Source organism: Cornus florida, unplaced genomic scaffold (assembly GCF_030987335.1).
Source record: "Cornus florida cultivar Cherokee Brave unplaced genomic scaffold, ASM3098733v1 CherokeeBrave_3.0.0_Hap2_Chr11, whole genome shotgun sequence".
Lineage (NCBI taxonomy): Eukaryota > Viridiplantae > Streptophyta > Magnoliopsida > Cornales > Cornaceae > Cornus > Cornus florida.
Genome location: NW_026775581.1, coordinates 64,499,696 through 64,571,784, shown reverse-complemented (window position 1 = coordinate 64,571,784; position 72,089 = coordinate 64,499,696). Strand labels below are relative to the sequence as shown.

General features: G+C 34.6%; 4 protein-coding genes, 1 long non-coding RNA gene and 1 pseudogene across 5 annotated transcripts in view; 3 read left to right on the top strand and 3 right to left on the bottom strand.

The window, feature by feature from the left end:
- LOC132286093 (probable aldo-keto reductase 3) overlaps positions 1 to 4,702 on the bottom strand; it is a 5,036-nt gene extending 334 nt beyond the window's left edge. The window contains exons 1-4 of the mRNA XM_059788358.1: positions 4,383 to 4,702; positions 4,096 to 4,296; positions 462 to 634; positions 1 to 374 (exon numbers count right to left, since the gene is read on the bottom strand). The exon at positions 1 to 374 is cut by the window's left edge and continues 334 nt beyond it. Of these exons, the coding sequence (XP_059644341.1) occupies positions 56 to 374; positions 462 to 634; positions 4,096 to 4,296; positions 4,383 to 4,589 (900 nt within the window). The 5' untranslated portion in view covers positions 4,590 to 4,702 and the 3' untranslated portion in view covers positions 1 to 55. The remainder of the gene's footprint in view (positions 375 to 461; positions 635 to 4,095; positions 4,297 to 4,382) is intronic.
- Positions 4,703 to 29,505: 24,803 nt separating this feature from the next.
- Positions 29,506 to 31,991, top strand: LOC132286364 (uncharacterized). The gene is made up of 2 exons (XR_009472757.1): positions 29,506 to 29,696; positions 30,410 to 31,991. It is a non-coding gene; the product is annotated as an uncharacterized LOC132286364 (long non-coding RNA).
- A 1,860-nt stretch (positions 31,992 to 33,851) lies between these two features.
- Positions 33,852 to 38,717, bottom strand: LOC132283997 (probable aldo-keto reductase 2). Its single transcript, XM_059786060.1, has 6 exons — positions 38,496 to 38,717; positions 38,086 to 38,125; positions 37,811 to 38,011; positions 35,997 to 36,169; positions 35,807 to 35,909; positions 33,852 to 34,429 (listed from the first exon to the last, which is right to left on the bottom strand). Exons 1-6 carry the CDS (start codon positions 38,660 to 38,662, stop codon positions 34,094 to 34,096), a joined length of 1,020 nt encoding a protein of 339 aa, XP_059642043.1. The 5' UTR covers positions 38,663 to 38,717; the 3' UTR covers positions 33,852 to 34,093.
- Positions 38,718 to 40,255: 1,538 nt separating this feature from the next.
- Positions 40,256 to 41,260, bottom strand: LOC132281200 (uncharacterized). Its single transcript, XM_059782925.1, has 3 exons — positions 41,155 to 41,260; positions 40,812 to 40,965; positions 40,256 to 40,688 (listed from the first exon to the last, which is right to left on the bottom strand). Exons 1-3 carry the CDS (start codon positions 41,258 to 41,260, stop codon positions 40,256 to 40,258), a joined length of 693 nt encoding a protein of 230 aa, XP_059638908.1.
- Positions 41,261 to 45,659: 4,399 nt separating this feature from the next.
- On the top strand, positions 45,660 to 49,168 carry LOC132281199 (receptor-like protein kinase FERONIA; annotated as a pseudogene).
- LOC132285783 (receptor-like protein kinase ANXUR2) lies at positions 48,837 to 49,250 on the top strand. The gene has a single exon (XM_059788003.1). It carries the CDS (start codon positions 48,837 to 48,839, stop codon positions 49,248 to 49,250), a length of 414 nt encoding a protein of 137 aa, XP_059643986.1.
- The last annotated feature ends 22,839 nt before the right edge of the window (positions 49,251 to 72,089 follow it).

The following is a 72,089-nucleotide window of genomic DNA, read 5'->3' as shown; positions in this document are numbered from 1 at the left end:
AAAGGTGTTACGTAGTAATATGATTCAACTATTATTGAATGATCTAGTTAATCATTTAAGGAATATTGACAACCATACGAAGGTCATAAAGTGGGGAGAGCAAAGCTTGACAGGCTTCTTCATAAGGTTGATTACTTAAAATTCCACACGTACAAAGATACAAAAGTAGGTGGACTACATATAAAGAAACAACAATGTTAAAAGAATCTATTACTCCAGTTCTATGTAATTTATTCTCGAAAACAGAACTACCACTTTTATATGCGCAAACCTTTCGGAAGTCATTTTCTGACAAGTTCTCAACCAACTTGGCACCAGATGCAAAGAATCCACGTCCTAAAGGACTATATGGAACAATCCCAATGCCAAGTTCTCTGCATGACAATAAAAATAATTAAATCAGAACTTTGGATTACTTATTAATCTCCTAACAAGATCAATTAGCATGAAATATGTCTCACCTGCAAGTAGGAACAATTTCTGTTTCCAAGTCTCTTGCCCACAAAGACCACTCATTCTGTACAGCTGTTATTGGATGAACAGCATGTGCCCTTCTAATTGTTGAAGCAGATGCCTCAGATAGTCCTATGTATTTTATCTTTCCCTCCTCAACCAGTTTCTTGAGTTCTCCCATCTTGAAAAAGTAGTTCATAAACTAGATCAAGAAATAGCTTACAAAAAGTTTCTTCTAAACAAGGGATACAAAAAAGGAAACAATTATGAAACATTCAAACACTCATATGTATAACATCGAAAAGAGAAGCAGGCACAACGTAGTCACACTACTCTAGAAAGGAAAATCTCTAGTGAAAGCACACAACTACCAAAGCAACCTTGTTGCTTCCTTGAGGGAACAGATTTGCAGCTCATAGCCTGAAGTGTGTTAATTTGTTCGTATGATTGAATGATCACTACTAAAATGTTTTTTTTGCTTTACATTGATCATAATAAAATATATTCTGCTTTACAATGATAACTACAAATTCTGATCTGAGACATCAACTGGATGAAACCATATAGGCCATTGATGCCATCATGCATCAGAATACCACATTTCTCAAAAACATTCAAATTCAAAGAGGTCTATTATCCTAATAGAAAAGAGCCAAAAAAAAAATATATGCTAACTGAACAGAGGAATTGAGAATAAATAAAAGCAACAACATGAGGGCCAAACATATTCTCTTCAATCAAACTCTCTTTTTTTTCAACTTCTTTTATTTTTTATTTTCTTATTTTATAGTTTGGTGTTAGGGAAGCATACACATTGCCCAAACTCACACTTGCTATATAAAGTAAAGCCACATTGAGTTGAGTGGGGCCAGCTGCTCAACTTTTTGTTATCCTAATTTAGCATGTGTATATTTTTGGTAATTGTAAAGATGCCCCAGAGAATAGTAAAAATACTCTTAGGATTTTAAGGGGAAAAAATTGGAGAGAGAAGAAAAGGAAAAGGATGCAACTTAGATAGTTAGGTGTTATTTGATAACCCAATTCATCACTTAATTATGAATAAATTAAATATATTTCATTAAATGAACTTGATACTGTAATTTAGTACTACTTAAAAATAAGTAAATAAATCCACTCCAAATTTTAAGTTTATGAGACTTCAATTATTTTTAAGTACTCAACACCTATGTTACTTGGACTCAACTAACCAGCCCACTGACACTGGATATGGGTGGGACACCCTTTTTGCACCATTGGACACGGCTGGCGAACGATTGCTGAAGACATGCTCACGAAAGATTGTATTGGTGGATGCTCGTGAAGGATCTGAACTTTTTTTTCACGTCTCTTTATTAGATCAAATGCCTTCTGGTATGTTTATGAAGGTTGCTGGTTCGACCTTAGGGTTTTTTAAGGTTGATGATGATGGGTTCTTCGCGCGCAGCGTCTTGTTCTTCTGACCGAGTGTGGTTTTTTACGCAACATTTCAGATCTAAAAGTGCATTTAATAGATTGTTGCTTCCCGCTGTCTTTAACTTTTTTTTTTTTTTTTTTTTTTTTGTGGCTGACAGTTGTCTTCTTGTAAAATATAAACTTATTACTTTGTGATTGTTTTACTCAGCAACTTTGACAACTTACATTAACATTTGACTCGGTTAAGTAACTTTTACCTTAACTTTTTAGCTTATACCTTTACTTTTTACTCCAACTACTTGCTTTTCAAATAAATAATAAATGATATCAGATTGTCTTGTTTTTATATCAAAATATCATCCAACCCTCAAATAATACATAAATGGCCTATGCTTTGTAACCCTATATAATAATTATAACCGTGGCCAACTTTTGGACCATTTTTAGTCGAGATCCTGTATCCAATAATTTCAAAGATGAAAGGATCCGATTTTTAAACACGCACTCGTGTCAGACACTCATACCCGAGTCCAAATAACATAGCTAAACACATAAACACACATAAAAAAAAAAAACCTCTAAATTTACATTTAGCATATAAAATTTCAATGTTTAAAATTCATCTCTCAAAGTTTTAAGTACTTCATATTCATTTTTATGACGCATCACCTTAGTGGGTAGGTTTGTCTAATGGCTTGTATTTCTTATTTGAGGCTTTTTCTTTTAGTTCTTTTTTACCATAATAAAAAGTACCATAACAATTTTATATTTGATTATACATATTAGAAAAGATTTATCGTATAAAATTGATAAAGAGGTTATCATATAGAGATTTCGAAACATAAGAGTTGGTTGAGGACAATTGACCTTTACATTTTTGTATTCATTATTTGGTTCAAAAAGAATTTAGCTTACTATTATTTAAGGTCGCCACCACCGGCCCATCACCACTGATGAAAATTTTTGCCTTTGCAATTGTGCATAATTGTAGTTGTTGTTTCCATCTTAAATTGTCTGAATACACAAAATTCAGATTAGAAGCATTGCATTTTTTTATTTTTTATTTTTTTGATAGGGTTTGTTTTGTTCGCACATTTACTAAGAAAAAAGGAAAAGGAAAGAAAATAAATAAATAAATAAATAAAGAATAAAACAATTTTGCTCATTGTTACTTTCTTGTTTAAATGAGATAAAAAATGAAAAATGTCCTCAAAAATAATCTCACCACCTATTTCATTTTACTTTCTTTTTATCTGTTTCCCATCATAATTTTCTTTGCATTATTTTTTCCCTCACTGAAACCGCGAAGAGGAAAAATAACAAAAGTATTCTAACACAAAATTTATTTGCTTTCATTTAAACAAATAAATACTAACAATAATCAAACAATCATTTTTATATCAACAACTAAATTGGAAACGTAAATAAATTTGTAATTAACACATAAAAATCATTATCACACAGATATATATATCATAAATTCAATATATTGATGTACATGTATCCCTACAACAATATTTAATCGGCTTTCACAAAAACAAATACTAACAACAATCCAACCATCGTATTCATATCAACTTGTCAAGATCTGCCCCACACTATGCAGATATTACACACTTTACGCACTTTCTGTGCTCACAATTTTTAAAATGTATCTACACATATAGGAAACATCCCCTTATGAGTGTCAACAACTTCGAACCTCATGCAATATGGGATGTCATAATCACCCCTCTTGGGACCCATCGTCTTCACCCTTTCTCAGAGGATGTGTGACATCACACAACCCCTAGAATTTCGAATGTATATGAATTCACAATAAAAAAGAACAAAACATGGAGATATATATACACACACTAATACATATATATTGTCTTGCATCCAAATAGATACCCACAATAATCAAAAAATTGTCTTATATGAACCCCTAAAAATCGGAAATGTACATAAATTCTCAATCTAAAGGACCAAAGAAACGTGATTGTTAGAGGGTTTAAATATTAATGTTACAATCTTAATAGATGGTGGTTAACATGGTATCAAAGTAGCCAAGATCTTAAGTTCAAACTTGACTGCTACCCGATGATTAAAATTGAAACACGTTTTAGACAAAAACGAAGCAAAAAAAAGCCATATGTTATGAGTGTTTTAGAAGATTTAAATATTAAAGTTACACCAATAACAACGATCACACACTCATGTCATATACATCTACTATAATTGACATACCGTGACTTCGATTGGCACCCGAGTATCGATGTGATGCATGTAGTAGAGATCTATATAATCCGTCTGGAGCCGCTTCAAGCTGGACTCACAGGAGGCACGGACATATGCGGGATCGCCGCATATTTCCCTCTTTCCATCCGCATGGAGAATCCCAAATTTTGAAACCAATTCTACTTTCTCTCTCATCCCTCCCTTCAGAGCCTGCAAATAAAAACAGTCAATTCACCAATCAAAGCTTCAATTAATTCATAAAAATGAAAACCTAGAAGTGAAATTCCACTAGGTACCTTGCCGATAAGGAGTTCGTTGTCATCATAGGCATCTGAGGTGTCGAGGAAGGTGACGCCATTGTTGATGGCGTAGTGAATTAGGGCAATCATGTCGGGTTCGGGTTTGGGTGTTCCGTAGTTGTCGGACATGCCCATGCAGCCCAGACCCTGTGCCGATACTTCCAGACCTTGCGAACCCAATTTCATCCTCCTCAGTAGTGCCATTTCTAAGCTCTCTCTCTGTTTCTCTGTCACTCTCTCTAGAGAGAGATATATAGTGGCACAATAGCAAATGTTGCTGTTGAGTACTGTATTTAGAGAGAGATATATATAGTGGCACAAAAGCAAGTGTTGCTGTTGAGTACTGTATTTAGAGAGAGTTTAGTGGATATCTTTCTACTAGGAGAAGATTCTGTCGTGGGCAAACACGTGGAATCCTGCTAACGTAAGGACCTACGTTGTACGTAGTATTATTGTACACGTGGAACGGCAATAGGATACAGTCTGTGTTGGCCTTAAACTTTTTATTTATTTATTTGCTTTTAGTTATGTAACTTAGTAAAATATTACAAATTGACCCCCCTAAAAATTCCTCTTTTATAAAAATATTTGTTTGCTCTTTGAGCCTCCTTTTCTTTTTCTCTTATTCTTCTTCATTTTTTTTTTTCTTTCAGAAAAATGTTGAATTCCTCTTTTTCCAACCAAATCCTTTGTTTTTTGTTTTTTTTTTTTTTTTTTCATTTTCAAAGTTCTATCATTTTTCATTCTTTTTCTTTTTCTTTTTCTTTTGTTTTATTTTTATTTTCTTAAAATTTCTTTTTCTTGCATTAATGTATGAAGAATGTTAATGTGTAGTAACCTTTTTAGCACTCAATTTTGCTCATAACTTGAACCTGGACCTTCAACTTACGAAAATAGAGGATATACCATAAAATACAAACAACTTTATTAACTTAATGTCCATATATTATATTTATAAATATTTTTTACTTGATTTTATTTTTTTTACAAACAAGTAACACACTATTTAAATCTTGAATATTGTATTATTAATGTACTTCTAATTTTCAATTTGTTTCACGATTACTTGTCATGTTAGTTAAAAAAGAAATTTAATTTATGGACTTCGGATTGTCAGGTTTCTACTCTCTACATTTACTAATTTAACATCGAAATGTCAAGTTTCGACTCTTTACATCTACTAATTTAATATCTAACACTTTTGATTTGAAAAGAAAAAAATAAAATAAAATAAAATAAAAATGTGTCCTTGAAATTAATTTCTGGCTCTAGCTCTATCACTGTCCACAAAGATAACGGAATATGTGTTTGACCCATTAGTGTCTACTAGTTGGTGCAAAATTGTATCATTCTGCATCTTAGGAGTAAGTTGACCGAAATGCAAGATGCATAAGAGTACTAATTGCACTACAATATAGCATTTCAAGATCAAGAACTGAAAATGATCATTCTTAACATCAAGTGATCGGACAACTATTGAAGAGTAAGCAGGTGGCAGGTGTGATGATTTGCATGAACAGAACGTTACCGGCAAATAGATCACTCGTTGCATCAACCCAGCCTTTCTCCAACCCAGCCTCTTCAAAGCCATTCTCTATGGAAACCTGACAGCTAATAGAAGCCTAGTTCTCTGTGTAAGCAAATTAGTAGTCTATTAATAATTAATTAAATATATTGTTTACATATGCATATAAGAAAGGTTGCACCCTTAGAATAAATAGTCACATATAAAGAGTTGTGTCGGTTGATAGAACCAACACATCTCTTCACGTATGAATGAAACGATCTTCAACCCTCTCTTATATATGCAAAAACTGGATGATGGACTACATGACTATTACGCATATATATAATGAGGGTTGGGACCATTTCAATTCATACGTGAAGAGATGTGTTGGTTCTATCAACCGACACAACTCTTTATATGTGACTATTTATTCTAAGGGTGCAACCTTTCTTATATGCATATATAAACAATATATTTAATTAATTATTAATAGACTACTAATTTGCTTACATTCTCCCACTTTGTCTAACAATAATTAATTACAATTACTTCTATATCAAAATGATCATTGAGTGTACTACAGAAGTTAATCCATATATTTATAAGAAACACCTCTACCATCAATTTGGAGTACCTTTGAGTTTACTAATATGGGATCAAGGGCGTCATTATATCATTAATGATATAAGACACCAAATGTCACTGATACTAACAAACTCAACTCCAACTGTCACGCCCCAAAAATTCCAATAAAATCCTCCATTTATTCAAATACAAATACATCAAAATACACCCAGGATCATAAAAATTGCCCCCTCTTTTATACAAAGTCAATAACCTCAATATACAAAAAAATTCTCCAAATAAATAAATAAAATCCTGCAACGCCGACTCTTCACCTTTAGCCCGAATCTAGCAATCCCAGTTCGTCCTCAGTACCTGAAACTGGAGGGCGGTGAGACAAAAGTCCCAGTAGGAAAAATCATAACAAGAATCTCATAGAGGTTTAATAAAACAGCTTCACAAAATAACATACACAGATAAGTAGATAAAAAAAATACATATGAATTTAATAAAAACAGTTAATAAATCATTTGAAGCAAAAACCACTCCAAGCCATTTAAGGTATAGAGAACCCTACACTATAAAAAGATCAACCTTCAAGCTTCCGCTGCGTCCTCTGCAACACTCGACTCACTCACTGTATGCTCAAACTCTCTGTTTTTCTCTCGGCTCACTCTATCTGCAACTCTCTAATTTTCTTATTTGTTTCTCTGTCTTTATATTCACTCAGTGCACAACTCTTTCAATTTATAATGGCCTCCACCGACACAATACAACTGCTCACCCCTCACGCCTCCATCAGACAAAACCAAACAGACCACCCACGTGAACAATTCAAAGGAAGAAGAAAATTTGACTAAAAATCCAAGTGGTCCCTACATCATCATCATTACTTCACACTAAACAATTACAATATCTCATTCCAATGAATCAAAGACCAAACCCACGTGAAAAGCCAAAACCAAAAAGATTTAGGCCAACCAAATCACCGATGGGACCCGCCCATCATTACTTTTCCTATCTCATTCTTTTCTTATCACCTCCAATTCAGCTCACTTTCTTCTTCAGACAAGATAGACATATATATATATATATATATATATATATATATATATATATATATATATATATATATATATATAAATGAAACAAAAAACAAAATCCAACTCCATTTCTTATCTCTTCGTGGGTCCCACAATTCACATTACCACTTCCTTCATCCCACGGCTAGTGCATCATCCTTCCATCAACACATACAAAACAAAAATCAAATCCAATTAAATCACTTTTCAGTGGACCCTGCCAATATAACATTACCTCGCTTCTTTTTCTTTCTCTTAAAATTTCACCAGCCACCTATCACCATCATATTCTATATATATATATATATATATATATGTGTGTGTGTGTGTGTGACACAAAAATAAATCAAATTCCTTAATTATGAACCTCCAATTTACTATTAAATTATCAACCTTAAAAACTAAAAATTATGATATAAAATTTAAAATCTTAAAAAAAAGAATTTGGGTCATCACAATCTCCACCACTTAAAAAGAATTTCGTCCCCGAAATTCAGATCCAACAGTCCGTGTACCCGAAAACACCAATAACCACAAAACCAAATCCATAAATCCTTACCCCATGCGATGTGAGATACAATGATATGTAAGACGTTGTGGTAGCTGACAGTGCTAGTCATCCGCCCACACACTCTGTAATCGTTGTGGTAGCTAGTCGATGCGTCACCCGCCTACTAAAAAAAAATAATAATAACAAATCTGGGCTACCTATCCAACCACACTAACCAACCATCCCAGTGGCTGCCAGTGACCGCCATCCGCCCACACACACCCGGCTACGAGTGGTAGCTCACCAGTGCTACACACTCGCCCACTCATACCCATCTACATCATCACTACACTCACACTTCCGGCTGGGTACAAGCTCTGATACCATTTTGTCACGCCCCGAAAGTTCCAATAAAATCCTCCATTTATTCAAATACATCAAAATACACCCAAGATCATAAAAATTGCCCCCTCTTTTATACAAAGTCAATAACCTCAATATACAAAAAAATTCTCTAAATAAATAAATAAAATCCTGCAACGCCGACTCTTTACCCTAAACCCGAATCTAGCAATCCCCGTTCGTCCTCGGTACCTCATATTGGAGGGTGGTGAGACAAAAGTCCCAGTAGGAAAAACCATAACAAGAATCTCATGGACGTTTAATAAAATAGCTTCACAAAATAACATACACAGGTGAGTAGATAAACAAAATACATATGAATTTAATAAAAACAGTTAATAAATCATTTGAAGCAAAAACCACTCCAAGCCATTCAAGGTTTAGAGAACCCTACACTATAAAAAGATCAACCTTCAAGCTTCCGCTGCGCCCTCTGCAACACTCGACTCACTCACTGTGTGCTCAAACTCTCTGTTTTTCTCTCGGTTCACTTTATCTGCAACTCTCTAATTTTCTTATTTGCTTCTCTGCCTTTATATTCACTCAGTGCACAACTCTTTCAATTTATAATGACCTCCACCGACATAATACAACTGCTCACCCCTCACGCTTCCATCAGACAAAACCAAACAGACCACCCACGTGAACAATTCAAAAGAAGAAGAAAATTTGACCAAAAATCCAAGTGGTCCCCACATCATCATCATTACTTCACACTTAACAATTACAATATCTCATTCCAATGAATCAAAGACCAAACCCACGCGAAAAGCCAAAACCAAAAAGATTTCGGCCAAACAAATCACCGATGGGTCTCGTCCATCATTACTTTTCTTCTCATTCTCTTCTTATCACTTCCAATTCAGCTCACTTTCTTCTTCAGACAAGATATATATATATATATATATATATATATATATATGAAACAAAAAATAAAATCCAACTCCATTTCTTATCTTTTCATGGGTCCCACAGTTCACATTACCACTTCCTTCATCTCCACGGTTGGTGCATCATCCTTCCATCAACACATACAAAACAAAAATCAAATCCAATTAAATCACTTTTCAGTGGACCCCGCCAATATAACATTACCTTGCTTCCTTTTCTTTCTCTCAAAATTTCGCCAGCCACCTATCACCATCAGATTACATATATATCTATATACATATATATATGTGTGACACAAAAATAAATCAAATACCTTAATTATGAACCTCCAATTTATAATTAAATTATCAATCTTAAAAACTAAAAATCATGATATAAAATTTAAAATCTTAAAAAAAAAAATCTGGGTCATCACACCAACGTCACATATATTTTGCATGTGCATCTATTCAATACAATATTCATGCGATGCATCGGTCCTACCGTGTCTCAATAAGGACACACCGTGTCTCAAAACTAGACACTTAAGTCATAAAATTTTCATACACAGTGCACTAATATGAAAAATCTAGTAAATGATGATAATAACTGTGATCACAAAATAAAACTGTCTTTACCTGAGCCAAATACAACCTCCCACTAACTAAGTAAATTAATGTTGTCAAAGAGAAATTTGCATGCTTACTATACAACATTAGTGGCAAACCTTTAGTTATGGGATTAACAATCTTTTGTTGGGTATCAATGTGCTCAATCAGACACTAGCTAATTCTGTATCCTTTATTTTACAACAAGGAATTAACGGTTCTATTTTAGACTAACTTGAACTCTTGTTGTTTCTTTAATACAAGACTGTAGCGGTATTGACCTAAAGTCCAAAATTGATATTTTATAAAGCATGAAATGTGGCCTTATAACATGCAAATAAACTCCATTTCTATCACTTATCATAATAGTAAAACAATACTTGAAGTGTATTTGTATACTGTCCTAACAATCAGCAAAGTCAATTTTTACCACTCCTATAAAGATATGGTTCTTAACTATTTGCAGATACCTTATAAATTTCTTTGGCGCTTACTATGGATCCAAACCAGGATCAATGTGATATCTGTCTATCATATGCTATTTTATAATTAACCATATACAAAACATGAGCATACATTAGATTTCCAAAGGCGTAGAAAATGCCTTTTACCTAATTCTGCTCTAGATATTTTCTTGGTCCTTGGGTTACCAAAATTTTCAACTTTTACAATAGGTACAATTCTACCTCTATAGTGTTATATGTCAAATACTTTCAGAACTCTATCAAAAGTAGGTTCTTTAATTGTGACAATTCAAAATTTCACTAGATTTATTTGGGTGAAACTTAATGCCAATAAAAAGGCTTCACCAACATCTTCATCTCAAATGTTTGAGAAGTTAAATTGTTTAATCTCATGTACAATAATGTCATTGTCATCCACATTTAACACTAAAGATGAATTTTACTCCCACTGACTTTGAGAATAACTAAGGCCACACATTTACACTTTAATTGATGGGAAGATCAACTAAACTTTCCAGAGTTAATTAAATAATGCCTCAAAACAATTCACTCTGAATGGGATCAACATAACATATAATTATCTTTCCTTTGGGCCAAAATTATCATATATTAGTCTCCCACTGATGAAATAACTTTCACATTTGAAGCTAATTAATCATAGAAAATACAATAATAACTTATACTCCTTTGGGTGTAGTGAGTCATCAGTTGTGTCTTCTACACTAACTACCTCAATCCGCTTAGTTGAACAAACTCAATGACCCACCTTTGGGCTTGATCATTGCTCGTCTTTACTAAACGCCAACACAATCATTTAACTTTAACAAAATAATAATTTTGTCACTAGCTACAAATATCATTAAAATTTTCATGAGTATGCCACTTTGGTGACTAAACATTCGATCAAACTTAACGACACTTGTGCTTAGGATTGCAAAATAATTCAATTTTCCCAATTGAATCAAAATACCATATACATATTATGCAACAATTTATAACATGAGACATATGCATAATTATATATATGATTTCAATAATAAGTATAATTTCAAAATTTATATACACAAATATAGGACCTTAAATTAATCATTAACTATACCATGTATATCATCAAGTATATAAAATATTTATCTGTGATGATAATTACGTAAAAATGGCATACTAAATATGAAAAATAATATTTAAAGAATAAAATAAGATCCAAAATTTTCAAAATTTATACATATTATACAATAAAAATTTCACCAATTAAAAGATTAAATTAACGACCCTCATTAATAGAGTAAGTAGGGGTGCATGCAACACATGACTCTGGGTAGAGAGACATGACTATTGGTTTAAATTTAAAAGACATGCATGTTGGTTTAATCCCATGACTATTGATTGCAACTCAAAAGACATGATATACATGTATATATATAACGAATCAACGTTAGTATCCTAAACTAAAACATGTAATGGTACGTTGAAACATATAACCCTTCATAATCAACATATTAACTGCATGTTTTTGTCATGCACACTCCAACTGGGTTTATGGCAAGACAATTGAGTTTATAGCAAAACAACTCTAGAATACCACCCACATAACTCTGGGTGTATAGACCATAAAGCCTACGACATATTTGCTGGTTCAAATCCAAAAGACATGTCTGTTGGTTCAAATCCTAAAAACCTAAACAGTAATTTGAACTCCAAAAGTTATGACTTTTGAAAAGATTTATAACCCAAACAGAAAGCATGTAACTTTTGAGTGAAATTCAAAACACATGAACATTTGTGACCCAAACTAAAACATGCCATGGTACATTGTATGAGTGGTACCTTTTCATTTACAACTATCATGAACAGTTGTGACCTCCGGATATTGTTGACACTAAAACTGTTACATGAATATAAGAGATTGTATGATATCTAAAGAACAAAGCAACCATTAGAACACTAAGTATAGGGTTGGTACTGTAGACAAATAAACCTTTACAACCATACCATGTTAACCGTGCATGGAACGTTGTTGCCCATCAACATGTTAACCGTGCATGGAAAATATTCACGTTAAAACAATTGTGATGACACTTTTATAGAGGCATAAATACCCAAAATGACATTCGCGTTACATGGTTGTTAACACATTCTTAAAACAACTGTTATACTCTTGTAGAGACATGAATACCCAAAATGACATTCACATTACATTGTTGTCAACACATTTTTAAAACAACTGTGGTATGCCCAAAATTCAGTTTGGGTTACAAATGTTCAGTATATATACATTACATTGTTGTCAACACATTTTTAAAACAACTGTGGTAGGCCCAAAATTCAGTTTGGGTTACAAATGTTCAGTATATATATATATATATATATATATATATATATATATATATATATATATCATGGCTATTGAGTTTCAATCAAAATTCTCAAAAGTCGTGACTTTTGGAGTACACTCAATATGTATTTCATTTTAATATAAACTTGAGTTCAAAACTGATACTTCTCAAATATATAATGCAGTGTATATTTAGTAACACAAATAATATAGATGTATTGAAACAAAATAGAACAAAGTCTTTGCCCATGGTGACACAATGTAAACTTAAACATTATAACGTTTAGATTATTTCTCTTTGTTCCATCTATTACAGATCATATATAAGTGTGTGCTATTTACATTTATCCAAAGTAGATCTAAAACCGTACGTGTATATGAAAATTTGTTTTTCCCAGTTCAACTAGTGTTCTTTTTTATTAGAAATTTCTAAACACAATTACATATGAATATATTATATGTAAAATATTCAGAATTTATGCACTAGAGTCCATGTTGGCTCTTATACCACATGTAAGCAAATTTCTACACAAATAGAATTCATGGTCTAATGCACTAGTGTTCTCTTCAAATATAGTTTCTATATCGGGTATGTCTCTTCTATCAATTTATGCATTAGAGAATGAAACACGTGTGTGTGTGTGTGTAGTCACTCAATGAATCTATAAATATTTTTGATACGGTGAATATGTGATACAAATCTTAACCGAAAAAGGTACAATGTAGGAACCAACCACAATTTCCACACACTCAATCCGAAGCACAAGTATATAGATTTGTTGAAGAACTATATAGTAAGTACTAGCACAAAGCAAAAGGCATGCTTTTATTCAGCTTTCCAGGAAGAGACAGGCGGAGTTTTTGAATTTATCCAATTACATGCCATGAATGCATGTCTGTCACCCTTCACGGTATCAAAAAAAACAAAAGATTCGAGTTCGATCAATTCTGCTGGTATTAGGTTTTCAATCATACTGGTACTAGGAATGGGACATACATCATTCCCTTGGTGGTGGACCCATGCCAATGCTAGCTGTGATGGAGCTAGTGCATCCCTTCTGCGTCGCCATTTCATTAACCCGCTCAAATACGTAATGTCCATTCATTACGTGATCAGCATGGATCCACGTGACAAATTACGTGATCAGCATTTCGTGGACTAGCTTATCTCCTCGTCAAGATAGGATCCATGTGTCGATTTATCATGGATCCACGTGACAAATTTTGGATATGTCAATATTTTGGCAAAGCTAATTAAGGCAATTTGAGAACAGGCATAAACAAGCCAATAAGGGTGTGGGGACTTTTCCCCCGTTTCCGAGCTTGCAAGTCATGGACATTAGGTATGTGTCTCTCTTATTTCACCCCAATCATTCAATCCATCTTTATAGCAACTTCTTTTATTCGCCGACAGAAGCGTGTAGCTAAGTCTTCTTTTCAACTGGGTCCTCCAATGGAGAGAAAAACAAAAATTATTGGCAAAATAAGAAGGTAGCTAAGTCTTCTTTTCACTGACGACTTATAGAACGTGAAATATCTTTTTCAGGTCAAATATATATGTGTGTGTGTATATATATATATATATATATATATATATATATATATATATATTATTATATTTTTTTTAACGTTTGGCAAAAGTTTAGATTGACGTTAATTAAGATGTTGAGATCGAGTATATCGGGTTAAGCGTGTAAAATTAGTTACAGAAAATTGATGAGAAAATTATTTTTATTAAATTTTAATTTATTTTTCCTACATAAATATTTTATGACAACAAAACAACAACAAATTAAATATATATATTTTTTGCTAACAAAAGACTTGTTTTTACAATTGGGATTCATAAAAAGGATTTAAAAAAAAAAAAAAAACCGATAACATAACCTAACAAAAAATTAAAATGATACTCTAGATTTCAAAACTTTAAAACCATAAATCATAAATTAGAAGATTAATGAGTCCTGCGGGAACCACGTTCGATTTAAACCATCCTCTCCCTCCTTGCCAGGATATATATATAATTAATTACTTAATTAATAACCATACATCAGAAGATTGATTCGGTAGCATTTTGAGCTCAAATTAACATTCAGTCATTCACTCCAACCCTAAACTTAATCAGACATGATGTTGCTGGGCTTCCTATGCCTTCTAGAATCAAGGGTCAACTGTGGGCTACCATCAAACTAAATGGGCTACTGAGCCCAATAGGTTGTCATAGAATATTAAGCTCAATCAATATTATATTTTCGAACAATCACTATTCCCCCTTTCACTTTCATATGCCATCCTAAATTGCATCACCCAGCTAGTACGGTTTTGGCTAGTATCACTATAGTTTTAGTGTAATGCTATCAGAGTGTGAGATATATTTTATAATTAGCTAATTTTGTTTTCAAAATAAGTCCGATCGAGTTGTAATTTTTCAGTTCAAAATTTCAAAGATTGAAGATCAGATGCAGATTTGAAGAAGTTCAAGTGTTCATGGTTTATTACACTCTGAGATGATGAGAACAATGTTTTAGGAAGGTATGTGAGTGAGTAAGAACACTTAGAGAGTTTAAAAGGCTGAAGAAAATTGAAATATTTAATTCTACCTAGTGAGAACCGGTAGGAAAACCTTGAACCGGAAGGAAACTTTGGTTCATAGAAAAATTGTTCACTGCCAACTTTGAACGGGTACCACAATTGGGAACCGGTAGCCAAACTACGTCGGAAAGGCTTCTGACCTTCTTGAACCGGTAACAAATATGGGAATCGGTAGCAGAAGTGCATCTTGAACCGGTAACAAATTTGGGAACCGGTAGCAAGAGTCCTGACAGCATTTTCAACTTCCTATTCTGATTGTTTCCTTTTTGATCCCAACTTCTTTCCAAGTCCTATGCACGAAATTTTTCATATTTTCATAGGGATTAGGACATTCTAAACTCTATATAAACCTTGTCATACACATTGGTTTATTCATGACCTTTAGGGAAAATCAATTCTATATTTTGAGAAAGCTTTTAGAGAGAGAAAAATTCAGAAAATCAAATCTGATTATTGTAAATTTATTTTTGAGAGCACACATATATATTCATGAGTGATTTAGTTATGTTGTTCTCTATCTTATCGGAATTGGAGCTATACTGAAGATTCAGACATTCCAAATGAGAAGTAGGATTTAATTATTTTACAATCAAGTTCAGATCTTGAAGAACAAAAGTAAACGCTATCATACTTTGAAAGGGTTGGAGCATTCGTGGAGTGTTGTTTGATCTACCTGCTACTCTTCTACAAATATCAAGTATAAGGCTGAGGTCAAGTTGTTGTTGGATAGGGAGTCGCAAAGCTAGAGGATCGTCAACGGTTGGTGTGGTATAGAACAACAAGGTGTGAGTCAGAGTCAAAGTTCAGTATACTTTGTTTCAAGCATAGTGGATTGGTTTACTTTGGAATACATAGTCCACGAAGTTTTTCCTATAACAGTTGACGTATTTTATCAACTGGGGTTTCCTCGCTAAAATCCTGGTGCAATCTCTCTAACTCTAACTTGTTTTACTTTTAATATATTTGTGATTATGGATGTTTAAATTGATCATATAATTTAATCAATCATAAATTGAGCAAGTTGACCTAATAATCAGATCTAGGTCATTAAAAAAGTTAATCACAATTAAAATCAACTAACTATTTATGTACCCCGCATAACTCTTGTTTCATAATTTGGTATCAGAGCGGATTACTCGATATACAGAGTAGATCATATTTGTTGATTTATTGTTGATTTTTGCATCATGTCTGAAAATTCATTTGTTGATGTGTTGTCTTTACCTCCTATTTTTTATTCTATCATAAGTATGTAAATTGAGTGGTCAAAGTTTAAAAAAGATTTTGAAAAATTGTTAGAAAAATTAGAACTTGCGAAACTTGATAGAGATATTTATAAGTTAGAAGTTTATGTCTCTAATAAGAATTTGGAAGAAATTAGCCATAAAAATTTGAATCTTCTTCATAAGATTGATTTTCTGGAAAAAGGAGCTTAAGAAGGTAAATTTGTTTCATAAATCACTAGAACTTAAAATTGATAATTTGAGTAGTGAATTTGTTAAATCAAAACAGCTTGTTCAAAAAGTTGATATTGACACTTGCAAAATTGATAAGTTGAAAGGAGTTGTTGAGAATATTAGGAGTAACAAAGATTTGGCATCAACTTAAAAGGATTTGTATTTTAAAAAATCTAAAGATATTTTTGTGAAAGTTGAAACCAAGCCTTGTGTTATTTCTAGTTCTACTAAACGTATTTCAACATGTCATTTTTGTGGTGAAAAAGTGCATATCAAGTATAAGTGTCAGAAAAGAAAAATTGAATTAGGAAAGAAATTGAAAAATCTAGAGAGTTCAAATTTGAGGAAGAAGAGGATTAGGACTATTGAGCCTTGTGACACTTTGTCTAGAACAATAGGGAAATCATTGCATAATGAATCTAAAATTATTTGGGTAAAGAAAGAGAATTTTAAATGTCTTGCCATGCACACCTCACTTAAAACACTTGGTCCATGTGGTTGGTATTTTGATAGTGGTTGCTCTAGGCATATGACAGGGGATAGAACATTGTTTACCACTTTTAAGGAATGCTCAGTACTATTACTTTTGGTGATGGTAATAATTTTACTGTAAGTGGTAAAGGTAAGATCAAATTTCTAGGAATTGGGGAGTTAAAGAATGTTCTATATGTTAAAGGTTTAGCTGCTAATCTGTTGAGTATTAGTCAAATCTGTGATGAGGAGTTTCAAGTCAATTTTACTCAACAAGTGTGTTTTGTAATTAATGAAAAAGTGAATGTATCTTGAAAGGAACTAGAATTTCTAATAATTGCTATGTTGTATTTTCAGATCCTTCACTGATATGTTTTTCTGCAGTTACTGATAAGGCAATTTTATGGCATAAAAGACTTGGATATATGAATTTTAATAATCTAATGAATTTGTCTAACAATGATCTTGTTCGAGGTTTGCCTAAATTGAAGATGCCTAAGAATGAAATATGTGGTCCATGTCAATTAGGAAAATAAACTAGAGTGTCACATAAAAGACTTATTCATAAAGTCACTTCTAGACCTTTAGAATTAATTCATATGGATTTGATGGGTCGCATAACACCTGATAGCATTGGAGGAAAAAGATACATGCTTGTTATAGTTGATGATTTTTCTAGATTTACATTTGTTGCATATTTGAGAGAAAAATCTGATACTTTTGTGAATTTCATGTCTATTTACCAACTTATTCAAAATAAGAAGGGATATCGAATTAATCGGATTAGGAGCGACAATGGAGGTGAATTCGAACCTAAGAAATTTATTGAATATTGTGATAAGAATGGCATTAAGTATGAATTTTCAACACCTAAAACACCACAACAGAATTGTGTAGTGAAAAGAAAAAATAGGACAATTGCAGGTATGGTCGTACTATGCTTTATGAGAATAAGATTGCTAGTCACTTTTGGGCTGAATCGGTACGTACTGCTTGTCACATCCTAAATAGAGTTTATCTTAGGCCTGAAACTACTTCATATGAATTGTGGTATGATAGAAAGCCCACTGTTAAATACTTTAGAGTCTTTAGAAATAAATGTTATATTCTTAGAGATAGGTAACACTTGGGAAAATTTGACTCTAGAAGTGATGAATGTGTATTTTTAGGTTATTCACAAACAAGTCGGGCTTACAGGGTTTTTAATCTTAGAACCAAAGTGGTTATAGAGTTTATAAATGTGGTTTTTGCTGATACAAAACCTAAGATAACCTCTTCTCAACTTGATGAAGAAGAAGCTAATTTTGAAATTGCAGGAGAAAGGAAAGATCCTACAATTCATGAGGAAGAAGTTAAGGATTTAGGTGGAGAATGTGAAGAGGTTGAAGAAGACGAGGATGAGGAATTCAAGGACACCATTGATGAACCTATAAAAATTCTTTCACCATCTCTAGATATTCCCACATCTAGCAGTTCTAGAGTTAGATTGAGCCATCCAATTGACAATGTGATATGTCTATGGGATAAGCATGGTACTAGGAGTATAGTCCGTGATGATGTAGGACACTTATGCATTGTAGATGATATAGTACACTCATGTGACATGGCTCAATTTAAACCTAAGAATATTGATGAAGCTCTTCAAAATTCTGATTAGCTTATGGCTATGCAAGAAGAATTGCTTCAATTTGTGAAGAATGATGTTTGAAAATTAGTGCCTTGACCTAGTGATGTTAATATCATCGAGACCAAATGGATCTTTAAAAATAAACTTGATGAACATGGTTTTGTAATGAAAAATAAAGCTAGATTAGTTGCACAAGGATACACTCAAGTTGAAGGAATTGATTTTGATGAGACTTTTGCACCTGTTGCTAGACTTGAGTCTATTCGACTTCTTTTTGCTCTTGCATACCATTTTAAATTCAAATTGTTTCAAATGGATGTTAAAAGTGTTTTTCTTAATGGTATTTTGCAGGAAGAAGTTTATGTAGCACAACCAAAAGGTTTTATTGAGCCACATAATCCTGATTTTGTTTTTCATCTTAAAAAGGCTCTTTATGGTTTAAAGCAAGCACCTAGAGCATGGTATGAGAAGTTGACTTTTTATCTATTGCACAAGTGTTTCAAAAGAGAAGGAGTGGATAAAACGTCGTTTATTTTTAGGAAAGAAAAAGATTTTCTTGTTGCTCAAATCTATGTGGATGATATTGTTTTTGGTGCTACATATGATAACCTTGTTCATAATTTTTCTAAAGATATGAGTAATACTTTTGATATGAGCATGGTTAGTGAACTAACTTTCTTTTTAGGTCTCCAAGTGAAACAATTTGATGATGGGATTTTCATGTTTCAATGAAAATATGCAAATGAGCTAGTTAAGAAGTTTGGTATGAAAGATTCAAAGCATGTTCAAACTCCTATGAGTACTTCTAGAGACTCTGATCCAACAAGGTTGATCATTTCTTGTGTAGGAGTATGATTGGTAGCTTATTGTATTTGGTAGCAACTAGGCCAGATATTTCATTTAGTGTAGGTGTTTATGCTAGGTATTAAGCTGCTCGTAGAGAACAACACATTCTTGCAGTCAAGCGCATTATTCGTTATGTAACGACCCGAACCCGTAGGTCCAAACCGTTAGCCGGGTTCTTAACCGAACCCGAGGTCAACTAGGGATAACACCATTCTTTCCTATGTCAATACATATTATACGTGTCGTTCCGGGTTTATAAAAAAAATAAGTAATAATAAATAAATAAATAAATAATAATAATAAAATGAGATTATAGCTACAAAGTATGTCAAAACGGTTTACTAACCCATCAAACCTTGTGGAGGAGCGTCGTCCGCCACCTGCCATCCGTGTCCTGAAAAATGTTAAAATGATGGGGTGAGCTAAACGCTCAGTAGGAAGTGTCTAAGACACACCTCTTATGATCCCATGAATCCACACATAGAGAATAGAAAGAAAGTAAAAGAACGGGATCATATCTCGGGGGTCAAGTAAAGCCACTGTATCATCAACAAACATACATATCTCAAACCATTACCAAATGCACCACGTATGCCAATTATGTGCCATGCTATGCAATGTCACTCCCCGTTTCCAAAACCATACCATTTCAACTTCCAAACCGTTAGTGTAATCCGACCTAAGGCACCTCCAAGGCGTCACGAAAGGGGGATTGGCTAACCATCCACAACCACAAGGCACTTCCAAGGCCTCACATCCGGCCTGGTTAGCTCAATCACACTAGGGTCTCTCCCTAGTCCCCTCTCTAGACCACACTAACACCACAGGCCACTAGGCGCTTCCTAGGCGTCCGGGTTTTCACAAACATTTTTCAAAAACTTTTCCCCAAAACAATTTCATTGGTTTTAAAAAAATATACTTTTCCCCTTTTTCTTTCCCAATGGATGCATAAATGCTTCATAATTCCAAATGCCAAATTCAACAACTATATTCCATACATTTTATCCATATCATAATCACAACTTGTAAAAGAATATTTTAAATATTTATTTCTACGATCATGACATCAAATTTCCATGGTAATTGAAATACATAAAGTAAACAACTTGTCATTTCTAAGCATGCTTCTTCACTACAAGGATGTAACTAAATTTACAAACTCAGTTATCACATAGTATACATCCACCACTTTACATATAATCTACCACAATCATATAGTCAAAATAATTGAAATTAAACATGCTTATACTCAATTTAAGGAAGAAAATTCACATAGAACCTAAGAAATTGTGAATTAGAGCACCCCTACCTCAAAAGTAGCCAAAATATATCCCCGGCCGAAAAAGTCAACGTCGGTCAACGCAGTCAATGCCGGTCAACAAAAGTCAACACCGGTCAACAAAAGTCAACGCCGGTCAACGGCGGCGGAACGGAAAACTGTTTGGTGGGAACATAGCCGTCGATGAGGTGATTCTACTATTCTAAAGGGTGAGCTCCGGAATCCGACTCTAAATGGCCCAAAACCCCATCCAAAGCCTTATATCCACAAATTTCAAAAATTCATAAAATAATCATCGCTCCTCTGAAAAATAAACACTTTGACTATGTGATAGAGAACGATGAGAGGAGCGTTTTCCATTAAGGAACCAAGACCAGAATCCCTACCGATTGGCCGAAAAGTGAAGACGAACAATTGAAGCTCAAAGAAAAGAAAAAGAAAAAGAAAAAGAAAAAGAAAAAGAAAAAAGAAAAGAAAACAAATGGAGAGAGTTGAGCCATGAGAGAGAGAATTTGGTTGCATATGGCCTAATGGCCTTTGAGATGATTTAATGAAATGGTTGGGCCCACTTGCTTTTATATATATATATATATATATATATATATATATATATATATATATATACCACTTATTTTCCACCACAAATATGTGTATATATATATCTTTTAAATTCTAAACACATAAATTAATACACCACCATGAAATTGTGCAAAAATAACAATGCATGAAATGCAATGGACCCGTAACGCAACTCCAGTACACAACATATCCAGTGGCGGGTCCCCGAAAAATGAAAAAATGCAAAAATGGCAACCTTGGCATTTCAAATAGTCTTGGACGCAATGAAATGTCTCAACCAACTCTCGGACACAACCAGCACATTCCGCGGTGTCCAGCACACAAAATGAGACAAAGACAGAAAATCTCAGAAATGAAAAATGGGAAAAATTGAAAATATTATACGTTATGTCAATAGTACATTGAATTATGGATTGCATTATTCTTCTGAGTCTAACTCTGAGATTGCAGGCTATACTGATACTGATTGGGCTGGAAATAAGGATGATAAAAAGAGTACTTCAGGTTGTTATTTCTATTTTGGTACTAATCTTGTTTCATGGTACAACAAGAAGCAAAATTGCATATCTTTATCATCTTGTGAAGCTAAATACATTGCTGCTGGAAATTGTTACACATAATTGCTTTAGATGAAACAGATGCTTCTGGATTATGGAGTTGATCAAGGTACTATTGCTATCTTTTGTGATAATACTAGTACAATTAATATTTCAAAGAATCCAGTTTTGCATTCTAGAACTAAGCACATTGACATTTAACATTACTTTCTTAGGGAACTTATTGAACAAAATGTCGTGTCTTTGGAAAAAGTGCATACTGATCAGAATTTGGCTGATATTCTCACTAAACGATTAGATGCTCCTAAGTTTTCTCATTTTAGGAAATCTATTGGTGTCTGTTGTCTTGATTAGATGCATTGCAAAGACATAGTCTAGAAATGATTTTTATGCATATCTTGGGTGTCTAGATTATGTTTTTGGGAAGATAAGCAAACCATATTGATTGAGTATATTGAACACAAGGAGTTTAATGACACATAGATTATCTGTGGAAAGTATACAATGGCTATGAATTGATGAAATTGGTTTTGCTTACTTATTTCGTACAGTAAATGAATCATTGGAAGTACATTTACTTGAGATTTCATTGTTTTGGTCAAAGATAATGTTGATATGATTGATCATTGTCTTGGGATTTACACTTAATATATGTGTTTTAGACCAAACAGAGTGAAAAGAAAATTGAAAAACAGCTTGGAATGAAAAAGTTTTTGAAAAAAATGAAAAATATTTGCTATTTTAAAAAAGGTGTAATGGAAAAGACTACCTTTGGGATTTGTCCGAAAGTTACCTTGACTCGAAATAAATGGGAATAAGGGAAAGAGGTGGCTGCCCATAAGCGTGAAAGCCGCCAATGTGCAAAAATAAAAATAGAGCACAAAGAGAGATAAAAAAATATATATATCTTTTGCACATGTTGATTGTTTGATTTTTAAGGATATGAGATATCATTGATTTATTATCTGAAATCTAAACAATTGACAAATCATATATTTTTGGAACTTATTGGTGATTTTACTACACTTACTAAGTTTGTGGAACTTAATTGAATTGATCTTAGTTATTTTTGTTGATACATATAATCTTGTGGAGTCTACATTCTCATTGGTATTAATTTACAAGATTTATATGGTTGGTTGCTTCCTACTTCTAGGATATATCTTCCTTGAGACCCTTGTTAATTTGTGACAAAAAAAGGGAGAGAGTTGAGTTACTTATCATTCAGGGGGGGAGATACTTTTTGTATTAAGGGGGAGAACTTTTTGAACTTTTTGCATTGAAAGGGGGAACCATTGTTCATTGCATTGACATTCAGACATTATTAGCTTTGTTATTTTATGCTTGTGTTTATTTTCTTGATTAAGCTTCACAAGTAGTTGTGTTTGAGCTAATGTGCAGATTACACGTTGCTACATATGTTGAAGCTTCATGAGGTTCAACAAAAATTCCACATTTTATTTCCTTTAACAATTGTTGTAATTTACTTTCCTGCTTGGGTAGATTGCTGAATTGTTTTCAGGGTTTTGTCACGAAATTGTCAAAGGGGGAGATTGTGAGATATATTTTATAATTGGCTAATTTTGTTGTCAAAATAAGCCCGATCGAGTTGTAATTTTTCAGTTCAAAATTTCAAAGATTGAAGATCAGATGCGGATTTGAAGAAGTTCAAGTCTTCATGGTTTACTACACTCCGAGATGATGAGAACAATACTTTAGGAAGGTATGTGAGTGAGTGAGAACAATTAGGGAGTTTAGAAGGCTGAAGAAACCGAAATATTTAATTCTGCCTAGTGGGAATCGGTAGGACAAACCTTGAATCGGTACGAAACTTTGGTTCATAGAAAAATTGTTCACTGCTAACTTTAAATCGGTACCACAATTGGGAACCAGTAGCCAAAGTACGTCGGAAAGGCTTCTGACCTTCTTAAACCAATAGCAAATATGGGAACCGGTAGCAGAAGTCCATCTTGAACCGGTAGCAAATTTGGGAACCGGTAACAAGAGTCCTGACAGCATTAGAACTTTCAGTTTCCTATTATGATTGTTTCCTTTTTGATCCCAACTTTTTTTCAAGTCTAATGGACGAAATTTTTCATATTTTCATAGGGACTAGGACATTCTAAACTCTATATAAACCTTGTCATACGCATTGGTTTATTCATGGCTTTAGAGAAAATCAATTCTATATTTTGAGAAAGCCTTTAGAGAGAAAAAAATTCAGAAAATCAAATCTGATTATTCTGAATTTATTTTTAAGAGCACACATATATATTAATGAGTGATTTAGTTGTGTTGTTCTCTATCTCATCGGAATTTGAGCTATACTAAAGATTCAGACATTCCAGATGAGAAATAGGATTTAATTCTTTTACAATCGAGTTCAGATCTTGAAGAACAGAAGTAAACGCTATCACACTTTGAAAGGGTTGGAGCATTCATGGAGTGTTGTCTGATCTACCTACTACTCTTCTACAAATATCAAGTGTAAGGCTGAGGTCAAGTTGCTGTTGGACGGGGGGTCACAAAGCCAGAGGATCATCAGCGATTAGTCCGGTGTAGAACGATAGGGTGTGAGCCAAAGTCAAAATTCGGTATACTTTATTTCAAGCATAGTGGATTGGTTTACTTTGGACTGCATAGTCCACGAAGTTTTTCCCATAACAGTTGATGTATTTTATCAATTGGGATTTCCCCACTAAAATCCTAGTGCAATCTCTCGAACTCTAACTTGTTTTATTTTTCATATATTTGTGATTGTGGATGTTTAAATTGATCATATAATTTAATCAATTATAAATTGAACAAGTTGACCTAATAATCAGATCTAGGTTATTAAAGGAGTTAATCACAATTAAAATCAACTAACTATTTTAGCACCCCGCATAACTCTTGTTTTACACAGAGTACATTAAACATGAGACGACTAATAAGAACATACCAGTCTCTTCTATGAAAAGGTGTCTCTCAAACATAAAGGGACTATTTGCAAAAGCTCAACAACCAAAAAGCTAAGAATTTGTCTAATCAGGTTAGCATTCTATCCAATATGGTGATTCCACACTGAGACTTACATAATACAAAAAGAAAATAAGATGTTCACGGACTCTCCTATAAATTAAAAGTAAGTTGGTGTTATCTAGAACTAAATAATATATTTGGAGTGGCCTGGCAAAATCCTCCAATTAGACAACTTTTCTTCGTTTCAGAGAAATAACAGGTTGATACATAACAAGTAATGAATCTGCTTTGGCGCCAAAACTAGAAGCAGTGTGTGTGATTAAAACCTTGTTATGTTTTCCTTTAAAAAGAAAAACAAAAACAAAAAAAGGTGCAAACTAGTACCTTGTGATTTCAGATTACATTGAAAATTTGAGAAATTGAGATGAAACTGTGGGAGTTTAAGGTGTCAAATACCAAACAGTTGCAATTTGAACTGCATAAATAAATTGGGTATGCAATATATGGCTAATGGAAAATGGTGTTTTTCAGCAGTAATTTAATAGACACATACATCTGAAGACCGTCACCATGTGTCACTAAGTTGTAACAGAAAACACTTAGGTGTTTGCCATCAAAAAGAGAAACGATATGGAAGAAAAAGATATGATCTCTATAAAATTTCTTGACCTTATGCTGAACGTAACATCAGATTGGCTAAAAAAAATTCAACCATGAAAAAGGGAACATGTAATCAATAAGATTGGATGAAAATGATTTCTTATATCTTGAATTGGAAGTTTCCCAGAGAAGCTCTAGATTTCCAAGTAGTTATAACGTGGCTGACTCACAAATCTATAAACAAAAACAAATTTTACCTTGAAAGGTAGCACAAGTAGAGGAACTAATGATTGACTACATGATTCAACTATTGAATGATCTAGTTAATCATTTAAGGAATGTTAATCAGAAAGTGGGGAGAGGAAAGCTTGTCAAGCTTCATAAGATTGATTATTTAAATAGCCGCATGTAAAAAATACTTAAAAACTAGGCACACTGAATATAAAAAAACAACAATGTTAACAGAATCAATTACTCCAGTTCCGGGGGATCTACAGGGGCTCAGTTACAAGGAGATAAAGGCTGAAGGGTAAGGTGGGTGCTGCTATGAGCAAGATGGCGTCGTTGATCCCTCCTAGTAGCTTGGCTGGTGTTAATTCCACTTTCTCGGGGGGTTTGGGACTGCAATTGACAGACTCCTTCAATTCTCGTTTGCTACTAAGATTGCCATGTTGATGGGTGCGGGACGGTCTCCTACTTCAAAAACTACTTAAGCTTCGGTTCTCATGACGATGGTCATGCCGTAGCATTTTCTTAGATTTTTTTGGAATCTGTCTTGTTTGTTCTTTCTTTTGTGGTTCCTTTGATGTTGTTGTGTTTGTTTGCCCTGTTTATGGCTGTTCATGTAATGGCTTTTTGGCTTTTCTTGTCAGGACAATATATATATATATATATATATATATATATATATATATATATATATATATATATATATATATATATATATTCCAGTTCTATAAAATTTATTCTCAAAACAAGACTACCCATTTTATAGGGTAATTTATACAAACCTCCCATACCCTAATTACAGGGACCTCCCTTACTGTTTTGAAAATTACGCGGACCCCCCTTAAGAGTGAAAATAATCTACACGGACCTCCCTTATGTGTGACGGACCGTTAAATACACTAACGGAGCTATCAAAATTACTGGAATACCCTCACATTGGCATCTGAAATTACTAAACTACCCATAAGCTTTCCTACCAAATAAGGGTTTATGTACCTGCTTATGCTTTTGATATTTTATTTGGTAATATGATTAGTCTTTGACATGGGTTTGATGTCTTCAACTGTAATATTGTTGTGTCGTATTTAGATTTGGAAGAAATTTGGTTTACTAGCTTTTATGACATATAAGAAGAAATTTGAGTAAAAAAAAAATTTAATTTAAGATTGATTTATATATATATACACGCATATATATACCAAATGAAGATGATGGATAATTGTTACAAGTAGAACTTGTCCCACATCTGATTTGGGTGGGGGTTGAAGTGTGTATAAATGGGTGGATATGTAGCACTACCCAATAGTTCAAGCTTTTGGGAAAATGGGCAAGCGCCTACCCGTTACAGTTAGTATCAAAGTCAGACCCAGTCCTTAATCCAGTGTCACGCCAAGCGCCCTGCTCGGAGGGTGTCCAGGTCTGTCCTCGAGTAAGTAGGGTGGTCCGACCACAACGAGGGCATTGCGAGAGTTCGGGTGGGGGAGAATGTTACAAGTAGAACTTGTCTCACATCGGATTTGGATGGGGGTTGATGTGTGTATAACTGGGTGGGTATGTAGCACTAACCAATAGTTTGAGCTTTTGGGTAAATGGGCAAGCGCCCACCCGTTCCAATAATCCATTACTATGAAATGGATAGACTCACTAAGATTTTAAATGGATTCCATGTACAATGAATTTCCCTTGATCGATCTGGTAAGTATATATACATAGCAATTGATCGATCTGATCGATCTGGTAAATATATAATATATATATATATATATAGTAAATGAGTTTCCCTTGATCTGGTAAGTATATATTCAAAATCCAAAGGCACAATTGAATCTAAACTTCATTGAATTTGACAATTCTGTCAAAACTTCCAGGAAATCCTTAACATTCTTGATCCACAAGCTGAGAGGAATAATTAAGCTTTCAGAATTCTGCCGTCAATGCCGGTGCCGTCGAACCATATGGATTTCCTATTCGATTTGGGGATGCAGATCCAGGATTTGCAAAGGTTGCAAATTGAAGTTTAAGAGCAAGCGACGTATCAAAGAAAATTTGATGATTAAATGGCCGAAAAGCAAATCGTGAGTGGAGGTTTTCCGGCGACTACGATTGGAACAGATTAATAACATGGGTTGTGGATTGGAATGGTACGGCCACCGACACCAACAACAGGTATCTAAAAATCCCAGAAATATCAATTGATATATATATATATATATATATATATATATATATATATATATATCAATTGGTAGGGATAAGGGTATTATGGAAATTTTAGTAAAACTTGTACATGATGTCAGCAATTTTCGTCGTTGATTGGCGTTAACTCTAACAGAAGGGAGGTCCATGTAAGATATTTTCATTTTTAGGGGAGGTCCGCGTAATTTTCAAAACAGGAAGGGAGGTCCCTGTAATTATGGCAAACCATAAGGGAGGTTTGTGTAAATTACCCCATTTTATATGTACAAACTTTTCAGCTGTCGTTTTCTGACAAGTTCTTAACCAACTTGGCACCATATGCAAAGAATCCATGTCCTAAAGGATAATAAGGAATAATCCCAACGCCGAGTTCTCTGGATGATAATAAAAATAATGAAATCAGAATTATGGATTAATTATTAGTCTCCCAACAGATTAACTAGCATGGAATATGCCTCACCTGGAAGTAGGAACAATTTTTGTTTCCAAGTCTCATGCCCATAAAGACCACTCATTTTGCACAGCTGTTATTGGATGAACAGCATGTGCCCTTCTAATTATTGAAGCGTTGGCCACAGATAATCCTATGCATTTTATCTTGGGTAATTTACACAAGCCTCCCCTATGGTTTGCCATAATTACAGGGACCTCCCCTCTTGTTTGGGAAATTACTTGAACCTCTCCTACTTTTGAAAATATCCTACACGGACCTCCCTTCTGTTAGAGTCAACGATAGTCAACGACTGAAATAGATGACATCATCTACTATTTTTACTAAAATTCCCATAATACCCTTGTCCATATATAATTTCATATTTAATTAAGGTAATATATATATATATATAATACTTGATATTATATTCTGAGGTAACCAAGAGCCGGCGGTACTTCCTGGTTTACCGACGTAAAGATAATGCTAGCTAGGTTCGAAAAGTTTGAGGTGAGGCCAGGGCAGGGAGAATAACGGCTCAACAGTCAACATCATTCCCATAAGGAAGGACCATTGCCTCTTCTGATTCTTTTGTTCTAGTATCAAGCACCGTCTAAGAAGCATGGACACAGACATGGGGACACGGGTACGATACGACAAGGGTATGGCGATACATCAAATTTTCAAAAATTAGGACACGGATACGGCAAGGATATGACAATTAAATAAAATAAATAATAATTATATATATATATATAGATATATATATATATAATACTAATAATTGTGTTTTCTCAATTTCTCCTCTATTCTTAACCCTTTTAAATTAGGCCCACTAAATATTTTGAGTTTAAGGCCCAAATTCTATTAATATATAAACAAAGAAATAAATATCTGTATATTCAAAAGGCTAAGTTTTATCTGTAACCAAACAAGGGATAAAGGTAGGTAAGGTTTAACTTTTATTATTATCCACTCTTTCCTTTACTCTTTTTATCTCTCTTCAGCCGTTCTTTTCCCATAACACCATTCTTCTCATCTTCTCCTTTCTTTTCTTTTTTTTCTTTTTTTTTTTTTTTCGATCCTTTCACTGGTGGCCATCGCAATAACCTTATACGTATCTGCATCAAGCGATTTTAAAGAGTCATCTACCGAAAATTTCAGATCAGGTGGCATATAAGAGCATGATCTGTAAATTCATTTATTTTTTTCTGTGTATACTCTCTCTGTCTCTCTCTCTCTCTATATATATATATATGTCATCTTCTTCTTCTTCTCTGTTTTTCTTTTCATTTTTTTTCAAAAGAAAATTTCTACAGCGACAGACACGGTGTCCTTTGTGTGTCCTCCTCCGTGTCCGTTCTATATTAAATAATAAAAATTTAGGACACCGATTTCAAGGTGTCGGACACGTGTTTGGACACGTGTCTAGAGCTCCAATATGCGTATCTGTGTCCGACACTAGTACGTTGTACCTCGGCAATGTATCGATGCTTCATAGAGCACCGTGGTTACATAAGGGACGGAGATTTTCTTTGAAAATCTCTTCTCCTCGCACATCATCACAAAACCCAATTCATGAACCTGGTCATGAAAAACCCAATTCCAGTAAAAGGAATGGTGGCTGTGAACAATTGGGTTTGTGGGTATGACATTTGCGATTGGGTTTGATCTGTGTGATTTGGTTTTTATTTTGGAAATCAAAATTGCAACTGGGTTTGATCTATGTGACGGAACCTGGTCATGAAAAATGCAATTCTAGTGTGTTATTGTTTTGTTTTGTTTTATATTAATTTTCTTAAATTAATTTAAGAATTGATCTGATATATATTTTTTACCGAATTGATCTGATATCTATCTTTTACCGAATTGAATGAAAAAGATAAGGATGGAGGACTGTACAATTCCAAAGCCGGAGAAGCAAGAATCGCCGGAAAAGCTTAAATTTTCAGCAACAACACACCAGAGGGTCCCCTACCTAATTCATTGTCATCACTATCTGGGCTCCAAGTTTTGGATGCTTTGAGTAATTGATTCATGGGTCCTATTCCAGCAAACTTTGGATGCCTTGTTTCGTTGAACAAGCTTGTTCTAATCAAGAATTCGTTCTCTAGATCGATCCCTTCATGAATTGGCTTACCTTAAAGAAAACCCCATTCATGAACCGTTGTTGCCACGGCCAACCTCCACCCACCGGCGAATCGTTTCGGTGAATCACAGTTCTTTTTTCCTTGCTGATCCTTTTTTTAATAATCTTTTACATTTTTATTTTTATCCAAATATTTAATCTCTGATACTATTTTTTTCCTTCTCAGTTGCTCTGAAACTATAAACCTTACCAGAAAAATCAGACAATGAGATAAAGAGACGGGAGAGGGTGAAAAAATAGCGTTATTGGTTTTATGTTTCCTTTTTCCTTTTTTCTTTTTTAGAGTAAGGAAACTTTATTTTCTCCTTTTATCTCTAAAGTTTCTTAATCAAACAGGTGTAAAAGGAAAGGTCGTTAATATATCGCATTACAAATATATATACACGCACACACACAAAGATGGAGGAAAACAGAGATGTTGGTGGCGGTGGCCGTGGTGGCACCCATGGTGGTTGGTGGTGGTGGCCCCAAACAGTTTTAAGATTTAATTTCTCTCTCTCTCTCTCTCTCTCTCTCTCTATATATATATATATATATATATATAAGGTACTTCAGTAATTTACCATAGAAAATTAAGGACATTTCAGTAAATTAGCAAGATTCGTGAGTGTATTTAACGGTCCATCACACATAAGGTAGGTCCATGCAAGATATTTTTAAACTTAGGGAAGGTCAAAGTAATTTTCCAAATAAGAGAGGAGGTCCCTGTAATTAGGACAACTCATAGGAGAGGTTTATATAAATTAGTTTCTTGAGCTCTCCCATCTTACAAAGTACCTAGTTCATAAACCAGGTCAAAAAAAATACTTGCAAAAAGTTTCTTCTCAACTAGGGATACACATAAGGAAACAATTATGGAACATTCAAATACCCATATGTATAACAAGGGAAAGAGAGGCAGGAAAAACGTATTCACACTACTCTACGAAAGAAAATCTGTAGTGGAAGCACACAACTACCTATGCAACCCTTTTGCTTCCTTGCAGGAGCAAATTTGCAGCTCATAGCCTGAAGAGTATGAATTTATGTGTGCATGATTGACTGATCGCAAATAAATGGTTATTCTGCTTTACCATAGACCAAATGAATTCTGGATGAAGTGAAAGTGGATGATTGCACAACTTCCGATCCGGGACAACAAGTGGACAACATCATATATGGCTATTGATGTCATCATGCATCAGAGTAACACATTTCTCAACTGGATCCTTTTATTCATTTGGTGAGTAAACATCATGTTTTCTTATCATGTGGTATTTTGTGATGTTTGGAAGAATAGAAACAACAGGACAACTCAATTTATAATTTTATGGAATTCGAGCCTTTGCCTTCATATCATCAGTCAACTTGAATTATGAGATTGTTAGGTTCATGAGTAGCTTAGAACATCTCCAATTATTATGTATATTTTTTTTGTGTAAATTTGATATGTCATGATGGATTTACACAAAAATTTTGAATTATTTAATTTAAGCTCCAATGGTTATTCTATACCATTTGTGTAAAAATACATCTCCCAATAATAACTAACCATGTGTCATGCCGGGATCCCACATAACTTTTACAAACTTACTTAATATATGGTTAATTCTTTAATGGAATGAGAAAGAGGGATGATAAATGAAATATGTTGATCTGGTAGTGTAAAACGGTTGTGTAAAATACACAATTATTTTACATATTGATGATGTGACAATGTATCTTAAAAGACTGAAAAAATTTACACATAGGTTTTCTGTTGGATAGAGTGATTCAGATGGATTTGAAAAGAAAATAAAAGATTGTGGAAATCATGTTTGGGTAGCTTTTTAGTGAAAAGAAAAGAAAGGATTGGGAGTTTGGGATGGATAGTTGATTGATAACTATCCCTCCAAATCCCTATGTGTTATCTTTTCAAAAATGAAATTATTATTATTATTATTATTCTTATTATTATTTGAAGAAAATGATAATGAGTAAATAATATTTTCATAATTCCAAACCTATCATCTTATAACATTTTATAAAAAAGTTATAATAGTAATTTAATTCTTATCTTATCTTATCTTTTATCTTCACTATCTTTCTCAAACAAGAATACCATTATTTCATTTATTTTTTCACATAATTTATCCGGACATGAATAAAGGTTATTACTATTATTTTTTTCTTTTCTCATATACCTAATGTTATCTTTCTTTTCTTTTCTAATGTATATCCAAACAAAGCCCTAGTTAGAAGAAAGGTGTCCCCCTGCTACCCCTTATTCTCCTTACAAGTGCTATTACATTTTTTATTTGGAGATTTAAGTAGTCCAAAATGTATATTAAATTCACTTTCTTTTTCTTTTTACTTTATTTGACAGAGCAAGATGATACACCATTTTTTTTTTTTTTTTTTTCAACCCATTGTAGCAATTTAATACTTTTGTCACTCCTTGATGTGACTAGATGAGAACTGAAAGAAAATACAAGTGATTCCCAAAATTTTAAATTTTTTAGTATTGAAATATTGAGTTTGATTAAAATTTGTGTTTGGTTTGGGAGTGTCTTGCACATTGAAAATGTGGTTGGAAGGGTTTCACCGAAGAAGAAGAAGAAAAATAAAAAAAATATATCTTTGCCCAAAATGAAATTTATTTTGGTTTCTTAATTACTTTATGAGTAGAATAAAATCCGTTATAAAAATATATATACAATAAGTATATTCATGAAAATAGTTTTAATGCATCACTTGATTATTATATTCACTACACACTAGACAGAAGGTAGAATATGTGAAATGTGATTTAAAGTTGAAGTGAGGCTGTTCTGACAAGGAAAAATAATGAAAATCAGCATAAAAGCTAGTTTCCAAACGACAAATTTTAGACTTTTAGAATCAAAGATTATATGTACGCATGGTTTAGCAGCTAGGTTTTTAATTGTCCCAGTGACAAGAAAGACTTTTCCGTGGGAATTGAAGTTTCAGGATCACGAATTTATGCGCGCACATATAATGTATGTGCACAAGCCAACTTTGTGGTAGGCAACAAGTGACAAAACAAGAGGACATCGGAACAAAATCCTCTCCGATTCCAGTCTTTCGTGCAACCTAAAAAAACAAAAACAAAGTGAAATGGACAGAAAATCATTTCTTTTATGTAAAGTGCTTCCCGAACCGGACCACTAGAGAGAATATTGGTCCGAAGATATCATTGCTCCTGGAACACCTTGATACTCTGTTTTTGTATTTCAAATGTCACAGACTCACAGTATACATGTGCTTGTGTATTTTAAAACCATGGTTCATGGGACGCAAGGAATAACTCAAGTCGCTTATTATATCTGTAAATATTTTGATATGGTGAACATGTGAAACAGGTACACCGCTAAAAGGCATGATTTTATTCTTTCCAGGAAGACAAAGGCGGAGTGTCTGCCGCTAAAAGGCATGAATTTATTCTTTCCAGGAAGACAAAGGCGGAGTGTCTGAATATATCCAGGTAGACGCCATGGAAGCATGTCTATCACCCTTCACAGCATCAGCAGAAGCAAAAGATTCAAGTTCCGTAATTTCTTTTGGTGTTAGTTTTATAGACAAAGCTGCAATATTCTTGTTGAGGTTTTCAATCTTAGTGGTACCAGGAATGGGGCATACGTCATTCCCTTGGTGATGGACCCATGCCAATGCTAGCTGTGACGGAGAGCATCCCTTCTTCGTTGCCATTTCATTAACCCGCTCAAATACATAATTGTTATGCTCGAGATTTTTAGCTTGGAGCCTAGGGAAATTCTACAAAAGTTGAGAAAACATATTTCAGCATCAAAAATATCAACATTGAAAAACCAAGACAAGACCAGTAAGCTCAATATTTTCTTTTCGAACCACAAGTATTCTTCCTTTCCCTTTCATACACCATCCTAAATTGCATCACCGAGCTACTAAGGTTTTGGCTAGAATCACTATGGTATTAGTGTTAGCATGTATGCTATCAAATATGGCGTCTCTGCACTCAGAATTACATAATTCAAAAGGAAAACAAGATGTTAATTGGACTCTCCTGTAAATTAAAAGTAAGTTGGTGCTATCAAGAACTATATGATATATGGAGTGGCCTGGAAAAATCCTCAAAAAGAACCGCATTAGACAAATTTTCTTCGTTTAATAGAAGTAACGTAGTAATTTTTAAAAGAGACAATGCATTAATTACATGTGTTTGCTAGGAAATTGGCTTACACGGTCAATTGGGTTGCGGGCGTGCCAGAGTTTATAGAAAACTCAAAAGGGTAAACATACCATCCCTTTTATGAGGCTGATACATAACAAATAATGAATCTGCTTTGGTGCCAAAACCAGAAGCGGTGAGTGTGATCAAAACCTTGTGATGTTTTCCTTTTTTTTTTGAAAAAGAAAAGAAAAGAAAAGAAAGAAGAGGAGAGAGGAGTGTATACTAGTTCCTAGTGATTCATATTATACTGAAATTTTGAGAAGCTGCTTAAGGTGTCAAATATCGAACACTTGCAAATTGGACTACCTAAATAAATTGGATATGGCAAATGGAAAATGGCTTTCAGCCGTAATTTAGAATACACATACATGTGAAGACCTCCACCATGAGTCACCAAGTTGTGACATAAAACACTTGGGTGTTCACCATCTAAAAGAGAGAATATATGAAAGAAAAAGGTATGATCTCTCTTAACATTTCTAGGCCTACTCGTGAACATAGGCTAAATGAATTTCAATCATAAAAAAGGGAGCTTGTCATAACTAAGATTAGAGGAAGAGGATTTCTTATAATCTTGAATTGGAAGTTTCACAGAGAAGTTCTAGGTGTTAAGTAGGTATAACGTGGCTGACTAGGTATAATGTGGCTGACTTCACAAATCTATAAACAAGACCAAATTTCACCTCGAAACGTCGCGAAACTTTTATTGAATGATCTAGTTAATCATGTAAGGAATATTGACAACCATATGAAGGTCAACAAGTGGTGAGAGGAAAGCATGACAAGCTTCATAAGGTTGATTACTTAAATTGCCACAGGTACAGAAAGACAAAAAAATAGGTGCACTGACTGTAAAGAAACAACAAAGTTAAAAGAATCAATTACTCCAGTTCTATGCAATTTATTCTCAAAATCAAACCACCTGTGTTATATGCACAAACCTTTCGGTTGTCGTTGTCTGTCAAGTTCTCAATCAACTTGGCACCTGATGCAAAGAATCCACGTCCTAAAGGACTATATGGAACAATCCCAATGCCAAGTTCTCTGAATGATGATAAGAAAAAATGAAATCAGAACTTTGGGTTACTTATCAGTCTCAAACAGATTTAATTAGAATGAAATATGCCTCACCTGCAAGTAGGAACAATTTCTGTTTCCAAGTCTCTTGCCCACAAAGACCACTCATTCTGTACAGCTGTAATTGGATGAACAGCATGTGCCCTTCTAATTGTTGAAGCATTCGCCTCTGATAGTCCTATGTATTTAATCTTTCCCTCCTCAACCAGTTTCTTGAGTTCTCCCATCTTACAAAAGTAGTTCACAAACAAGATCAAGAAAATACTTTGAAAAAGTTTCTTCTCAACAAGGGATACAAATAAGGAAACAATTGTGAAACATTCAAATACGTGTATGTATAACATGGGAAAGAGGCAGGCACAAAGTAGTCACGCTACTCTAGAAAAGAAAATCCCTAGTGAAAGCAAAAAACTAACAAATCAACCTTGTTGCTTCCTTTAGGGAGCAGATTTGCAGTTCACAGCCTGAAGAGTATGAATTTATGTGTGCATGATTGAATGATCACCAATAAACGGTTATTCTGCTTTACATTGATGGAATCAATTCTGAGTGAAGTGAAAGTGGATGAATGCACAAATTCTGATATGAGACAGCAAGTGGATGAAATTATACATTGCCAATGATGTCATCATGATCAAAGAATACCACATTTCTCAGCTGGTGGAGGAACAGGTTAATCATCATGTGGTTTATTGTATTACCTACTTGATCTAAATTTTACTCATCACTCTGTCTAATAAAAAACTTGTTCCGTTTGGGATTTGAAGAGAAGCAACAGAACAACTCAATTTATAATTTTATGGAACGAGGTTTACAAACAGTCATTTTATTTATTTTTAGTGGATACTCACACATGTCTCGGCTCAAACCCCTGACCTCCTTTAGGAAGTATGGGCTTGGTATTCAAATTCAATGGAAAGAGGTCTATTGTCATAATAGAAGCAACAACTTGAGTGCCAAACCCATTCTCTGCAACAGCCATTGCCCCAACCGGAACTTGAACCTCAACCTCCCATATGGAAGATAAGCTATTTTCTTTTGCGAACTCACATTTGCTATATAGGTAAAAACCTTACGTAATTGTAGCGTTAATGTTTCAATTTTAAATTGTTTGAATATTCAATTCAGATTAGAAGCATTGTTTGTTAATTTTTGTAGGCTTTGTCTTTTTCTTACATTTAGTAAGAAAAAGGAAAAGCCAAAAGAACAAAAAACAAAAAAGGAAAAAAAAACAAAACAATGTTACTCGTAGTTTCTCTATTGTTTCAATGAGAGATGAAACTAAAAATGCCCTCAAAAATACTTTCACCACTTCTCTGCTTTTATTTTCTTTTTCCCTGTTTCCCATCATAATTTTCTTTGCATTATTTTTTCCCACACCCAACCCGCAAGGAGGAAAAATAAATAGAGTATTAGAGAATACATCAATTACTCGTTTTCATCCAAACAAATACTAACAATAATCAAATAATTGGAAAAGTAATTCAATTTAAAATTAAAACATAAAAAACATGATCACACAGATATATATCATAAATGAAATGTATTGATATATATTTATCCCCACAACATTATTTTAATCAGCTTTCAAAAAAACAAATACCAAAAATAATCGAACCATTGTTCTCATATCAACCTCTAGAATTTTAAATATATATGAATTCACAATCAAAAGGAACAAAACATGTGTGTGTATATATATACCACCCAAACAAATACTTAAAATGACAATAATCAAACAATTGTTCATTTGTTCCTATATCAACCCCTAAAATCGGAAATGTACATAAATTATCAATCTAAACAAACAAAGAAACATGATCACACACACCTACATCATATATATATATATATAATACTAGACATACCGTGACTTCGATTGGCACCCGAGTATCGATGCGATGCACGTAGTAGAGATCGATACAATCAGTATCGAGCCGCTTCAAGCTCGTCTCGCAGGCGGCACGGACATGCGCCGGATCGCCGCGTATTTCCATCTTCCCATCGACATGGACGACCGCAAATTTCGAAGCCAATTGCACTTTCTCCCTCATCCCTCCCTTCAGAGCCTGTAATGAAATCCGATCAACCATCAAATTAACCAATCAGAATGAAACCCTAGAAGTGAAATTCCACTACCTACCTTGCCGAGAAGAATTTCGTTGTCGCCATAGGCATCGGAGGCAGTGACGGACCCAGAAAATTTGGTGAGGGGGGGCGAATTTTTAATTTGTGGGTACAAAATTATATGATGGGTTTATTTTTGTAATTTTAGTAGGGTTTTTTTCATAAATTTTAAAAAAATTTAAGTATAAAATGAAAAAAAAAAAATCAGTGGGGCAAATTATAATTATAGTGGGGCATTTTCATAAATTATCAAAATTTGAAGTATAAAATGCTAAAAAAAAAAAGAATTCAGTGGGGGCGAATTGTAATTTTAGGGGGGGCATTTTCATAAATTTTAAAAACATTAGGGTATAAAATAAAAATATTAAAAATTCAGGGGGGCATCTGCCCCCCCTAGTCCCCTGCTGGGTCCGTCCCTGATCGGAGGTGTCGAGGAAGGTGACGCCATTGTTGATGGCGTGGTGAATTAGGGCAATCATGTCGGGTTCGGGTTTGGGCGGCCCGTAGAAGGCGGACATACCCATACAACCCAGACCCTGTGCCGATACTTCCAGACCTTGCGAACCCAATTTCATCCTCCTCAGTAGTGCCATTTCTGTGCTCTCTCTCTAAAGGTAGATTACAGATAGAGTGGCAGAAGACAAGTGTTTACTGTTGAGTTCCACTGTATTTATAGAGAGATAGAGTTTAGGAAAAGATTCTGATATAGGCAAACACGTGGAAATCTGCCAACGTAAGCACCTACGTTGCACTATACACGTGGAAAGGTCACAGAAGGGAAGAAATCTAGTGTTGCCAACGTAAGCACCTACGTACGTCAAAAGCAGGCCCGCGCACCCTCCTTAGCGAGTTCAGTGCATCTGTTAGGCCATCCCGCAGCGGGCTAGCCAAAGCCTTGTTTAGCGATTTGGGAGCCCAAACTCCGTGCAGCAGGTTAGTTTAATTGAATGGGGCTCACTTTGGCTTACGAGCGGGTTCGCAAAATATCGCGAGATCGAACCCATTGTTATATATTTTTTTTGTTTTATTTTATTTTTTTATAAAGTGGCGCCGTTTTACCTTAGCATTTTTTATTTTTTAACAAACAGGACCAATGCCTTAAGGCACTGTTTGGCAGGATGTTTTCTTGTTTTGGAAAAACTCAAAAATAGGTTACTTTGAACTCAATTTTTTTAAAAATAAAATAAAATAAAATTCATTAAATAAAAAATAATTGTCTAGGCACTGTTTGTCCAAAAAAAAATTTATTTGAGCCAAAAATAAATTAAAAAACCTTTTTTTTTTTTTTTTTCCCTAATTTTTTTTTTTTAATTTTTTTGTTTAAATTTTAAATTTCTGCCATAAAAAATGCATTTGGCCGTTAAGCCACTGTTTGGCTGACACAAATAGTGTTTTAACGATTATAATTTTTTATAAAAAAATGTAAAATTTTTAATTTTTTAAAACTTTTTTTAAAAAAAATAATTAAAATTAAAAATTCATTTACTTATTCCCATAAGATTTTGTAATCCTTATATTGTTATTTCAATTCATTATTTTTAATCTTAAAAAACCATTACATAATAAAAATTCTAATACACGAAATGTCATAATATCTTAAAAGCAAACAAAATGCAACATAAATTAAAGATCTTCATCACCATAGCGGTTCCATGAATTTTCTATCAAATCATTCCTCAACCGCGTATTTGTCTCTCTAATGCGAATCTGAATTTGGCGAGAGAATATGTGTGCCGCTAAAATGGATGGACATCGACTTAAAGTGGGAATCGGGATTACATCCTTCGGTGGTGGAGTCCATCTTCCAACATTTGCATGATGCTCATCTTCAATGATCATATTGTGAAGGATGATGCACGTTTTCATTATGAGGCGCAAGTCATCTTTCTCTCAGTAACGCACTAGTCCTTGCGTTATTGCTCACTTGGTCTCCAATACCCCAAAAGCTTATTCCACATCTGTCTTGCATGCCTTTCATCGCTGAGCAAATAATTTTTCTTTTGTAGTGGTTGGATGCGAGATGGTCTGCATATACCATTAGACAGGTAATACCCATTCTATAGTGATGTCCATTCACTACATAATTAACCTTAGGTAATTGGCCATTGACGATACTGTTGAATACTGGGGGAATGATTCAACACATTTATATCATTGTGTGAACCCAACATTCCAAAGAATGCATGTCAGATCCACAAATCTTGTGAGGCAATTGCTTCCAATATGAGAGTATTATTACCATAGCATCCCCTATGTGTGCCGTGCCACTCCACTGGGCAATTCTTCCACTCCCAGTGCATACAGTCAATAGAACCAAGCATACCTAGAAACCTTCTCTGCTCCCCTTCTTCAAGCAGCCGTGTTATGTCGGCTTCGTTGGGTGGGCACATATACTCCTCTACATACACAGCAACAATAGCATTACAAAATGCCTTTAAGCATTTAATGGCAGTGCTCTCGCCGATTTTAATATACTCATCATAGTGATCAGTTGCACAACCATATGCGAGTATACGAACAACAGTTATCATCTTTTGTATAAAAAACAACCCCAAACAACCATAAGCTTTGACATCATTAAGGATATAAAGAAAAAGTTCTCGTCGCATCTTGAATCGCCTGTGAAAATATTCCGGTGGATAATGCAATTCTCGTCGAAGTAGTCTTTCATTAGCTGATAATGGCTTCCCTCTCAGGTCACGATGAATGTACCGCTTCTTATTACAGACTTGAAATACTTACTTAACTATCTCTGGCCTCACTGAATTAATAATCTCATAGCATTCGTCTTGATCCTGTTGAATCAGTGTGGCAATAGAGTCATCTTTCGAAGAGGATGACGAGGAAGATGAAGAATTAGAGTCTGCCAAAGGAAAATCTTGTAATGACGAAGCCACTGGAATTGCAAAATTGAAAAAGATGGATAATGATAGTTTGCTATAATGGAGAGAGATGAATGTATTGATGATTTTCAAATGAGTAAATGAGTATTCATTATATAAGATGAAAAATACAGCCATTAGAAATATAGCAGTTAGAAATATAGCCATATAGGAAAAGTTAAAAAAAAAAGACATGTACACACCTGTCATGTAAGCAAAGGAAAGAAGTTGCATGTTTCTGGAGAGCATAAGCTGCTGACATAGCTCTTGGAATTGCTGATGTAGCTCTTGGAAAAGTTGAAATGGCATTTTTAGAGAGCTAAAATTTGGAAAGGCTGGTGCAAATGGCCTTATTGCTGACTGCTGAGGCTTTAGATGTAAGGTTTTTTACAAAAAAAAAAAATAAATAAATTAAAAAAAATAAATAAATAAATTTGTGGACATTGAAAAAAAATAAAGTATTTAGCGTTACATTCTCTCACTCTAAAAATAGTGCAGCTGATATGTTAATACTTTACCTAGCCTTCGTCTTTTTCCCTTTGTGGCTCCCTGCTTCCTTCCATAGAAGTGGGGAGATGATACTCCCTCCCACGGTTGCAATAAACTCAACGTGTTTCAATAAGTGCGCTTTGTGGGTGTTTTTTAAGCCATTTTTTTTTATTATTTTTGTTTGGCTAGATCTGCTTCAGTTGGGTTCATTTTCAGCTCACATAAGTGGATCTGTTGTTTTCTCTAGCTGGATCTTTGATTTAGGTCGGTTTTGGTTTTCTCCCGCCTAAATTTGTTCTTTTTCCTTAATTTGATCTTCTGTGGGATTTTGGGTGTCGGAGCGCCTTGTGGCTGTAGCCTTGGAGCTATTGCCTTGATGGTCTGACCTTTGTGTCACTCCTTTTGCTGCGTTTCTCCGATGGTAGTTCCGTTGCAGAGTTTTAGGTTCTATTTTCATCACAGATCTGGAGCCTTTTCTTCATTTTATTATTTTGCTTTATAATTTGTATGCCTTTTCTAGCTTACTTTTGTGCTTCTATACTGCCGTTGGCTTAGCCTTTGTGCCTTTGAAATGACCAAAAAAAACAAAATGTTAATACTTTTATTAATGGAATTGAAATCATTTCCATGCCTGCCTTTCTTTATTAAACTGTAACGAGTCGAAATTAGGGGCACAAACAAAACATGATTCGGAAACCGTCCGAATAAATAATCCAAAAATCACTCAATATAAAATCCATAGTCCAGTAATAGTCTCAAATTTACTTAAATAACCTCAAACACACTTCCGTTGCATTATTCCGATAATTATCCACTTAAACACATCACAAACAATTTCAAAACAAAATCTGCGCTGTGATTAGTTAAAAATTCTTAGAAAATTCATTTTAAAACGAAACGGAGCAAACAAAAATGATTTGAAAAACTAAATTCAAAGTGAAACACAGCTGAGCAACTCACGGAGGCTAAAGATTTTTCAATTAAATCAGATTTGAGAAGAAAATCAGCAGCACTTAGTTCAAAGAAAATCTGGGTAGCGGATACTTCAGAAATTTTAGAAAATTCGTTTGACCTTCAAATTGGGAAAAGTAAATTTATTTTGGCAGTAGACTTACAAAAGAATAAATCTGGAAGTTTTGAGAAAGATCCGGTGTCACGAAGTTGGTGAAATATATTATTGAAAAATCTGATTTCCAGCAGATGTAAAATCTGGACAGCAGGTACTCTCGAATTTTTAGAAAAATATCTACTAATCTAAATATTATGAAATTTTATGGAGAAGTACTAGATGCATAAAGGAAGCTGTGGTAAAATTTTTAAAGCATTTAGATCAATACAGCTCATTGGAGAAATTATTTAGTTCAATCAAAATTAAAAGAAGAAAATTCCTACCCAAAACAGTCCCTTGTCCTTCATATTTATCAAACCAACCAATCAAACTCGCTGGGAAAATTAACAACATGTCTCTAAATTTCCATAGTTTCCATTAAATACTATCATAATCACGTGTGAACATCATTTCTCAAATTACAATTGAATCAAGCATTTTACCAAAGATATTATCTACATGAACAAGATGGTCACCAATAATCATTTTCAGCAACTCCAATTCCTCCAATTGATCATGGTACCTAAAAAAATAATAGGGTGAGACAAATGTCCCAGTAGGAAAAACCTAACACAAGCCTCCATGAGATTTTTGGCACATGCTATGTTTTTACTTAGTAAATAATTTACAAATTTCATAACAAAGCCATTCACGAAAACGTTTGAACTAAAAATTACCAAAACCCTTGAATTTGTGGATTCCAAAAAATTAAGAGATGCATTGAATTGACAAAAGAGCAGAACTTTTCCATTGGACATTTATCAAACACCTTCACTACAACTAGAGTGATCCCAAATTATCACTCCCACTTTGACTAGTTGGGATTCAACTCTGAATACCTGTCTAGGGTCTACTGCTACGGGTTTAAAGTCTTTCACCTATGGGTAGCTCATACCCAATTGCTCACCCCTTTCGCCCGGGACATCACCCTCCTAGTCCCATAGTTTAGCAATAATAAAGTTCAATCCAAATATGATTAAGCCAACTCAAAATGCAAAGCATGAGAAACTGATACATAATCAATTTAACAAAATCTAACATGTGCCATGACTCATATCTTAATTCATGGAAACAGAGGTAGTAAGACCAAATAAAGATCATAATTTTAACACATGCGAAACAGATTTTCAGAGATAAAAATAAATAACGCAATAGATTCAAATATAGAATATAAAGATTCAGGAATTTATAAAAATTTAGGAGAATAAGAAAAATCAAGATGAAAACCGCTCATGGCTTCAAGTATTAAAGAAATCCCTACCTTTAGGCAACAATATAAAATAGTTGAAATGATGGTAGTGGTGATGGTGAAGCTCCCATGGTTCCCCCCCCCCCCTTAATTTTATTTTATTTATTTTATTTTTTTATTTTTTCAAGGCCGAAACTTTCTCTCAATCTCTTTAACCATGTGGAACAACTGCAATGTTACAGTGCTAGGTTGTGTTTGGCTTAAGATGTATATAAAAGTAAATAGGCGAGTCATCAGATAAGTGGTGCATGTGTGGAAGGTGTCTTTAAGACCTTGCAACCACCTAGAATCATTATTCATAAATTCCCAAAGTTCCCATCACACTTGAATAATTTCACAAAGAGCTCTAATATCCCTTTAATAAAATTAAACTCCACAAATAAAATAAAAAAGTCTCTAAAATTTACTAATTATACATTTAATCAAGATTAAAGCTTATTTTAAAACATGGGGTATTACATAAACGCTCCAACGTGATTTAGGCCCTCAAGTCGTTGGCAAAAAGTTTTTTCAATATAATATTAGAGGGAGATCTATTTTGTAGTTAGAAGATTTGTACATGTTTCGTATGTTTGAGTCTTTTACGAATTTGTACCAATAATATAATCACATACACAAACATACCCAGGTACGCTGGCCCATATAAAGTTTATTGAATAACTTTTTTTTTTGTTAAAAAGTTTATTGAATAACTTGATCAATAGGTTCGAACCAAAAAACGAATCACACGAAAATTTTCAATGGATTTGGAATATGGATATTTGTTTAGGCTCCATTTTAATCATACTATTGAGTCATTAGAGGCCCACCAAGGACCGAGGCGTTGCAATGAGTGTGTGTGTGCGATTACTTACCTAATATAATAATATATACTATATATATATTAAAAGTATAAACAGTTTTCATCCAATTTTATATATCTATCATATTTTGAATTTTTATCTTATATTGACTTATGTTTTTAAAAGAGTTTTTAGAGGATAGTTCCTTTTAAATTCTATCAAATATTTATATATTTAATTTTTAAAAAGAGTTTTTATTTACAAATGTATTTAAAAATAATAATAAAAGAGTTTTAATCAAAATATTTGATTGTTGCCTAATGTAATTGGAGTTATTGTTATTATTTTCTAATTATACCAAGCTAGAGTTGCCCAATGACAATCAACAAACACAGTGATATACATTTAGCAACTAGCACTTCTAGGAAGTTAGGGTCCTTTGGCAAGTATAGTTGATTTATGTTTTTACTTTGATACGAAGCAGGAGTAATGTTTTCATTTTAGGTTATATTTAATACTATTTTAAAACTTATTTGGTAAAGTAAATTTATTATAAAATTTTTAAAAGTAAAAACGTGAAATCATATTTAGCAAAAAGTAGAGGGGACTATTATTTTGGAGCATGAATAGCAACTGTCAACATTAAAATATGAACTAGAAGCCCAATTAACCACACAAATAAAACAATATTAAAAAAAAAAAAAAAAATCAAATGTTAATTATTTTCTACACCAATCAGATAAGCCACCTGCAAACTGCTTTCACAGTTGTCAAAAAGTTGAAAGTGAAGTCCAATAATGACTACTAATAATTTCTCCTCCGTGTGGAGCCTAGGTGCTCATACGGTAACGCGTTTGGAGTTCAGGCTCTACTTCCATTGAAAAACTGCAGATTTTCCACTCAACTTTGAGTCACTTCCCTACTTCAGCTGCTCTTCTCTCCCTATAATCTCACTGATTCAGTGAAATAATGTATCTTTATCAGTTTAAAAAAATCATCACCACAATGTACATCGTCCATCAACTCTTACTTATAAACATAAATGGTGAATCGCCTGTCCAATATTACCCGGTTGACGACATGGTCATTAATTGTGGCTCCTCTGGTTACTCGTCTGCTTTTGATGGCCGGGAATGGATTGGAGATATGGGTTTAAAATTTACTTCAACAGAAGAAACGAAAGGTAAATCAGTAAGCTCATCAGCAACTGTCCACCAATCACTCTTTGCGGATCCTGTTCCCTACATGACTGCTCGGATCTCTCGCGCTCAATTGACATACATATTTCAGCTCGGGCCTGGTCAAAAATTCATTCGCCTGCACTTTTTCCCAGCTTCATACTCCGGTTTCGAAAAATCAAAGGCCCTTGTCACTGTTAAAGCAGGTCAGTACACCCTCCTTAGCAATTTCAGTGCATCTCTTACTGCTCAGGCTTTGGGTGTAAGATATTTTGCAAAAGAATTTTGTGTGAACATTGAAAAAAAACGAGTATTCAGCATAATATTCTCTCCGTCTAAAAGGAGTGCAACTGATGATGTTTATGCTTTTATTAATGGAATTGAAATCATCTCCATGCCCGCCTTTCTTTATTACACGCCCGATGGTGATTTGGGCCCTCATGTTGTTGGCAACAAGTTTTTTCGATACAATATTGATAATAGCACTGCATTAGAGATGGTTCACCGCTTAAATGTTGGAGGGAGATCCGTTTTGTCAGTAGAAGATTTGGGCATGTTCCGTACGTGGTATGAGGACAAGAATTACTTGGTACAATCAAGTCTTTTACGAGTCAGTACCAGCAATATGATCACATACACAGACATGGAAATTACCAGTCGATTTGGGGTACAGATATCTGGTTAGGCTCCATTTTTGTGAGCTTGAACCCATGATCACTAGCAACCAAAAACAGTTTGATCTCTTGATAAATGATAAGATTGTTGAGACTGATGCAAATGTGATCAAATGGAGTGGTGGAAATGGAGCTGCGGTATACAAGGACTATGTGGCCATGATGGAAGGAGACCGGATGGAGGGCAAGCGTGATCTAATCATAGCTTTGCTGATCCAGTATGAGTCGAATACTGAAAACATTGATGCAATCTTAAAAGGTGTAGAGGTATTTAAGTTGAGCAATCCTGACAATAATCTCGCTGGTGTCAGTCCTGTGTCAGTCCTGTTTTCAAAGCACATGCTCCAATATCAAGGACTCTAAGACTCCGAAAAATAGTTTTAGCTTTTGGCAGTATAAATATACTTGCAACAAGTATAATTCTTGTACTCACGCTATTGAATTTCACTGTTTACTATTTAAATCGTTTGGAATCAAACTTTGGCAAAATAAACATCTTATCATTGAATGAGGAGGAGTTGCACAGACATTTCTCACTCGTTGAGATCCAGTTGGCCACCAACAACTTTGATAATGCACTAATCATCGGTAAAGGTGGATTTGGTAACGTGTACAAAGGGGTCGTCGACAGGATCAGGTCTGTTGCTATAAAACGGTTGAATTCGCAATCCAAACAAGGGGCTCACGAGTTTTGGGCTGAGATCAACACCCTTTCCAACCTTCGGCACAATCATCTTGTCTCTTTGATTGGCTACTGTGATGATTGTCGAGAGATGATCCTGGTCTATGAGTATATGGCTCATGGGACCCTTGCTGACCATCTCCACAAAGCTAGTAGAAATGGTAGTGGTAACTCACCTCTTTCTTGGGAACAACGACTCAATATCTGTATTGGTGCTGCACGTGGGTTGGACTTCTTGCATAAGAGTAGAGGTGCCCACCATGGAATCATACATCGTGATGTGAAGAGTTCAAACATTTTGTTAGATGAAAATTGGGTTGCTAAAGTTTCTGATTTTGGATTGTCGAAAATGGATATTGGAAACGTATCACGCACGCACATAGCACCAATGTTAAAGGTACATTCGGGTATTTGGATCCAGAGTATTTCATGACTCAAAGATTATCTAAAAAATCAGGCGTTTATGCGTTTGGTGTGGTATTGTTTGAAGTATTGTGTGGGAGGCAGGCTGTGGATTTAACACTTGAGGAGCAGCAGCATAGTCTTGCCCTATGGGCCCAAAAATGCATCAGAAAAGGAACAATTGATCAACTCGTTGATCCCATTGTGAAGGAGCAAATCTCACCTCATAGTTTAACAAGGTTTGTGAAAATTGCCAACAAATGCCTGCATGATCAACCAAATGAACGGCCTACAATGGCTGAAATAGTGGCAAGACTCGATTTACTTACATTGGAGTTGCAGGGGAGGGTTGACTCTTATACAGAGCAAGAGGTTATCAATGATGGAGGGGCTTCCAACCAGCATGTTGAATCGAGCTCTATTACATCAGAGGAGGGTGTTGAATCGAGCTCTATTACATCAGAGGATTCTTCTTCTTATGTGTCTCGCCATTCCAGTATACCTCCTATGGAGGTAATAGATGAAAGCAGGGTGTTGGAGAGTATTACACTTGGAACAACAAAAAGTATGGAATTTGGTAAAAAGAAAGATTACTCTTGGTTGGGGTCGCGTTTTCTATTCCATGGATCTTCAAAGATAGAAGCTTATCCACTTCCGCACGTACATTGTCGTCGCTTTTCACTCGCAGAGATTCGAGCTTCCACAAACAATTTTAATAGTAGCCTCCTAATCGGAGAAAGTTATCATAGTAAGGTTTACGTGGGTTATATGGAAAAAGAGACCAAGGTTGCTATCAAACGGTTGGAGAGAAGTTATTCTTATAACTGGTTTTGCACGGAGCTGGAGGTGCAGTCCCAACTTCGATGCACCAACGTCGTATCCTTGGTTGGGTACTGCTATGATGGACATGAGATGATCCTGGTACATGAATACATGACCAATGGGACCCTATTCTATCGTCTCCACAGTACGACCACTAATAATCAACGTCTCTCATGGAAGCAGAGGCTCCAAATCTGCATTGGTGTCCCTCAAGCACTGAACTACCTTCATACAGGTGTGGAGCAGAGGAAAATTATCCGTGGTGACGTAAATCAGCACAACATTCTCTTGGATCATAGCTACGTTGCTAAGATGTCAGATTTCGATTATTCATTGTTGGTTCACAAGGACCAACAGTTCATCTACACAGTATTTGTGGGTACAAATGGCTATCTCGATCCAGAGTATTTTCATACTTCTCGGTTTACAGAAAAATCGGATGTTATACTCTTTGGGGGTGGTGTTGCTTGAAGTGTTGTGCGCGAGGAAAGCTGTGTCTATGGAGGAAGACTACGGGGACGAGCGGAGACTTCTAAGCACGTGGGCCGTTGAGTGCATAGAAGCAGAGTCAGTTGAAGATATCATTGATCCATATCTGATGGGGAAGATTTCGCCTCTTTGTTTGAACGTGTTTGTGGAAATTGCTAAGAAATGCGTCCTCAAGAGCGGAACTGAACGACCTCCAATGAATGATGTTGTGCGAAACCTCGAGCTTGCTCTGCAACTGCAGGAAACGGCTGATGCTGTTGTTGGAAATAGTGGCCTAGTTACACATACAACACTATACTATTTGGAAGAGAATAGAAATGGAGGAAAATATTTCTTATTTCACTTTATATATTATTTGACTAGAGTACATGAATATATAGGCCTCACATATGTATGTGTAACCATTACATTTAAATGTCCATAACTCTCCTATCTCTCACTAACATAATCTTCAATATGTATAACTCCCACTAACATAGTATTTGTTAGGCTTAACTCTCATGACTCTTTATTTTACATAACCTTAACTCCTACTAAGACAATTTACTGCCCACTAACATGCTAAATTAACACATGCATCATGGATACAAAAATACTTGAAAATACTAAATACTAAAATCAAGTTTATTTTCAACACCCCCCTTTAAACTTGATTTTGTAACTTGAAAAACCTTCTTATTAATCTTGGGGGCTTGATCAAAAGTTCGATAGTTGATCTTCAATTCCACCCCCTTCAATAGCTTCAATCTTCTTGGCCATTTCCATTGATGTGTAGGGCTTGTGAAACTTCTTCAAATGCTTGTTTGATGTCTTCACATAATCATATATCATCCTCTTTATACAAGCACACCATCGATCTTTTTTCTTCTTAAATTTTTTATGGATCTTCAACTTCACATATACTTCTTCTTTAGAGTCAAAAAATAATTCCATATTCACCCAACCTGTATCAATTACAAAATTCTCCAAACTATTTTTTAAAAAATAATATGAGAATTTCTTATCATCCTGGGCTTCAATCTCATACTTCTTTGAAACAACTTTCTTTAAGAGAAGTTCATCATTCTCCACAAAATAAGCATTATTTGATGAATATGAAGAAATAATAATTTCATCAAATAAGTCAAATATAACTTCTTTCAAGGTGGAATTTGTAACCATACCTGAAGATGTTAATTCACCAACTTGAACTTTTGCCTCTTCTTTAGCACTTCCTTCTTCTAAATCTTCTATTTTCACTTCATCCTCCTTCACTTTTTCAATCTCTTCTTTAACACCTTTTCTTACCTCTTCCTTATTCACCATTTCAAATTCTCCTTCAACTTTTGAATCTCCAAAATCTTCAACTTCTTTTGCACGATACACCTCTTCATTCTCCACAACTTTGTCTTCAAGACTTTCATAATCATCTTTCGTAAACTCATCATTCTCAAAGCATTGTACCCAATACTCCATGGGTAGTGATTCACCTCTATGATTGGAAACGATGGTCTCGAGCATCTTCCAAATACAACTTGGAGTTTTGGACTCTCCAAAATACTCCCAAATTTCTTGATGTATTGCCTTTTGCAACACTACCAATGCCTTATCTTCTTTCTTTTCATGAAGCTTGTTGGACATGCCATTCTTTGGCTCTTCTCCAACAACATCCCACAAATCGCATGCTTTGAGGTATGAAGTCATGATGATTCTCATTCTCTTGTAATTAGAGAACATCATCTTTTCACTAAGAAAATACATTTTCTCCCCTTCATCATCATTAAGGAGAAACATGTTTTTCTTAAATGTTGAACCTTCTAGGATCAACTTCGTCTGGCCTTCAGGATCGTCTAGGTTCTGAACATGAAATCTGCCTTTGAACATAAAATCTTGCTCTGATACCACTTTGTTGGAAATAGTGGCCTAGTTACACATACAACACTATACTATTTGGAAGAGAATAGAAATGGAGGAAAATATTTCTTATTTCACTTGATATATTATTTGACTAGAGTACATGAATATATAGGCCTTACATATGTATGTGTAACCATTACATTTAAATGTCCATAACTCTCCTATCTCCCACTAACATAATTTTCAATATGTATAACTCCCACTAACATAGTATTTGTTAGGCTTAACTCTCATGACTCTTTATTTTACATAACCGTAACTCCCACTAAGACAATTTACTACCCACTAACATGCTAAATTAACACATGCATCATGGATACAAAAATACTTGAAAATACTAAATACTAAAATCAAGTTTATTTTCAACAGCTGCTGCATTGGAGAATGAGATGATCAAAATGGTTGAGCCTCCCAATTTCAAGAAAGGAGGAAAAAGTTTTTGAGGCTGGTAATAGCTATACTCTCTTTCTTTATATCATGTTTCGTATATGCAAAACTTGGATTATCGAAACTTGTTCATCATCCACTCTTTCCTAGTTCTTATTAGCAATTTGTAAATATTTTACTTTTATTTGACTTGTCATCACACTAATACTAAAGTTCAAAGACCGTTAATTCTACAATATTGGTTTAAACTGTAATTATTATACAGTTTTCTGTTTTCGATAAACTATTTTATTGTGACAAACCAATAAGGCCCTTAAATTTTCTTTAATCTATTTATTAATTTTCACTCGTCTTCTATGCAGGGACTAATAGAAGCAACCAATTATAGTTCACATGAGTTACTCTAATCTAAGTGACAATATCCGACTCCAATATTTATCATTCATCATCATCTTTGCAAGACATAGAGCTCTATGGTCCAGGTGAATAACTTATGCTCTTGTAAAACATGATATAGATTGCACCTGTTCACTACTAGTACATGAAGAACCTTGATGTTAATTTCTTCCAGAGAAGCACATGTGCCAGTGTTCTGTGTCTTACCTGGTAATCCTGTATATGTCATTTGCACGCTACAATATTTCTGATTTTGAAGCATAGAAAATGTTTAGACATTTTTGGCTCATGTCAAAATCAACAATGCAGATTGGAAACGATTAGTGAAAAGTAAGACTTATTAAATTTCGAAACAAAACCACTACTGAAAAAATGTAACACTGTTCTGGTTCTTTGAAGCAATTCTTCCTATGAACTCAATTTCCTAAACACCTGCAAAAACTTGAAGCTTTTGGTCAGTTTCGCCCAATTCAAGGTTCAAAACATATTTTAATCACACTATTGGGCCAGGTGGGGATGCAATTAATGTATGTGGGATTACTTTTAATAATATAATATAGCATATATATCTATATCTATACTATTATTTAATGTGCAAAGAGTTTCAGTATTTCAGTATTTATTTATTTATATAAAAAATATTTATTAATTGATATAAAAATAGATTTTATAAAAATAGTTTCTATAAAACTCTAAAAGTTACCTAATAAAATCAATCAAAAAAAAAAATATATTTATTAATTGATAAAAAATGAATAGATATTTTTTATGTATAATTATCACAATATAACCGGCCCGGCACAGTTATGATTATGTCATTATTAGAAGAGGACATATGTCATCATCCTATTAATCTAAGAAGCCTATAAATAGAGGCATGGAGGAAGAAGGAGGGGTAAAGAAATTGAGAATTCTAGAAATCTAGAATTGCAGAGTAAAATACAGAACCTCTGCCAAAGAGTTTCAGTATTTATTTATTTATATAAAAAAATATTTATTAATTGATATAAAAAGACTTTTTTAGTATTTATATTTATTTATATAAAACAATATTTATTAATTCATATGCAAAAAGTTTTTATAAAAAATAAAAAAAAAACCTCTAAAAAACTCTAATATCTACCTAATAAAATTCAAATTAACCTATTTATCTATTTATTATTATCAATTTTTTATTAAAAGAAAATCTAATTAGACAACAATTATAAATACAAAAATATTTATTAATTAATATATAAAATAAAATAATTTTTTGAAAACTCTACCACAAATTAGCTTTTATTATGAGTTTTTTAATGAAACAAAATCTAATTAGATATGGATATATTTAAAGAAAATAAAATAATTTTTATAAAACTATATCACAAATTACCTATTTTATTTTCAATAAAATTCTATCACACTAGACAAATATATATTTAAAGAGTTTCTTTAAAACTCTAACACAAATTACCAATTTATCTATTTATTATGAGTTTTTTTAATAAAAGGAAATCTAATTAAACAAGAATTATAAATATAGAAAAATATTTATTAATTGATATGAAAGAGTTTTCATTAAAAAAAAAAAAAAACTCTATAAAACTCTAAAATCTACCTAATAAAATTCAAATTACCTATTTATCTATTTATTATTATGATTTTTTTAATAAAAGAAAATCTAATTAGACAAGAATTATAAATATAAAAATATTTATTAATTGATATATAAAATAAAAAATATATTTTTTAAAACTCTTCCATAAATTAGCTTTTATTATGAGTTTCTTAATAAAATGAAATCTAATTAGACAAGGATATATTTAAAGAAAATAAAATAATTTCTATAAAACTCTATTCAAAATTACCTATTGGTGTCGCCGTGAGAACCAATAAGCTAAAACATGTTAAGTGGCCAAGTTTAAATTTATAAGAGCCACTACCACCAATACTACTAACGTAGTTAGGGTGAAGAGAGATCGTCCCAAGGAAAATGGAAGCTATGTTAATATGAAAACAAGGTTGGATTAGTAAGTCGAGTGATCAAAATGTGAGATGGTTGGTTGATTAAGCTACACACTAAATTAAGCAAGTTCAATGCAAAAGTCATAGCAAATGAAATATAGAGATAACAAGATAGAGAGATCTTAGGACTTAGAGGTCACCACTAAACATCACATTTCTAGACACTTAATATATAATAGATGGGGGGAAGCATGTGTTGCAACTGAAGCGTGTGTTTTTGATTGAATCAACAAGCATAGATGACCAATTAAATATACATTGTCTAAACAACCTAATGAATAGCACAATATATCAAATCAAGTCATTAATCCTTCCTTTAAGTTCACAATCCAAACACATTAAATGGTTAGAGAAATATACTACTTGCATTCATAAGTATAGAACATCAAATAACAAGCATGTATTGTCTTCTCATCTAGGAAAGTAATGCATTTACACTACAATTAATCTAAGGACATGAAAATTAAACTAATTAAGCTAAGGGAGAGGCATAATTCATCAAGAAATGAGCATAAACCATCAAACAAACCACAAGAGTATTCTAATTAAGCACTATGTCTTGACAATCTTTAGATTTATAACTTCAATACACATAGACATGTATCGACATCACAAAACCAAGAGATAAACACATGAACATCTATTCTAGCATACATAGGCATATGAATAGAATGAAATGATCAATTGGAAGTATTAAGCAACACAAATCATTGTAGAAATAAGATTTATATATAAATCAAGTGTCAAGACAAGATTACAACACAAATCCCCTCAAAATATACAACATCAAGGTCTAAAAGGCATGCTTAGGGCTAACTCTAGCCCCAAGAAGATGTTTAGCCACTCATTGATGTAGTCCTCCAACCCTCAAGGGTTATCTCCATGGTGGAGATGATCTTTTTCTTGATGGAAACCTAGATGAGTGGAAGAACTCCCCAATGGTGTGTGTCTTTAGCCTCTCCTCCCTCTTCAAGATTGATTCTCTAAAGTATGATATATGTTCTTTTTTAAAAGTGGCTCACAATCGTTATATAGGTAGCTCAAGTGTCACACCCAATGGTCTGGACTCGTGCACTAAGGCTCCTCCAATGATTGCACCATGAACTAACTTTTAATGAGCTGGACTCTATTTTAATTCGCCCATGAGAGGGTCAATCGATCGAACTTTGGTGAGATCTATCGAATGTTAGCGAGATCGATCCATCCTTGGCGGCGCCTTTTAGAATAAAGACAAATCTCGGAGATATTTTAGGATAAAGAAAAAAGTGGTAGGTGAGGATAAGATCAAGGAAGTTCGATCGATCTGAAGAAAGTTAGATCGATCGAAGATGGTGAATCCTTTTGGATAAGGACAAGGGGTCTGATCCATCTTGGTGAGGTGAGATCGATCAATGTGAGATCGATCGAAAATATCCCTGATCAATCGAAGATTGTTGATTTCCACCACTTTGTTTCCACTTTGCTCCATTCTTCCATTCAGCTTGAGATTGCTTCTTTTATGCTCTAATTTGGTTGAATTAGGTAATTTTGGGGATAGTGCCTGAAAAGGGCAATAACATGAAATTAGTCTAAAACGGGAAAGTAAGATAGATAAAGGTCCTAGAATGCTCAAGCTTAAGGGGTTTAAATGAGCACTTTTCAGTACACATCACACCCCCTATTGTGTCGCTACACCATAAGTTTAGAGAGTGTGCATTAAGGCGAGGGCCAAGTTTTACATTTATAGAAGCCACTACTATCTTCACTAAAAATATAGTTAGGGTGAGTAGGGATCGTCCCAAAGGATTGGAGTCAAATTTGGTTGTGGAATCACTATTAGGGTTAGTAGGTCGAGTGATCAAACAAATGGTTGGTTGGTTGATTAAACTAGAGAGCAAATTAAACTAAATAATTAAATGCAATAAGGAGTAAATAAGAGAGAGAGAGTTTTTGGGGTTTAGAGGTCACCACCAAACAATGCTTTTCTACACCCTTAACAAGTGACTAATGAGGGAAATGTGTGTTGCAATATTGATATGTGTGTTTGTTTGGTTGATTCAATTAGCAAGGGTGACCAATTAAGCATACATTGTCTAATCAACATGTGAAAAACACAATATATCTAGCAATTAAGTATATATTGTCTAAATAGCATGTGAAAAGCACAATATATCTAGCAAGTCATTAATCCTTTCATTAAGCTCACAAGCCAAATACACCACAAGGTTAGAGACATATGCTACTTGCATTCAAAAGTATGGAACATCAAACAACAAGCATTGATTGCCCTCCCATCTAACAACTATGCTACCACTACACTACAATTAAGCTAATGACATGAAATTAAACTAATTAAGCTAAGGAAGAGGCATAATTCATCAAGAAATGAGCATGAACCATTTAGAAAATTACAAGAGCATTCCTTTAAGCAATATGTTTTGACAATCTCTATATCTATAGCATTAATACACACAAGAAATAAAGACAAACACATGAGCATCTATTCTAGTATACATAGACATATGGATAGAATGAAATGATCAATTGGAAGCATTAAACCACATAAATCATTGAATAAACAAGATCTATATATAGAAAAGTGCCAAAACATGTATTATAACACTAATCCCTCAATAATATACAAAATCAAGATGTAGAAAACATGTTTGAGGCTAACTCTAGCCCCAAGAGGATGTCTAGTCACTCATGGTGGTGCTTCTCCAACCTTCAAAGGCTAACTCCATGGTAGAGATTTGCTCCTTAGTTGATGAAGAGTCTCCAATGGTGTCTCTAGCCTCCTCCTCCTCTAAGCTTGCTCTCCAAGAGATGATATGATATGAGGTGCTCTTAGGTAATATGGTGTAAAAAATAATCCTTATCCTTATATAGGTAGGTCAAATAACACCCAAAATGAGCTGGGATCGTGTACAAAATATTCCCCAATGATTAGATAAAGGACAACTTTCAATGCGCTGGAAATTTAACTTTTTCGCACTTGAGGAAGTTCGATCGATCGAACCTTGGACTTGGATCGATCGAACATGGCTGAGATTTATCGAACTTAGGCTGGATCGATCTTCAATGGCGGCGCTTTTTGGATAAAGACAAATCTGAGATATTTTGAAGATATTTTTGGGAAAAGGACAAAAGTGGTTGGTAGGGTGGTACAACTAGATAAGATTAATCAATTGGATAAGGATAAAGCAGTTCGATCGATCGAAGAATGATGTTGGATCAATCGAACTTTTGAGATCTCTGAAAATGTCATCATCGATCATGTTGGATTGATCGAACTTTGATCTGAGATCGATCGAAGATGTTGATTTCCACTTTTTTCTTCCTTTTGCTTCCATTTGGCTCCTTTCTTTGATTCATCCCAGAATTGCTTCATTTCTACTCTTATTTGGCTGAGTTAGCTTATTTTTAGGATAAGTGCCTGAAAATGGAAATAATACGAAATCAATCTAAAACAGTAAAGTAAGATAGATAAAGGTACTAGAATGCCTAAGCTTAAGGGGTTAAATACACACTTTTCAGCGCTCATCACACCCCCAAATTTAAATATTGCTATTTCCTATCATTGAACTAGAAAATAAAGGAATGAAATGAATAACTAAACAACTATGAATTAGAAAATAATAAATGGATAACGCCACTTTCGTAGGGAATACGATTGCACTTAGCATATGCAACAAGCTTTTTAAACCCCTAGGTTACCCCTAGTGGACGAGTGAAGTCTCGTGAGGGTTTGCAGAAATGATACCCACAAACATTAAGCTCATTCTTTCAAAAGAGGCACCAATATTGCAAATAAGCATTGGGAGAAAATTACCTCAAATATGCAATTTTTCAACCCTTTCCAAGCAATTTCCCAAAATCTCAACATCAAGCAAGTAAATATGGTCCTCCACACATCAAGAAAATGATCATGCAAATCAAAACAACTCTAGAATCTTTTTGAGTGGACCGGCATCAAATATGTTGCTATCTTAGCCAACTAAAGAATTAATCACATCCTTACCCTCAAACTAACACACAAATCTAGTACCGATCATCAAGACAAAAAGTGGACCTTTTATTAAAGCTTTATTATACTAGGTGCGCTTATTCTTTTCCTCGATTTTTTTTTTATTTTTTATTTTTTAGGATCAAAGATGGAAGCATACTGCAATGTGTTGATCTCTTAAGCTTTCTAGTGATTCATGAGGTCGAGCGTTAGGTCAATAACTCCCAAACCAGACGGATTTAGGGCATTAGGCGTTCAAATACCCCTACGAACTTACAAGCTCAAATCAACTAGGTTACAAATCAAAACAACCTCCATCTAATCATTTCCCACTTCTCACCTTTTAGGAGAAGTCCTCACTTTTTTTTATTACTTTTGAAACTTTTTCTTTTTCTTTTTTATTTTTATTTTTATTTTTTATATTCAATTATTAACCTAGAGTTTGGGCCCTCTACCTTTCGGCGCGAGAAGTTTAGTGCTTGATAAGGCTAGAATCCTGGCTACTTAGTGAAAAGGGGTTGTTATCCACCTTTATCAAGAATAAAAGTTTTCAATGCACTACTAGCTCAATTGGGAAATAACTAATTCAATAATCAACAAAGCATGTACCCCACAAATGAATGCTAGTGTGCACCGGTGCTAGTGTAGAATTCTAAAGTGAATCTCAAAACAATCACAAAATCAAGATGATGTGGACCACAAGTGCAATCAAGATATCAATCTTTCGAAAAATTTACTCCTAAATGGCATCCATAAGGCATACAAGGAGTATTAGACTCTCAAGTCAAACAATTTTTAAATTTTAAGTAATATAGTTCTCAAAAGATCAAAATCAAAGCTAGATATGGACCAGTCATAGAAAATTTCTCAAATACACAAGTCATGCTCAAAATTTGAACTTTAAAGCTAATACTGTAAAGTACACCATTACCTCCAAACTTAAACGGCACAATGTCCTCAATGTGCAAAGAGGATAAAAGGAAAGAGTATACCGGTGCAATTAAGGCAAAGAATGATCAGGACTGAAGTATTCAAATTGGGTAGCATAGCCCCCCCAAACTTAGGATTAATTGTGGTCTTAAAATTTGGCACTCGGATAAACTCATCAGATAACAAAAAGGGATAATCAGTGCACAGTGGACATGCAAGTGTAAATGAAATTAAACAGTGAGAGAGGTATAAGGGTGGTCCTGAAAATCGGGTAACACTCTCTCACTGAAGTCACTGTGATGCACCTGATGGAGTCAAACAGACAGATTTGAGAATATAACACATAACATCCATAACAAAAGCATATATAAAGAAAATAAAGTTCTGGATACATCAAAAGATCAAAGCCAACAGACCGACTGCAAATATTATAATGTAGTAGACTAGCAACATAGATATAGAGCATAAAAAGATAGAGGGACAGGGAGTCTCAGGCAGAGGATGCAGGACTAACAGGGCGATCTCTGCGGATTTCCCTGGATAAGTCAGCAAGTGCAGCCATGATCTCTGCACGGAAGGAAGCAATGTCAGCTCTAATGGCAAGCAGGGTATCCTCCAAAACTTGCATTTGTGCTTCAAGGCTAGCTATTTGATCGAGAGCCTCAGATGCAGGTAGAGCAAAAGAGTGGGCAGTCTGAGCTTGGGAGGACTCTGTAAGCTCTTGTGTCCGAACATACTTTTGTTTAGTCATGTCCTACAAAAAGGAAAGTGAAACTTGCAATGGGAGTTAGTGCTAAAATAAAGAATTGAAAGCACAAAATAGAAACATGCATGTCAAATAAGATAGACAAATCATATAGATGACATGAATCTATGTAAGTGACAGGATATGAAGCATACTAAACAATGTAAGTATGAAATGCATCCAATGTGGAATATCACAGGCATTGGGCATATATAAAATAGCATGAGCATAATACATGATGAATGAAGTGTGTATGTGAGATCTATGAAGTTCGATCGATCACAAAAAGGTTTGAGATCGATCTCAAAACTTCAATCGATTTGAGATATGAGTTCGATCAATCTCTCAAGATCGATCTGAGATATAAGTTCAATCGATCGAACTGTACGAAGGTGAAAGCTGAAAGGTCAAAGATCTGTGACTTTGGAAGCACGGGGGCCACACGAACAAGGTCGTGGGCCCATCAACTCATCAAATCGATCAATCCTACTCACTTTACAAAGCCAATACTCCCATAATCAATTCAAAACTCAAAAATATATATAACTATATATACATATATATAAACATATATACAAACATGCTTCAAGCTCATCAATGGTGAATTTCATCATCAATATAACATGGATTCAACATTTAAAACATGTATTGAACAAGTGGAGGCTTGAAATCATGAGATGTGGCTCAGATCTTACCTCAAATCATGAAAGAAGATGAGAAGAAGATGGTGATGCAAACTCCAAGAGGAGAGAAAGAGAATCAAAGTTAGGATCTCGCCAGAGATTCGCCGAAGAAGATGATGATGATGGGGCACAGTGGTGATGAAGGATGAGGGACCAGGGGTTTGGAGGGTTGGATCGATCTAACAAATCGATCTTGAGACCCTCTAGGTCTATTTTTAAAAACATTTCCCGATTAGTTCGATCGATCGAACTGAGATTTCAGATTGATCGAACATTGATGATCTCTCTTCAAAGTATTTTTGGGATTTTTTGAAATTTTTGAAAAATTAAAAACAAAAATTAAAAATTAAAAATTAAAATTGAAAATTAGAAAATATTTTTGGAGTTTTTGAAAAATAAAATAAAACAAAAATATTTTTAGATTTTTGAAAATTAAAAAGTCAAATAAAGTCAAACAAGGGTCAAAATAAAGAATTGAAGAACTGAGATCGATCTGAACAAAATGTTCGATCGATCAGACAGAAAGCAAAAATATGCAGGTTTTTCTTTCAAAAATTTGGCTAAGTTTTGGAACTTGCAGATCGATCGAACTTTGAAGTTGGATCGATCGAAGAACTTCAGGTCGATTTTAAAATGTTTTCGATCGATGAGACAGAGAGCTGAAATATGCAGGTTGATGTAGGCTCAAAATTTTCTAAGTGTTGGATCTCAAGATCGATCGAACTTTGAAGTTGGATTGATCTAAGGTCTTCTGATCGATCTGAGAATAAGTTCGAACGATGGGACAGAGAGATGATTTGGATGCAGGTGGAAAATTTTTCTAAGTGTTGGATGCAGGTGGAAGTTCGATCAATCGAACTCTCATTTGAGATCGATCGAACTTATGCAAAATGTTCAATCACAACACAAAATTTCATGCAATCCTAATCATAGTTCCTAGCAATGCATATGAACCAAAAACAAGTATCTAAACTTCGCAAGAAATGAAATTTAAGATAGAAATGAGGGAGGAATAGGGTTTTGACACCCTACGAAATGTTTTGCTAGTCTTTAACATCTCTAGCAAAACGTTGGGCTCTTTTAGCCCGGATCAAAGATCTTGTTATGCATCCTTTCCTTGTTGGGGTGATAGATACTTTAAACTCCACCCAACAAATGGTTCTTTGAAGAACTTGTTGGATTAAGTTCAAAAGAAGCTTTTGGTCCCTTGTTAATGCAATTTTCTATGTTTTCATACACCGATGTGCAGCTTCTAAATGTCTTTGAAAGAATTGACCCTCAATGTAAGGTTTCAACCTCTGTCCATTAACCTTAAAAATGTTTCCCTTCTTCAAATTTCTGATTTCAACCGCCCCATGGGGTGCAACAGAGATGATTTCATAAGGACCCTCCCATTTGGTTCTCAATTTCCCAGGAAAGAGTTTCAGTTTAGAGTTGAAAAGCCAAGCTTTTTGACCGGGTTCCAAAGACTTTTTCACAATATGCTTATCATGAAAAGCTTTAGTTCTTTCTTTGTAAAGTTTGGCATTATCATAAGCATTGTGTCTCAATTCTTCTAACTCACTTAATTGAAGTAACTTATTCTCTTCGGCTTTATCAAGGTCAAAATTGAGCTTTTTAACAGCCCACAAGGCTTTAGCTTCTAACTCAACCGGAAGATGGCGGCTTTCCATATACAAACCTATAAGGAAACATGCCAATGGGAGTTTTATATGCCGTCCGATAAGCCCACAAAGCATCATTTAGCTTCCTTGACCAATCCTTCCGAATGGTGTTAACCGTTTTCTCAAGAATATGCTTAATTTCCCAGTTAGACACTTCAACTTGCCCACTTGTTTGGGAATGGTAGGGAATGGCTACCTTATGAGTGACGGAGTATTTAAAAAATAAATGCCTTAAGAATTGATTGAAAAAATATTTTCCTCCATCACTTATTATAGCCCCTGGCATACCAAAACGAGCAAAGATATTGGATTTAATGAATTGAATAACCACGTAGTGGTTATTTGTTTTGGTAGCCCATGCTTCCACCCACTTGGAAACGTAATCAATGGTAAGAAGAATGTATTGAAAACCATAGGACATAGGAAATGGACCCATAAAATCAATGCCCCATATATCAAAGATCTTAACAACAAGTATATTGGTCAAGGGCATCATATCTCTTCTAGACATTGTCCCCATCTTTTGACATCTCTCACATGATTTGCAAAAATTGTAGGCATCTCTATGAATAGTGGGCCAAAAGAGCCCACTTTGAAGAACCTTCAAGGCGGTCTTTTTTGTACTAAAATGCCCACCATATGCAAGAGTGTGACAAAACATTAGGACGCTTGGAATTTCACTCTCCAGAATGCATCTTTTCATAATTTGATCTGGATAATATCGATACAAAATAGGGTCTTCCCAATACTAATTTCGGATGTTGGTAAAGAAACGATTCTTTACGTTCTTCGACCAAGAAGTTGGTAGCTTGCCTACTGCCAAATAATTCACAATGTCGGCAAACCAAGGCAGTTTTCCATTAGAAATTTGAAAGAGTTGTTCATCCGGAAAAGAGTCACAAATTGGTAGACTAGGGAAAGGCTTTATCGATAACCAAGAAAGATGATCGGCAACCACATTTTCGGTGCCTTTCTTGTCCTTGATTTCGAAATAGAATTCCTGAAGAAGCAAAATCCATCTAATTAACCTAGGTTTTGTTTCCCTTTTTGTCAATAGATGTCTCAAGGCGGCATAATCAGAATAAACAACAACCTTGGACCCTAAGAGATAGGAACGAAATTTACCAAGAGCATACACTACGGCAAGTAATTCTTTCTCAGTAGTAGAGTAATTCAATTGAGCTCCCGAGAAAGTTTTACTTGCATAGTAGATGGCACAAGGAAGCTTACCCATTCTTTGTCCCAAAACTGCTCCCATGGCATAATCAGAAGCATCACACATGATTTCAAATGGCAATGACCAATTGGGAGGTTGTATGATAGGAGCAGATGATAATAATTCATGCAATTTATGAAAAGCATTTAAGTATGCTTGGTCAAAGACAAAAGGAGTTTCCTTGGCAAGAAGATTGCACAAGGATCGAACAATTTTGCTAAAGTCTTTGATAAAACGGCGGTAAAAGCCAGCATGACCTAGAAAGGAACCAACCTCTCTCACCGTTGAAGGTGGAGGCAATTAAGAAATAAGCTCAACCTTCGCTTTATCTACCTCTATTCCTCTCCTTGAGATAACGTGACCCAAGACAATACCCTCTTGAACCATGAAATGGCTCTTTTCCCAGCTAAGTACAAGGTTGGTTTCACGACATCTCTTAAGCACTAGATCTAAATTTTTGAGACATGCATTAAATGAAGACCCAAAAATGGAAAAATCATCCATGAAAACCTCTAGATACTCTTCCACCATATCCGAGAACATTAACATCATACACCTTTGGAATGTGGCGGGTGCATTGCACAAACCAAAAGGCATCCGTCTATAAGCAAATGTGCCGAATGGACATGTAAATGTGGTTTTCTCTTGGTCTAATGGGTCGAGGGCTACTTGATTGTACCCCGAATAGCTATCAAGGAAGCAATAATATTGTTGCCCGGCCAATCTCTCTAGAATTTGATCAATGAATGGCAAGGGAAAGTGATCCTTTCTAGTGGCGGCATTCAATTTGCGAAATCAATGCATACACGCCATGAATTGGTGGTACACTTAGAGATTTCCTCACCCTTTGCATTTTCAACCATCGTAATCCCCAATTTTTTGGGAACTACTTGAGTTGGACTCACCCATTTGTTATCAGAGATTGGGTAAATGATTCCGGCATCTAAGAGTTTGACAACTTCCTTCTTAACTACCTCCTTCATGTTTGGATTAAGTCCCATTTGGGCATCCCTAAAGGGTTTTGCATCATCTTCCATAAGTATGCGATGCATACAAATAGAAGGGTTAATTCCCTTAAGATCCGCCACACTCCATCCTATGGCTTCCTTATTTTCTTTAAGCACACTTAAGAAAACATCTTCTTGGTCTTTTTCAAGACTTGAAGAAAATAATAACCGGAAGAGTCTCTTTTGGTCCTAAGAATGCATACTTGAGATTGGAAGGTAAAGTTTTAAGCTCAAGAATTGGTGGAGAGACTAAAGATGAGACCGATGGAGTGCTAGAGAGTGGAGGAAGAGGTTCTATTAGAGTTTTCTAAGATGGAAAATCTAAGCTTGCAACAGATTCCATGAGATTGCTTACTTCATTCATTGATTTTTCATCATCAAATCCACAACTTCCATACATTTCAAGAAGACAAGAAGCAAGAGGATCATCAGATAAAATAAATGAAAGACTATCCTCAATTAGTTGTTTCATTACCATTGTTGGAATCGATTCCTCAACAACCTCATCTAACACATCAACAAGGCAACACTCATCTTCATCTATGGGATGTCGACTTGCATGGAAAACATTAAGTTTGATCATCATATTGCTAAAAGAAAGGTCCATAATCTCGGATCTACAATTAATTGTTGCATTTGCGGTGACAAGGAATAGTCTTCCCAAGATGATTGGGATGTGGTTAGAGGGATTAGCAACCGGTTCGGTATCAAGAACTACTAAATCAACCGGGAAGTAGAATTTATCCACTTTGACAAGGATGTCCTCAACCATGCCCCTAGGTGTTTTGACGGATCTATCGGCCATTTGAAGCACCACCGAGGTTGGCTTCAATTCATTCAACCCTAATTGGACATAAACGGAGTAAGGAATCAAATTAACACTTGTACCTAAGTTAAGAAGAGCTCTACGAATTTCATGGGTCCCAATTACACAAGAAATAGTCGGAGCACCGGGATCTTTGAACTTAAGTGGAGTGTTTTGTTGAAGAATGGAGTTCACTTGCTCTGTGAGGAACATTTTTTAGGGCTTGGTCCCTTGCTCTTCATCTTTTGTGTGTAAAGATCTTTCAAGAATTTCGTATAAGGTGGAATTTGCTTAATGGCATCCAAAAGAGGAAGATTGATGTTGACTTGCTTAAAAACTTTCATCATGTCATGTATTTTCCTTTCTTGCCTCCCATAAGGCGAAGTTTATTTTAAAGCATAAGGGAATGGAGCTTTTGGCTCACAAGACTTTATAATTTGAGAGGATGATGGAGAAGATTGAGAATTCCAACTAGGAACATTTTTATTCAAGGAAGTAGGAGTGGAATTGGGAATTGGATGGGTGACAACTTTAGGTTGTACCGATTCACTATCTTCCTTTGGTAATTCAACCCTATTATCCACTTGCCTACCACTTCTGAAGGTGGTGATGGCTTGCACTTAAGCTTGGGAAGAATACCCCGATGTAGGGTTTGCTTCCACACAAAGTTGGGCTTTTAGATTCCTCTCGGGTTGACTAGGCAATTTCCTAATTTCTCTTTCATTCAAGGCATTAGCTATGGTCCCAATTTGAGATTCAAGCTTTGATATGGATTGAGAGTGGGAATGCAACAAGTTGGTATCCTTTTCTAAGCTACCTAAGGCCATCAAAACCTTATCTTCAAATGTGGAATTACTAGAAAGTGCTTGAGGATAATGAAAGCTAACTTTGGAATTACACATTTGAGAAGGTGAGAGGTCATTCATCCTTTGATGATGGAAAGAAGAAGAAACAAACCCTTGAGAACCTCCATTTCTTTTATGAGGTGGAATGTATTTTCTTTGAAAAATTTTAGCTTGATAAGGGCTTGAGCTTTCATTCCACAATGGAACATATGCATTTGAATAAGGGTGAGCAAATGTAGCATTAACTTGTTCAAAGTGTTCATTAACAACATGTCCATGGGGACAATCGAAAGTAGTATGCAAAACACTTGAACATGTCATGCAAGGCTCACAAAGATGAGTTGTATGATGAAAAGGAGATGAATTGATAGCCGGTTTTTGATTCAACAAGAATTAATCAAGTTTTTGAGAAAGAGTTTTAACCTCGGCTACAATTTCCCTTGAACTTTCAATTTGATACACTGTTACACTTTTCTCCTTTTTATTAAAACCATGATCAAGCCGAGAAGTGTAATATTTGTGCAAAGAATTTTCACTCATTTTTTCAAAAAGGTGCCAAATGTCATCTTCATGTTTCCCAAAATGCGAACCTCTACATGAGGTATCATCTATGTCCGTTTGCATGTCAGATAGGCTTTCATAGAAGTATTGGACAACTTGCCATTTTGGAATACCATAGTGCGGACACTTTCTTAGCAAGTCATTCAATCTCTCCCAAGCCTCATGCAACAACCCTCCTTCCCTTTGAGAAAATTCTCTAATTGAATCACACATTACTTTGGTCAAACTTACAGGGTAAATTTTTTTTAAAAACTCATTTTGCATTTGTGCCCAAGATATTATTGAATTTACCCCTAAAGTATTGAACCAATGCTTTGCTTTATTTTTAAGCGTGAAAGGGAAGAGAAGTAATTTAAGAACTTCCTCTGGGACATCCATGTACCTCACGGTGGAACATAGTTTAAGAAATTCATTAAGATGCCTATATGGTTCCTCTTCATCTAAGCCATAAAAGAGTGGACACATTTGAATGGTCTCGGACTTGATTTCATATTGATTAGCCTCAAAATTAGGCAACACAATGCAAGTAGGTGCATGGTACGCATGAAGATTATAATGATCACGAAGGACCATTGGAGGAATTGGAGCTTGAACTACGGGGCCATGTTGATTAAGAGGTAGGTTTTGCATGAAACGTGGGTCTAAGTAGCCAAGATTACCCTCTAGATTTTCCATATGAATGCCTAGAATGTATGATATGACAAGGTCTATTCCCGACTACAAGCGACACACAAATCACAACAAAACAAACAAGCACTCCTCTTTCACAACAAATCAACAATCAACAAACTTCCTCCACATACAATGTTCCCATACTCCCATGCTCAAACAATATGCAAAGAACAATTAAAAATGCCTCCACGCGGGCTCACGATTTATCTAAGAAATTTAAAACAAGCCTCCACGCGGGCCGACGATTTAACTAAAGGATTGAGTAAAAAAAGTCTCACAAAGGTCCTATAGCACTTCAACTCCAAATTTATAACTTAGCTTAACATTTTTTTTAAAATTTTTTTTTAGCATTTTTCCTTTCTTGCTTAGCTCCTTTGCTTGAATGCTCCTTTGCTTGCTTCCTAGCTCAATGCTCCTTGTCAAAGATGAACAAACATAATAAGTAATCAAAAGAAAAATAAAAACAAAGTAAAGACATGATCAAAAGAGTACTAATTCCTAATTGATTCCACAAATACGACGTTGCCTAAATCCCCGGTAATGGCGCCAAAAACTTGGTGTGTCGCTACACCATAAGTTTAGAGAGTGTGAATTAAGGCGAGGGCCAACTTTTATATTTATAGAAGCCACTACTACATTCACTAAAAATATAGTTAGGATGAGTAGGGATCGTCCCAAGGGATTGGAGTCGAATTTGGTTGTGGAATCACTATTAGGGTTAGCAGGTCGAGTGATCAAACAAATGGTTGGTTGGTTGATTAAACTAGAGAGCAAATTAAACTAAATAATTAAATGCAATAAGGAATAAGTAAGAGAGAGAGAGTTCTTGGGGTTTAGAGGTCACCACCAAGCAATGCTTTTCTACACCCTTAACAAGTGACTAATGAGGGAAATGTGTGTTGCAATATTGATGTGTGTGTGTGTTTGGTTGATTCAATTAGCAAGGGTGACCAATTAAGCATACATTGTCTAATCAACATGTGAAAAACAAAATATATCTAGCAATTAAGTATATATTATCTAAATAGCATGTGAAAAACACAATATATCTAGCAAGTCATTAATCCTTTCATTAAGCTCACAAGCCAAATACACCACAAGGTTAGAGACATATGCTACTTGCATTCAAAAGTATGGAACATCAAACAACAAGCATGGATTGTCCTCCCATCTAACAACTATGCTACCATTATATTATAATTAAGCTAATGACATGAAATTAAACTACTCAAGCTAAGGAAAAGGCACAATCCATCAAGAAATGAGCATGAACCATTTAGAAAATTACAAGAGCATTCCTTTAAGCACTATATTTTGACAATCTCTAGATCTATAGCATTAATACACATAGCTATGCATCAATGACATAAGAAATAGAGACAAATACATGAACTTCTATTCTAGCATACATAGATATATGGATAGAATGAAATGATCAATTGGAAGCATTAAACCACATAAATCATTGAATAAACAAGATCTATATATATAAAAGTGCCAAAACATGTATTACAACACTAATCCCTCAATAATACACAAAATCAAGATGTAGAAGCAGGCTTGGGGCTAACTCTAGCCCCAAAAGGATGTCTAGCCACTCATGGTGGTACTTCTCCAACCCTGAAGGGCTAACTCCATGGTAGAGATTTACTCCTTGGTTGATGAAGAGTCTCCAATGGTGTCTCTAGCTTCCACCTTCTCTAAGCTTGCTCTCCAAGAGATGATATGATATGAGGTGCTCTTAGGTAATATGGTGTAAAAAGTAATCCTTATCCTTATATAGGTAGGTCAAATGACACCCAAAATGAGCTGGGGTCGTGCACAAAATATTCCCCAATGATTGGATAAAGGACAACTTTCAATGAGTTGGAAATTTAAATTTTTCGCACTGGAGGAAGTTCGATCGATCGATCCTTGGACTTGGATCGATCGAACATGGCTGAGATTTATCGAACTTAGGCTAGATCGATCTTCAATGGCGGCGCTTTTTGGATAAAGACAAATCTGAGATATTTTGAAGATATTTTTGGGAAAAGGACAAAAGTGGTTGGTAGGGTGGTACAACTAGATAAGATTAATCATTTGGATAAGGATAAAACAGTTCGATCGATAGAAGAATGATGTTGGATCGATCGAACTTTTGAGATCTCTGAAAATGTTATCATGGCTCTGATCCATCTTGAAATGCTGAGATTGATCATGTTAGATCGATCAAACTTTGATCTGAGATCGATCGAAGATGTTGATTTTCACCTTTTTCTTCCTTTTGCTTCCACTTGGCTCCTTTCTTTGATTCATCCCAGAATTGCTTCATTTCTGCTCTTATTTGGCTGAGTTAGCTTATTTTCGGGATAAGTGCCTGAAAATGAAAATAATACGAAATCAATCTAAAACGGTAAAGTAAGATAGATAAAGGTACTAGAATGCCTAAGCTTAAGGGGTTTAAATACGCACTTTTCAGTGCTTATCACCCCCAAACTTAAATATTACTAGTCCCTAGCAATGAACTATAAAGTAAGGAAATGAAATGAACATCTATACAAGTATGATCTAGAAAGTAATAAATGGATAACGCCACTTTCATAGGGAACACGATTGCATTTAGAGCATGCAACAAGCCTTTTAAACCCCTTGGTTACCCCTAGTAGATGAGTGAAGTCTCGCGAGGGTTTCTAGAAATGATACCCACAAACATTAAGCTCTTTTTCACTAAAGAGGCACCAATATTGCAAACAAGCATTGGGAGAAAACTACCTCAAGTATGCAATTTTTCAACAATTTCCAAGTAATCTTCCAAAATTTCAACATCAAGTAAGCAAGTATGGTCCTCCACACATCAAGAAAATGATCATGCAAATCAAAACAACTCTAGAATCCTTTTGAGTGGACCGGCATCAAATATGTTATTATCTAAGCCAACTAAAGAAATGATCACATCCTTACCCTCAAACTAGCACACAAATCTAGTATCGATCATCAAAACAAAGAGTGGGCCTTTTATTAAAGTTTTATTCATCTAGGTGCGCTTATTCTTTTCACTCAATTATTTATTTATTTATTTATTTTTACTATCCTTGATAAGCGCTGAAAAGTGCACATTTAAACCCCTTAAGCTTAGGTATTCTAGAACCTTTATCTATCTTATTTTTCCATTTTAGATTGGTTTTGTATTATTTTTATTTTCAGGTACTTATCCCAAAAATAAGCTAACTCAGCTAAATAAGAGCATAATTGAAGCAATCTTGAGATGAATCAAAGAAAGGAGCAAAGTGGGAGCAAAAGGAAGCAAGTGGTGGAAATTCAGCAAGTTCGTCGATCTCAGCATTTTAAGATGGATCCAAGCTCTTTTGTCCTTATTGAAAGATCCCACAACGTTCGATCGATCCAACTTTCTTCTGATCGATCGAAAAGATTCCATCTTATCCAGTTGTACCAACCTACCTACCGCATTTGTCTCTTTCCCAAAAATATCTTCAAAATATCTCAGATTTGTCTTTATCCAAAAAGGCGCCACCATAGAAGATAGATCCAGCTTAAGTTCGATAGATCTCAGCTATGTTCGGTCGATCGAACTTCTCAAAGTACAAGAAAATTCAATTTCTAGCTCATTAAAAATTGTCTCATATCCAATCATTGGAAGGGAATATTGGTGTACGAACCCAGCTCATTGGGGGTGATATTTAACCTACCTATATAAGGAATATGAGCCATGTATTGAGCATAAACATATACATACACTAGAGACATAATTTCCATATTCTTAGTGAGGAATAAAAGAAGGGAGGAGGCTAGAGACACAAGCTTGGAGTTCTTCCATCAACCAAGAAGAGTAAAAATCTCTACCATAGAATTAGCCCTTGAGGGTTGGAGAACACTATCCATGAGTGGCTAGACATCCTCTTGGGGCTAGAGTTAGCCCTAAGCATACTTTTTACATCTTGATTTATGTATTTTTGAGGGGATTTGTATTGTGATACATGTTTTGATACTTTTATATAAATAGATCTTGTTTATTCAATGATTTATGTGGTTTAATGCTTCCAATTGATCATTTCATTCTATCCATATGTCTATGTATGCAAGAATAGATGGTCATGCGTTTGTCTCTATTTCTTGTGTTATTGATGCATGTCTATGTGTTTTGATGCTATAGATCTAGAGATTGTCAAGACATAGTGCTTAATGGAATGCTCTTGTGGTTTATTTAATGGTTCATACTCATTTCTTGATGGATTGTGCCTCTCCCTTAGTTTAATTTTATGTCATTAGCTTAATTGTAATGTGGTTGTAGTTTAGATGTTAAATGGGAAGACAATCCATGCTTGTTATTTGATGTTCCATACTTATGAAAACAAGTAGCATGTATCTCTAACCTTGTGAAGTGTTTGGATTGTGAGCTTAAAGAAAAGATTAATGGCTTAGTTTGATATATTGTGCTATCCACTATGTTGCTTAGACAATATATGCTTAATTTGTCATCCATGCTTGTTGAAACAACCACACACACACACACTACGTTGCAATACATGTTTTCCCCCTCATTAATCATTCATTAAGGGTGTAGAAAAGCTATACCTAGTGGTGATCTCTAAATCCCAAGATCTCTCTCTTATTTTCTCTCAATTACATTTAATTGTTTACTTTAGTTTAAATTGCATCTAGTGTAATTCAACCACCAACCAATCTTTTGATCACTCGACCTACTAACCCTAATCTCGATTCCATAACCTAATACAACCCACCAATCCCTTGGGACGATCCCTACTCGCCCTAACTATATTTTTAGTGAAAGGTAGTAGTGGCAATTTCTAAATTTAAAACTTGGCCACATTCATCATAGTCCAACACCACTATCTTTTGCACAAGCTTTGTGAGGCACACCAAGTTTTTGGCGCCGTTGCCGGGGACTGATTGAAGGCAATGTCATATTTGTGGAATCAATTAAGAATTAGTACTCTTTTAATCGTGTTTCTACTTTATTTTTATTTTCATTTTCATTTTGGTTACTTATTGTGTTGGTTCTTGTTTGACTAGGTGCATTGAGCTAGAAGGTGAGCAAAGGAGCATTCCAAACAAGGAGCTAAGCAAAAGCAAGGAAGAAGCTAAAATCTAAAAATTTGCAAGGCTAAAATTGAAAATTGAATTGAAGTGCTAAAGGACCCTTTGTGAGCTCTTTCTTAACTTAATCTCTAGATAAATCGTCGGCCCGCGTGGAGGCTTGTATTTCAATTCTTAGATTAATCGTGAGCCCACGTGGAGGCAATTTTGTTATTCTTTGCATATTATTGATAACGTGGGAGTATGGGAATATTGTATGTGGAGGAAGTTTGTTGATTGTTGATTTATTGCGAAGGTGAAGTGATTGTTCATTACTTGTTGCTTGTTGTGTTTTGTTGTGCATATATGGTCGTAGATCATTGAAACCTACTCTTGTCCCTCTTAATTTTTATCTTGAATCCGTTGTTCA

Coding starts and splice junctions, on each gene's coding strand:
- LOC132281200 (XM_059782925.1), bottom strand. CDS start 41,260: ATGCCATTTCAACTTTTCCAAGAGCTACATCAGCAATTCCAAGAGCTA. Junction 40,966..41,154: donor TTCCTTTGCTTACATGACAG/GTGTGTACATGT, acceptor TTGCAATTCCAG/TGGCTTCGTCATTACAAGAT. Junction 40,689..40,811: donor GTGAGGCCAGAGATAGTTAA/GTAAGTATTTCA, acceptor ATATTTTCACAG/GCGATTCAAGATGCGACGAG.
- LOC132285783 (XM_059788003.1), top strand. CDS start 48,837: ATGGAGGAAGACTACGGGGACGAGCGGAGACTTCTAAGCACGTGGGCC.
- LOC132283997 (XM_059786060.1), bottom strand. CDS start 38,662: ATGGCACTACTGAGGAGGATGAAATTGGGTTCGCAAGGTCTGGAAGTA. Junction 38,012..38,085: donor ACGAAATTCTTCTCGGCAAG/GTAGGTAGTGGA, acceptor ATTTCATTACAG/GCTCTGAAGGGAGGGATGAG. Junction 34,430..35,806: donor CAGACAACGACAACCGAAAG/GTTTGTGCATAT, acceptor CAACTTTTGTAG/AATTTCCCTAGGCTCCAAGC.